Raw genomic sequence first — 72,089 nt, 5'->3', positions numbered from 1 at the left:
GTAGATACTGGTGCTACTCGATCAACTGTTAGGTCAGCTGATGTTAAGAATCTTCCTCTCTCGGACGAAACAATCCAAGTAGTTGGAGTATCCAACAGACAGATCAAAACATATCTAACAGGACCAGTAAAAGTTAATATAGGGACATTTTCCGAAATGCACCACTTTGTCGTCTGCGATTCAAGTCCTGTAAATTTGTTAGGCAGAGACCTACTGTGCAAAATGAATTGCACCATATTTTGTATCCCTGATGGTATAGCATTTGAGACCACTGATGAAGACGTACTGTATAAAATGACTATGGCTAATATGGAAACTGAGATTACTGAAGCCTTTGCTGTATTCATCCCTGACGAACTAAAAATAGAATTGAAACAGACATTAAAAGCAGAAGTCTGGGATTTCACAGGAAAAGATGTAGGATTAATGAAAAATGTGGATCCCGTAAAAATAACAGTGAAGGAAGGAGTAAGCTATCCAAATGTTCCTCAATATAAATTGACACCCAAGATAATTGAAGGAGTTACTCTCATAATCGAGAAAATGGTAAAACAAGGTATCCTGAGAGAAATAATGAGTAGTCCGTATAATTCACCAATTATGGGACTGAAAAAGCCTAATGGAAAGTTTAGAATAGTGCAAGATTTGAGAAAGATAAACAAAATTGTTGTGTCATGCTGTCTTATTGTACCGAATCCATCTGGGATTTTGTATCAGATTCCACATGATGCAGAATGGTATACAGTGATTGATCTATGCCATGCTTTCTCTTCCATCCCGTTGCACCATGATAGCCAGCACATTTTTGCGTTACGTTTTGGTGAACGTATTTTGGCTTGGTGCCGAATCCCACAGGGGTATACAAAGAGCCCCTCGATATTTAATCAGTAATTGAAAAAGTCCTTAGAAGACCTAGAAATGCCCGAGGATTCAGTGTTAGTCCAATATATTGACGACCTACTTGTGGCGTCAAAGACTCGAGAAGCTTGTGTAATGGACACCATAGCATTGCTAAATCATTTGGCAGATGGAGGACTTAAAGTATCCCCATCGAAATTGCAATTTTGTCAGAAAGAAGTACAATATTTAGGTCACAGAATTGAAAAAGGACTGAGAAAGATAACTACAGACAGGATCAAGATAATAAAAGGAATGAGAGCTCCAATGACGCAAAAAGAGGTGAGAATGTTTCTTGGGATGGTTGGATATTGTCGTCAGTGGATAAGTAACTTTTCCCTGATTGCAAAACCTTTGGTACGCCTTACGAGGAGTGATGTAAAAGACCCCATTGACTTAAATAGGGAAGAACTAGCAGCTTTTAAAAAGTTGAGAGACAGTTTGTGTGAAGCGCCAGCATTAGGAATGCCTGATTATGAGAAGGAGTTCAAGCTTTATTGCAGTGAGAGGAATGGATGTGCACTCTCGGTACTAATACAGAAACATGGAAAATTGAGAAGACCAATTGCATATTTTTCAGCTATGTTAGACCCTGTAGCTGTAGCGTTGCCAGGTTGTTTGAAAGCAGTAGCTGCTACTTGTAAGAGTCTGGAACAGAGTGAAGGAATTGTGATGGGATATCCTGTGCGAGTGTTCGTACCTCATGATGTGGCAATCCTTTTAACAAGGAGCCGTACTCAGTTCGTGACACAGTCGGCTTACTAAATATGAGAAGGTCATATTAGGTGCAACAAATGTGAGCCTTGTGAGATGTTTGAATGTGAATCCTTCAACGTTACTGCCAGATGCTGAGAATGTAGAAGTCAGAGACGAAGTGGATCATGATTGTTTGAATGTACTCGATTTCTGTACCAAACCACGTCCTGATATTAAAGATGTACCATTGTCAGAAAGTGACTTTGTGATGTTTGTGGACGGGTCATGCTTGAGAACAGACGAAGGAATTCTAAGTGTAGCTTATGCAGTATGTACGATTGCAGCAGTAATGGAAGCATCTTACCTGAAGGGAGTAAAATCAGCACAGGTTGCTGAACTTATAGCCTTAACTAGAGCATGCAAGTTGGGAAAGAATGTGAGAGTGTCTGTGATAACTGATAGTCAGTATGGCTTTGGTGTTGTGCATGATTTCGGTCAGATATGGCTGCAGAGAGGATTTCTAACTTCAAGTGGAACGCCTATAAAGAATGCTGAAGTGGTTGGGAAGTTGCTTGAGGCGAAACAGCTGCCTAAGCAATTGGCTGTTGTGAAGTGAGGTGCCCATGTTCAGACAGGAGATTATTATTAGTTGGTAATAAATATGCCAACGATATGGCTCAATATTGTGCACGTAATCAAAATTCAATCAACAGGGCTAAAGAAAGAGAGATGAATTCTTGCCCCTACTGTTTACTAACATTGTGAGTACTTGGGAGGAAGTGAGGCAATTGCAGGAAGAAGCAGGAGATAAGGAAATGAGACAGTGGGTAAAAGCAGGATTTGCAGTCATGCCTGATAGCATGGTGTCTGCCATGGCACAAATGTATCATGGACAGGGACACATAGGGAGAGACGCGATGATTAGGTCCTTTAAGCAAACTTGGTACAATGCAAAATTCAGACTTGTAGCTGAGAGCCTTTGTCAAAGATGTCTTATATGTCAGCAGTTCAATCCTGGAAGGAAAACAGTGGTAAGTCTAGGAACGATAGGTCGAGAAGGAGGGCCTTTCACCAGAATGCAGATTGATTTCATTGAAATGCCTCCCTGTAACAGGTTGAGGTATGTTCTAGTGATGGTCTGTTTATTTTCTAGATGGGTAGAAGCATATCCCACAAGAAGGAGTGATGGAATCACAGTAGTAAAACTGCTTTTGAGGGAATTCATTCCTAGATTCGGGTTCCCAGTCACAATTGAATCAGATAGAGGTAAGCATTTCCATGATGAGATCATGAAATTGATTTGTGAAGCATTGAATGTACAACAGAAACTACATTGTGCCTATCGCCCAGAGGCTTCTGGTGTGGTGGAACAAATGAATGGCACTATTAAAAACAGTTTGGGAAAAATGTGTCTAGCCACAGGTTTGAAATGGCCTGATGTCTTGCCTCTGGTACTCATGACTATTAGATTTATTCCAGATAGGAACACAGGTTTGAGCCCTCATGAAATTAACATGGGAAGAGCAATGCGTCATGTATTCATACCGGTCAACAAGCTGTTGCCTATAACTGATGACTTGGTGTTGGATTACTGTAAGGGGCTGACGCAGTTCATTCTGTGTTTCATCAGGTTGGATCGGATGCCACCACCCTTGAAAAGAAGCAAGCTCATGATCTGAGCCCAGGAGACTGGGTGAGAATTAAAGTACACAGAAGAAGGAACTGTCTGGTCCCACGTTGGGGAAAACCATGACAAGTGATTTTGACTACAACAACAGCTGTGAAGTGTGCTGGGATCAAGAACTGGATTCATGCAAGTCACACACTGAGAATCCCAAATCCAGTGGATAACAAAGAAGGGGAATATTTTGAGGAGTCAGAGACTAGTTCTGAATCGGATGCTGAAGAAACAAGAACAAGAGAAAATCCTGTAAGGGGGGAGTCGGAACCAAGTTTGATCGTTGCCCCAGAAAATATTGCCTGAGAAGAAAATTGCAGATTTTGGATACCAGCTCAGACTCAGAGACTGAACAAGCACAGGTACATTGGAGAAAAGAGAAAAGCAGTGAAGAAACAATCAAAGAAATTGTTGATAAGGAAGTTCCTGATGGAAAGCTGAGAGAAATTCCACCTGAAATAACAAAAGTAGATGAACAGGTGCAAGATACAGAAAGAGAGGGAAATATTCTTGCGGAAGACCCCCGAGGAGTTGTAGGGAATTCGAACATCCAGTTAGAGGAAGGGACAATTAGTCAGCAGGAAGATTGTGTGCAAGAACCACGAGGAGGGACAGAAGTAGGGAAAATAAAAGAAGTGGTGGAAATAACAGCTGAAAGCAATAAGCAAGTTGAATCAGAGGAAAGTGATGAAGAAGTACCAGAAGGTCGAGTCTTGAGAAAAAGAGCATGGAGAGCTGAAAAGAATGATAAGTGAAGTGTGGCTCAATGGTTAGAGTGGCAAACCCTGATGCAGAGGTCTGGCCCGGGACCAGGGTTCAATTCCCGCCTCGGCGGCTCTTGGATTCAATTTCCCCGGACCTGATAATTCTCGCCTCGGTGCCTATTCTAATCATGGGTCCACACTGTGGAATTCTGGGCAATAGCTTGCTTAATCTCCACAACGGCCCCCACAGCGCTAGGATGCCTGGCTTCACCTTGGGCGTGCCCAGGAGTGGACATCTCACAGGAAAACCAGGAAGGGTTCCACAGCGGTATGAATACAGCGCTACGAGACCCCTGGGTAGAAGTGCGCTATATAAGTACAAATACATTTACATAAAGGAAATAAATCGAAAAGACCAGCTAGAGATGGAATCTGGCCAAACAAGATAAAGAGATTAAGATATCGACGGACACGAGTAAATTTACGCAGAGCAGGTGAATGAAGTATGAAGTCAAGAAAAATCAAAAAATGAGAAAATAACTACAGCAGAGGAAAACAAAAGAACGAGAAAGCCTAACCAGAAGTATAAGTCGCCAGAATGGTCGTAGGTGGCCCTGCCGGAAATAAAAGAAGAGGCGGACAGCCAAGAACATCCAGAGGTGACTGTACCTGTGGTTGAGGAAGACGAAGAATCGGAAATCCTGAGAGTTATCTTGTCCAATATTGGAGAAGAGACGGATGTTCAGGAAGTTCTGTATCAAGATTACGAGAGAAAAGTGAAAGACGATCAAATGCCAAACTGAATAAGACAAAAATGCTGCTAATGGAAAGAAAATAGAATACTGGAAAAGACATAACCGATAGAATCAAGTAGGTGCTTAGAGCCTTGGGTTAGACAAAACTAATTGTGAAGTAGAAGAGGCTAAGTCAAAAGAAACTGATCATTTTTACGAAAATGGCAAACACAGAAAGTAGAAAAGCTAAATGTGTATTTCTAAATTGATGGTTTAAAATGTGTTGTTGTTGTACAGGATTATTAATGCTTTTATGGAGTGTATTAGCTTTGATGATATCATTTAAAGTTACGCTAGAAACAGTAGAAGGAAATAGTGAGAATAAAACCAATATAGAAAAGATTCAGAGAGAATATCCGACTAAAATAGATAGGAATTATCTACATAAAGATAGGTCCATAAATGATTTCACTAACAATGTGTTTTCGAAACTACTGTATGAATATGTAAAGACAATGGATGTGAGAGACTGCTACATTTGCATGCAGCTACCTGCATCTGTATCGGAGGGAGTGACCTACCATCACCTTCCAGTAACCTATGGAATAACATGTAGTTTGATAGCTAGTTTGTTTTATAAAATAGGGAAATTAGAATATTATTTTTCAGATGTAGATAACATATTTTCACAAGTACCTGCAGTTAACAAATTGAATAAAGTAAAGCCTGCAAAGGTGTTAGGTGAATTTTTAGAAATAATTTGACTTGCAGTTTAAAGAACGAGGAAAAGATGTTCTTGGATATGATTGAAGAAAGGAGATTGAAAATTCAAAAGAAAGCATCTGAGGAAAAAGAGGAAAAGACAGTCTGGGATGTTGAAATGGAAAAACACTTGAAGGGAGAAGCTAGTCCAACTATGGCTTTAGATTGGCCTCAGAAAGGAAAGTTGTGCATTAGAAGGAATCAAACTGCATATGATAATTACTTTGTAGGTAACAGTGAGTGCCATGATACATACCAAATCATGGGTGGATGGGGATTTAAAGGAGGAAATGATCCAGCTTTTCCTGGGTTATATTTTATCTGCGGGAATAAGGCATATTATCGGTTGCCAGACCATTGGTACGGCCCATGATATGTAGGTCTGGTTTTCCCAAAGATATTCCACATGGGAAGAGGAGAAGATGGTGTACATAAGTTAGGTAGTCTACTAACACGTAGAAAAAGAGAATCTTGGTCAGAAATTGTAGGAGACATTTTTGGAGCATTGATACCAGCAGTGGGAATATCTCTGAATGCACACAAAATCAGAAAGCTATCAACAGTAGTGGATCGTTTGTCAACAAGCACCGCTGGAGGATTCTTATTGGTAAATACTGAAATGGTTGCCATGTGTGCCATGGTAATGCAAAATCGACTTGCCCTTGATATAATATTGGCAAAAGAGGGTGGAGTCTGTGGAATGCTGAAAGTTCAACATTGTTGTACTTACATTCCGGACGAAAGTAAAGATCTAAAGATCTACATTAGAAATATAACTGAATTACATGAGGAAATTACACCACTGGAGGCTGAAAGTGTTTGGGAAAAGATTGGAAAGAAACTTTCTTCTATTAAACTTAGGTGGTACATTTATAGGTAGAATCCTATTTCCATTAACGTGTGATTTTTATAGTATTAATCTTAAAACTTGGATGTTTATGTCATAAAAGAAAGAAAATACAGAAAAAGTTAAAAAGAGAAAATTTGAAAAGAAGACAGAATAAGAGACAAGAGAGGGAATTTGAAGAAATAGAATTAGAAGAAATGAAAGACAATATGTATAAAACAGCAAGAAGAGAAGAAATTAGGGAAACAGAATTGTGAATTAATCTAAAAAAATTCATTTTGCTTTCTTGACAAATTGATACAAAATGTTAATGGTGTGGTGATAAAATCACCAAAGGGGGGATTGATGGAGCGGGTAGTACAACATTTTGTATACCTCCCCCATTCTGCATGAAAATTATTAATTAAATAATCCATTAATTATAATATTATTAAATGAGTTTGCATGTTTATTATCAACATTATTAATATTCGAATTACACGTCGGATTTGCATTTTGCGCGTCTAAATAACCTTTATGACTAAAATCCGTACGCATACTAACAAGTAGTATATGTAGTAATTAGAATACTGCATGATATATGTTGCTTTTGTAATGTCTTGTGATATTGCCCGAGAAGAGGACCAAAGCGGTGAATATGATTGCTTTAAATGTTGCTATTCGCTAGATAAATACAAGCACATAGAGGGATTAGTAAGGGGTTAACATTATATTTATTATTTCTATGTATTAATTACTCTTTTGTGTTTGCTTCGCTTAAGTTGGCATTTGGGCCTAAATCAAAGATGGCCGCTGACGCTACACGACGAAGTGGCCACTGTCCCACGAGGCGCGTAGTGAACTGCGCTTGCGCAAAGAATTCTCCTAAACCTCGTCATGACTTGTGTTCGCCATGTACCAGAACAAGGCCACAGTGGGAAAACAGCCAAGACTGAGAACAATCGACTTCACAATAAAAAACCGGAACAGACTGACTTCTAAATGAACTCATGACCTCACCCCTCGAACTGTATTAAGATCCCAATCGGCCAATCACGACAGTGCTAAAATATAAAATGTATCATCTTTGCTTCAATTTTATTATAAAAATGCATGGTAGAATAGAGAGGGCTGCTCATCAACGATCGATGCCACTCAGGAGGTGCGCTGCGTTTCCTGAATCTTGAAGGACCAGATACTGCCCGATTACCTGATGACTGCGAACTTTCCTAAATCCACAGGCAATGATAGATGCTTGCACGTCTTTGGCCCTTTGCCGATCATTGGGACTGTAGCGTGCTGAGCATAGAACTTTGAGCTTTGGCTTGCTTTCGGACAATTTACGACAAAATTATGCAGAGCCAATGAATTAGAGGACTCCAAATAGCCAGATTAGGTAAATATAACGTTTTGCGATTTACTAGAAATTTGATAAACTCTCTAAAACTTTGACGAGACAAATGCAATTTCAAAATATTATGAAAAATGTAGATAAACAAATTATTGATTAACGAGAAATTATGAGTTGTGAGTTACATTTAAGAGATAGATTCTGAAGTCTTGAAATGTGTTTTAGCTGGTTCTAAATCACCATCAACCAATCCAACTAATTTGTTCCTATCGACCGAAGTGGGAGGAGTGCCTTGATGTTTTAGGATTGAGAATCTGTAGCAGAAAGGGCGTTAATGTATATTTGTAAATTACTTTTCCTTCCCTATAGGTTATAAGGTGTTCCCCTCATATGTCTGGCACTTGAACCACTCATCCCTCCTGTGTGTGCAGACCGATGTGGAAGTGACGTGTGAGTGTTGGTGTTATGGGCCCCATCAATGACTGCATGTGTGAATGAGTTTAGTTTGGTTTTGGGTCTGTGACGCAGGAAGGATACCGGTACGGGTTGTTTCCCGTTGCTAGGGTTTTTGCGCTGCATCACAATCTATTGGCAATCAGTTTGTCCAATATCTTAGCGCCTATGTTGATAAGTGATAGCTGGTGATAGGAGTCACACCTGTTTGCTGGTTTATCCGGCTTTAAAATTGTCATTATCACGGCTTTGCGCAGTGTTGGAGGGAGGTGGCTGCATTCTAGGGATTCCTGATACACAGCCAGCAAATAGGGCGCTAGTTCTGCAGCGTGCGCTTTATAGAATGACACTGGTAGTCCGTCTAGCCCAGGCTCCTTGTCCCCGGGCAGGCTGTTGATAACTTGGGTAATATCTTCTGCTGTGAATGGCATGGTTTCTAAGGTTGACCTGATAGATTTTAATACCCCCGATTGTTTCGCTATGCAGGTATTTGCGGTGATAGTCGCTCAGCCAGACCAACTCGATGGAGTTCAGGTAAGCTCGCAGCTCAGGGTTTGGGCTATCTTGGGTTGCCGTATAAAGGGATGTATAGAACTGATTTAATCTATCTAGTGTGGCAGACTGCCCGCGAATCGGGCAGGAGTCCTCATCTAGTAGCTCAGTGATGTAGGAGGAGGTGCGTTGTTGTTTCAGTATATCAGCTAAAGCTCTGCCAGGACGATCTCCCTCCCCATATCTGTGAGCTCTAGCGTGTTTGTCTAGGAACTTCGTTTCACAGGTTGCTTCCTTGTCGTTTTTGGAGATTTTAGCACGGATAGTAACTAAGTGAGCCGGCAGGCCAGTGCGATAATATAGTGACTCCGCTTGTTGTATCTCTGTCTATATTTTTTCTAAGCTTGACCTGATAGATTTTACTACCCCGGATTGTTTGGCTATGCAGGTGCCACGTATGACTGACTTAAAGGCTTCCCACAGTACGGAGGGGGAGTCTACTGACTCTTCATTTATAGCAAAGTATTGTAGGAGCTCTTCGCGTACCTCTTTTCTGAATGCTTTGTCGCGTAATGAGTGCGAAGGCAAACGCCAGCTGAAAGCGCGCGGTGCCGTCTGTGGTATGGACGAGGTAAGTGACACCGGGGCATGGTCATACAGGGTGCGTAGCATGTGTTTGATGCTAATGGTCCAGGATGCGATGTCCCATGAAAGTAACCAGTAGTAGGGCCTGGACCATGCTTTGTGACAAGAGGAGATGCACATACCCTCCCTGGTATCTGAGTGCCAGGAGCGCCATATGTCTATAATCCTGTACTCCTGACCTATGGAGTTGAGCACATGGGAGGCTCTAGGGTGTAGCTGTCGGGAGTACCCTGCCCGGTCAAGAGAATCCTGCATAACTTCATTAAAATCACTACCCCTGGCTAACGTGTTTGCGCCTAGTAGCCTAATCTTAGACCAAATGGTTTCAAACAAAGCTGGATCGTCTACATTGGGACCGTATATAGCAGCTAGAGTCATTGGAGTCGTATGCAGTGTGCCATGTAGGACATAGCGGCCTTCAGTGTCAAGGACCGAGTTGGTGGTGGTCCAGCCCACAGTACGTCGGATCACGATTGCTGTTCCCCGGGCATAATTGGAGTATACTGCCGAGTGAACCTCCCCCAGTATCTATTGTGAAGCTTAGAGTCGGACGCGCTCTGAAGGTGTGTCTCTTGAAAGAAACATATGTCAATTTGATGCCTGATCAGATATGCATGAAGTAGTCTCGCCGTTCTGTGATTGTTTAAGTCACAAATGTTCCAGGTTAAAAACATAACAGCTGTCATTTTTTATGATCAGGGGGATAACATGTAAGCCCCAGACCTGCTGTTGACCGTGTGTTGATTGGCAAGCTAGTGACACCTTTGAGCAAGCTGGTCAATCGTGTAGGACAGTGCAAGCAATTGCTCTGCATGCATGTTGAAGTGAATGAGCTTAACGTTGTGGTAGTGACCTTTAAAACGTAAGACAACGAAAGTGGTACCCTTCCCACCCCTCCACCCACATCAACCCCCCAATTAGGTTGAGAATTTTGTGCCCCTCCCTCCCGAACAAACCCGAAAAGGAAACAAACATTGTGAATCATGGGAGATCTCCCTGTGGGAGCATGGGTTACCGGCGAACTGCCCTGCGTAAAAAGCAGGGTGGCCTGGTTGGTTAATTGTCACAGGAAACATACTTTGATAGGAGCCATAAGTGTAGGACTACTTGGGTTTGAATTTCAATTGCGTGATAGACCAGTAATAGTGGGAGGGCTCAGTTCGGGTGCAGAGACTCAAGCCAACTTAGATGTGAGCTTTGTTAATCATTGTCACTGAGTCTGTCCGCTGCTGTAGCTTGTTGGGATGCTTGGGGAAACTGCCTTCTGGAGCAAATGTGTTGGGCGAACTTAAGAGCTGACTTGGCATCGGTGAAAAAGTGTGCTTGGCCATCGTGCGAGATTTTCAGTTTTGCTGGATAGAGCGTTGCATATGGAATTTCAGCACGTTGTAACAGGCGATTTGTATGGAGGAATTCTTTACCCGTGGCTTGGACCAGAGGAGTGAAGTCCAGGAATATGGGTATTTTGTTGCCTTGGTGATCAATAGGGCCGTGCTCTCTGGCTGCATTTAGTATTGAGTCTCTGTTGCGGTAGTTTAATAACCTTGCTATTATGGGTCTAGGTGTGTCGCTGACGGGTGGTTTATGTCCAAGAGATCTGTGTGCACGTTCCAACACAAACACTGTAGAGAGTACAGACGGAAAAAGATTGTGCAGCAAAGCTTCTTCATAGGGTTCCATTTTGGGTATGGCGGTGGTTTCTAGTATTCCGGCTATGCGAAGGTTATTGCGCCGGGAGTGCGCCTCCAAATCCTTTTTCTTTGCCTTAATCAATGTGAGGAATCGCTCCATGTTGAGGAGGTGTTCTTTGGAGTCCACTTGGTATTCATGTGCCTCCGACGTGCGGTTCTCCAAGGGGTCCAGCCCGGCCTCATGCGACTCAACTTGGCTCTTTACCTTGTCTAATCTGTAGGGAAGTGCATCTAATTTGGTGTCCATGGACCTTAGGTTTGAGCGGACCTCCAGCATAATGGTGAGCAGAGCGTCTTCTTGTTTGTTGCTGCCTTGAATCGGTTCGGTCTCTGGTTCCGAACTGGTGTCTCCAGTTCTGGTGTGGCGCTTGTTTTCAAGTGGCAGTTTAGACTGCTTAGGCTCGTTTTTCCCAATGTTGGAGGTAGACCGGGTTATCTGGGCACCTGGCTGAGTGGTCCACTAACTACGCAGTGCTGTCGTTGCCCCAGGTGTCTGTCCGGCAGCAAAATCCACGTGGCTAACTGCAGGCTTATCTCATTGGTTGGCTCGCCTATATTGCACAGGTGCCAGGGGGAGCAAGAGTCAGCAACCGAGGTCCAGCCTGGTGGGGCTGCCCGTGACTGCTACACCCCGCACGGTCCCGACAAGCCCTCAGCGCTCATTCTCACCCCTCTGAATTGTGCCCCCAGGCCACCGGAGTCTCGACCAAGCACGCTGCCAGCTGGAGTCTCCCAACAACAGGGGAAGGCCGTACTGCAAACCCCAGTGTAGAGGAGGCCCCATCCGCCCATACAGCAATCAGCAAACCCCTGAGGCTCAAGGCCTACTCACGTGGCCAGAGGTTGTCTGCACTCAGCTGGCTTCACGAGTTCGCTGGTCCGTGCAGGCCCAGTTCGGGGCTTGCATGCCATTCCTCCGGTCTCAGCTATAGCCGCGGGCCGCTCCAGACACATCTGCCTGCACGTCGTTCGCTCTGCTGCTCCCCGGGAATGGTATGGCCGGATAAATGGCTGTGGTTATGTAGGCTAGGGCAGACGTCACCTGTATTCCACTCGGTCTCTCTCTTGCGGCTCGCAGCGCGATACGCCAAGGCAAAGCATCGGCCACACCCTCCACCACCACAGGCTAGCCAGGTAATTTGCCACGCGGATATTGCAGCACTGTTCTGATGGTTGCTAACAATTGAGGCTAGCCGAGAAGTGATGGCGGTATTGTTCAGCCCAGGGGGCTCGGCGAGCGCTAGGGTGTAGAGCGCCGCCCCGGCTCCACAGCGGCAACTCGGCCACGCTTCTTTCCACGCTGTTGTCTCTTCGGACGTAACTGCCGCTCTGAGCCGCAGGCTGACACAGGAAAGGGATGACCGTGTCCCACACAGTTTGCGGAATCCAGCTCGATGTCAGGATTCTTGATCTCCCCGTGGTGATAAGGATATTGAAGGATACTGAGCCCGGCCGGCAGAGCCCCTTCTGCAAGCGGCCATCTTGCTGCACGACCAAGACACACCCCTGTAAGTGGAATGCTTACCTGTTTAACAGCAATATTGTTTTCCCTATAGGATAACATTGTAATGTGTTGAAAAGTTTCTGATGTCAATTTTTCTAAGTGAAAAGTATTTTTAATTAAAAATGTACTTACCTTATTATGAAAACCTTGGTCGTAAAATAAAATACAAAGTATAGTTTTCAAAAATTGGTCTGGATCTCCTTATTGAGTCATATGTTCATTATTGATCACTGTTGTGCAATTAATGTCTTACACTCCTCTGTGTTAGGCCTAAGGCTGCTCAACCATACTACCAATAATAGAGCACATTGGGTTTTGTATAGAGCCCTGTACACTTTTGGGGAACTCCTGGACTCTGTGCACGCTATTACCTCCTAGTTGCAGTATCATATACAGACCCAGCTTCCTACAGGCAGGATGAGATACTGAGACTGCATCAGATGTAGAAGAAAATGAAACAGAACCTGGAAGCTATTTTTCAGTTGGCGGAGTTGAGGAAATATGAATTTTGTGATCAGTTATGTCCCCTATCGTAGACCCCAACGGCTCCATGTGCATGCTATAAGTACATGTATGTTCCCTCCAGTTCCAGTTTTGAAGACGCAAATACATGTGCGTCCACCGTCAACATGTCCTCTTTCAGATCCGCCATGAATGGGTCAGATATTCCATTCCTAAGTATGAAAGGCCACCGACTTTATGTGGTTCACTTTCCACATTTTACAGATTCAGGCGAGTAGGCCCAGAATTCTGTCATCAAGCCTTTTCCTGCCTTCTGCCTCTGAAAGCTCCAGTCTGAGCCTGCATCTGTATCCATGAACTTTGTCCTATTCCCTGCACGGCTAACGGTGCCTGATCCAGCCTGTTGCCTGCCAAAAACTGTATTTCACCTTCAAGATTATCTGCTCCGCTCCTCATCCGATACATTCCTGTCTAGTAGTTTAGGTAAACATTCCTCCAGCTACCATGCAAAGGGCCAGGCCTCGCTGTCCTCATGCAAGTAATTCATAGCCCCCGTTACCATGGAATATTCCTACCCCCTCGCATCTCATGTAGACACTTAGACGCTTGTACACGCACTAACAGTCAGTATAGAATAGATTCTATCCTAGAGACCTTTCCTTTTGGATAACACAGTTCTTTAAACATAGGATATTAGATATGATTTGGGATTAGGTTGACATGACCCCCCAGACTTCTGTCTCCACATGTAGAGCTAAATGTCAAGTCCCCTTCACCCTCTAGTTGCACGTCAATCACACGTCATGCGGCTGCGCGCGCATCTCTGCCAAATATTTCTGCTGACATTACAGGATTCTCTTATGGATCCACCCACTTGTGACATCATGTATAATGACGTTTACTAAGTTACGCCTATATGTCCGCCTCTATTAGTTACGTATGCACATTTTATCTGTATTATCAGCTGTTACGCCTCTTGCATCTGTTTCACTGTAATGCATTTCCTATAAAACTGATTATCTGTCAATGATGTATGCCCTTCCTTCCTGAACTTTCGTGGTGATGGAATAGAAGCCTGCAATTCGAATTGTATTCCTTTGTATAGGAATAAAGCCTTTTAGAACCTCTAATACCACGGATTCTGCCTCTTATATTGACTGAGTTATTCTTACTAGACTTTACCGCATAAAAAATAGTACCGGTAATGAAATATTTACCACATAAATTGGCGCCCGAATAGGGACACTTTCTCATCTCACGCGCCGGAGGTGCATTGCAGGCCCGGTCTCCTGCCACAGCTGAACGGACAAAAACGCGTACCTGCAGGATTTCCTGTATCTCCCTCCGGCCAAGCGGGGGCGACTGAGGCTGCGATCAACACCCAGACGAGGCGGTGAGAAGTGCGAAGTATCCCGACCAGAGCCTAGCTGAGAGAGCAAGATCCAAGGTATACAGAGGCCCACCAGGTTCCGAAGTTCCGAGTCCAATCGAGTCGAGTCCAGTCCGGTCCAGTTTCAGTTCCGTTCCGAGGCCTTCCGTTCCGAGCTACCCGGTGAGTACCATTACCGGGGAGGCATTTAACGTGCACATAGTCTGTGCCGGTCAAGACGGATTTGGGTACACAAATCCGGTCTGCACTGTTTCAGCAGTGTATCTGTACTGTTTAGCAGTATATATAGTATGTCTTGCATATAAATAAGTATTATCTAGTGTCAGTATTATGTCAGTAACTAGTTTTCTATTAGTTATCATCATTCATTAAACTGTTAAGTGTTAAATGTTTTAATACGTTTTATATATATTGTGGTGTGAATGACTGTTCATTATTGTGTTTATTGTATAAAGTGTGTTCTAGTAATAAGGTCTAAAAATGCCGCTCTTTTCGAAATTGAGACAGATCAAAACTAGAAAAGGGGTACTCGAAGAAGCTGTTCCCATCCCACCAAGGGACACTCCAGGGTACTTTATGTATCATAAGCATGGCCTAGATGCCATATTATTTCTTGATTTATGGGTGGACTACACCAAGGATTTGCCAGAAAATCAGAGATGGCCCGTAGCGGGGACCTGGGACGCAGATAGCATCATGAGAGTAGAAGAAGAATTATGGAAAAAGAAAGCCAGGCAGTCACAGAAAGATGCCATTGAATTATGGCGTAAAGAATCATATAGACGTACAGAAAAAGCGCTCAGACAGGAAGAGAAAGGTAGAGAGAATTCAAATAAAACCCGAGAAAATCTATTAATTGAGGAAGGTACCCGAGTAAAATCAGAACAAGTAGATAGACAAAGAAACACTCTTATGAATGGTATGTATCCTCTTTTGGCCGAAGGGTTACCTAAGGCTACCCCGGAAATACCAAAAGACTTAACTCCTCCATTGCTCCCGATAAAAACACATCCCAAAACACATCCCAAAACAGCAAAGGACGTTTTCCTTTCCTCCTATTTAGATGACGTAGCTCCCGAGTATGCTAATGCCATACCACACACACCGCTTGCCGATGGTGTTCAACACCAAGAGCATCCGTCTGTATCCCCGCAACAACAGACCCCTACGCCCATTCCCACAGGTCCGTCCGTTTCTACAGTTTTTCCCGCATCTACAATCTCTATCCTACGTCCAACGAATCCTTTCGTGCCTAGCACCTCAGATGGTGCTACAGGAGGTACGACAGACATGTTTGCCACACCGCCGCGAAATAAACAGACCCTTAGAGATTTAGCACTCCAACGTACACCTCAACTAGCGACATCCGACATGTTTAAAGAACAGCTTGTGGATTGTAGATACGATCCAGTGCCAGGTAGACAGGACAAATTGCTCATATCATCACTACGTATACGACGAGCTACATTGTATTTAATGACGATACCAGGAATGGTTGAACACCTAGACAATATATATCGCTTTGTCCAAACAGGGCGAGGTCCAGAAAGTATTAACGAAGCTATGGAATACCAGAAAGTGGATGTACAAAGACAACTACTATGTTTCTTCATAAATTGCGTGATTAGGAACCAAGACAGGCCTGGGGCAGATCATGATACCATGCAAAAACTTGCCAAATGGGGTCAGAACATATCAGAAGAGAAACATGATAGGCAGGCGTGTATAATCGCCATGTATCGAAAGATCCGCAAGGAAGTAGAACGAATACATAAAGAAAGACGAGAAGCAGACAGAGTTGAATCAGAGGAAGAGGAGGAGCAAGAATCAGAACAATTAGATACGATAGCTTATGTAGGTAGAGGAAGACCCCATAATAATACCAGAGGTTTTAATGACCCGATACGTCCGACACGTCCAGAATATAATCGACATTTTCAAACCCCTATGTTGAATACAAGGTCCCCCGAACACCTATTCCAAGCTGCTGATAAATTACTCCGAGATCGAAGGGGGTACCACATGCTCGATTCCATGGACGAACAAGAATTAGCCAGGTCAGCAGTACAATGGGCTGATAGTCCCAGCGAATACAATGATGATGCACTAGCACACACATTTCTGAATCTTGACCCATACGAACAGCGTTTAGCTAGTATATACATGATTCAACACCTCCTTATATTATATAAAAGCCAACACTCCGATCCAGGACCCTTACCTGACATATTGACAGAACTACTCACGAATAAATGGAGAGGGTCAGGTACTGATTTAATTAATGAAATTCTAGAATTCCGAAACCAGTATATAACTTTCGTATGCCCAGAACACGTTCCAGTTCCCATTATGGGAAGAAAAATGTATCACATAGATAGACAGAATCCGTTACGCGAAGTACACCCAATCAGAGGTGAAGGTAATAACTTTACACGCGTGTTTGTGTACACGCCTATAACTAAAATTGAATTATTAGAAATGAAGAAAGTAGTACCCAGCCATGACAAGGATCCAGCAGGTTTCCACCGTGAGATAAAAGACATGTTACTCATGGGAGAGTATACCTACCCCGACATTATGAAAATATTAAAAGTCCTACTACCCGCCGGTGTTTACGAGAAACTGAAAGAAAAGGAATGGGAGGTGGGAGACCAAAAGATAGATTGGACAGCATTGGAAAACGAAGAAAGGGCCCGAGCTGCAGGAGCAGGGCTTGGGGAAAAGACTACAGCATTACCAGGATTACTAGTACAGGTACTGCCACGTTTATTAACTACGAAGAAGGAAGACTGGGGTGCAATATCAGCCTGTAAACAAAAGCAAGATGAAGACACTAGTGATTTCTATTCCCGATTTGAAAAATGTTTTGGTATAAATAGTGGCATAAAAGCAAGTAGCGAGTCATATCCACATCTGTTTGTGACAAAATTAGTTGAAAATTCCCTACCACAAGTCAAGAACAGAGTATTGAAATTCGAAAGTACCTGGCAAGGTAATACCCCGTCACAGATGTTACAGATGTTACAATATCACCACAATAGAATTAGAGAAGAACAAGAACACGAACAAAGACGTATGAAAGATACAAAAATGAAAATGCTTGTTGCTCAGTCAGTTCCAGCTGATGGTCATCAAAAGGGTGATTCCGCAGGTCCTACGAAAGGGACATGCAACTATTGTAAACAACAAGGTCATTATATACACGATTGTCCAGTCCTGAAACATAATATTGCCACAGGTAGAACCCAGGAGAGACCACGTCCACCTAGACAGGATCAGAATCAACAACAAATCTCTCAGCATGCACAACCTAGGTTAGCTCCGCAACAACTAGCTCCGCAACAGGCAGCTCCACAACAGACCGTAGCACCACCACAAGCGCAGCCTATTGCTGCAACACAAGCAACAACACAACAGATGTATCAGTATGCACAAGCAGATTATCCCGATTATCAGCGATATACATGAAATAGCCTAGAGAGGGAAGTTGGCTTACCCCTTATTGAGGTTCCTGTAGACCAAGAGGGACCTTATGTACATAGTGAACTATTAGGGGAAGACAGAAAGTTTTTACTTGATACAGGGGCAAGCAGAACAACTATAAGACGCAGTGAAGTTCCAGGGGCACCCCTCTCAGGCTCACAGAATATTTCCCTTGGATTCTCAGGAAAACCTATCATTAATGAAGTAACACAACCTCTTCCACTGACGGTTGGTCCATTGACACGTACTACAGATTTATTGCTTACTAAATCATGTCCAGAAAACTTGTTAGGTATAAAAACATTGAAAGCTCTAGGAGCTATAATATGTTGTTCTCCGGAAGGAGTACGATTATTTTTGCGTGACTTTAAAGGTCACTACGTGTCTAGAGACATGGATCACCGGCTGCAGAATTTACCTACACATTTATGGGCACAAGGCCCCACTGATGTTGGTTGCATGAACATTACACCATATCGAGTCACACTGAAAACAGGAGTAGTACTACCACGAATGCGACAATACAAGTTACCACCAGATGCTGTTGTGGCTTTGCTGCAAATCATTGACGAGCTCATTGCACAAGGAATGGTTGTCGAAACCGACTCGAATGTATGTAATTCCCCGATAATTCCGATTCTTAAAAGAACGGATCCAAAAGCACCACCAGTATATCGATTAGTTATTGATCTGCGCGAATTAAATAAATGTATTGTACCACAATACCCTGTGGTCCCAGATATCTCTTCATTACTAACAGCTATTGACTCGGAAGCAACGTTCTTCACTGTAATTGATCTCAAGAATGCTTTCTTTAGCGTCCCGATAGATCCGGAAAGTCAATATCTGTTCGGATTCAGTTTAAATGGACGAAGTTTTAAATTCACACGCGCACCTCAAGGATTTACAGAAAGCCCCAGCATCTATAGCCAAGCACTGAAACGAGAACTTGACAGTATCCACATGCCAGTTAACACTGCCTTGCTTCAATATGTCGATGATCTGCTGATCACCGCCCGAAGCGAACCTGAATGTGAAACAGCGTCACTGACGGTTTCGAAATTTCTGGCCGACAAGGGGCACAAGGTGTCCCCTTCTAAGCTGCAATTCTGTGTCCAGCGAGTTGTTTACCTTGGGCACTCGCTGTCCAAGGAGGGAAGGCAGCTTACACCCGACCGCATCCAGTTAATTGCTAACATGTCACCACCCAAGACACAAAAGGAGGTGCGGGCTTTTATAGGTCTCACTTCATACTGTAGGCAGTGGATCCCTCAATATGCATTTCTAGCAAAACCACTCATCCAGTTGACAACACAGGAGGCAGCCACATCGACTGTCCTCCCTTGGACTCCAGAACATACACACGCCTTTGAAAGCTTAAAGAAAGCTTTATGCCAAGCACCTGTTTTAGCAACACCATGTTACAGTAAACAGTTTACACTCTTTGTTACAGAACGCGAAGGTACTGCCTTGTCAGTACTCACTCAGGAACAAGCAGGATCACACAAACCATGTGCTTATTTCTCTAGTACATTAGATCCAGTAGCTCAGGCTCTTCCTGCGTGCCTGAAATCGGTGGCAGCAACAGCTTTAGCAATCAGACAAAGCGATGCCATAGTGTTAGGACACCAATTGACAGTACAAGTACCACACGCAGTAGAGGTTCTCTTGAACCGCACACAAACACAACACTTGACTATAGCGAGACTCACTGGTTACGAATTGACATTGTTTCAGCCACACATAGAAATCAGACGTTGTAATACGTTAAATCCTGCCACATTGTTACCAGTGGGCGGAACAGATCCATTGGCACATGATTGTGTCGAAGTCATTACTATCACGACGAAACCCAGACAAGACTTGACAGACATCCCTTTGTCAGATCCAGACTTAACATTGTATGTAGATGGGTCATGTATGAGAACAAGTACAGGAGAGTTAGTGGCCGCTTACGCAGTCACAACAGACACTGAAGTCATTGAAACAAATTGTATTAACACTCTGTCAGCTCAAGCAGCAGAGCTCATCGCTCTGACACAAGCCTGTATTCAAGCCAAAAATAAGAAAGTCAACATATACACAGATTCACGTTATGCATTCGGAGTCGTCCATGACTTCGGCGTACTGTGGCGAGAGAGAGGTTATTTAACTTCTCACGGTGCCCACATCCAACACGGACCCCTCATTCAAGCCCTATTAGACGCGATTCATCTACCTACTGCAATATCGATTATGAAATGCAAAGCCCATACAAAAGTTACCGATATCATTTCTCAGGGTAATGACCTAGCTGACAGAACAGCTAAACAGACTGCTCAGAATCAGACTCACACAACTGACATGACAAAGACAATAGTTCCGACACCAACACATTGCATAACAGTTAAGGATCCCGCCCTTGATGTAATTGACATACAGACACATGCTACACCAGAAGAAATAAAGAAATGGACTGAATTAGGAGGGATCCAAACGGATCAAGGATGGATGACGAAGGAAAAATCTATATGGTTTCTTCCCGACTCCATGGTTCAAGTCATCATTAACACAATACATAGTCCAGCGCACCTAGGAGAAAAAGCTATGCTAGACAGCATTCAACACATTTGGTTCAACAAGCACTTGCGAGCAGCAGCTAAACAAAAAGTTCGTACCTGTATGATATGTTGTCAGTTCAATCCAGGTAAAAGCATCCCCGTAGAGCAGGGTGGATTTCAACCTCCCGATCATGCTTTTGAAGCCCTCCAGATGGATTATATCCAGATGGAACGATGTCGAGGATTCAAATATGTTCTCGTAGTTGTTTGTGCTCTTTCCCGTTGGACAGAAGCCTACCCGGTTTCAGATTACACTGCCCCGACTACTGCCAAACAGTTAGTTCGAGAATTCTTCCCACGGTACGGTTTACCACGTGTTGTCTACTCAGATAACGGCCAGCCATTCTCATCCGAACTAATGAAACACGTTTCCCTTTTGTTAGGCTACCAATGGAAATTCCACTGTGTCCGACATCCCGAGGCAGCAGGTCTCGTGGAACGCCATAATCAAACTCTGAAAATTAGATTGTCCAAAATATGTAGAGAAAAAGGTGTCGATTGGATAGTAGCCTTACCAGTTGCGCTCTTTTACATGAGAATGGTAGCACATTCTCGAACAGGGCTATCCCCGTACGAGGTGATCTTCGGTAGACCACCAAATATGTGGGGGACGCCTATACCTCGCAAAATCACTGATGTTGACTGTAAGATGCTGACAGATTACCTGGCTTCCTTGATGTCTGCACTACAATCTTGTCGTTCACAGGTAGCTGCAGCTTTTCCCGATAATACTGAGGTGAAGCCCCATGACGTGGTTCCGGGCGACCTGGTTCTGGTCCGGAATTTCGACCGGAAGACCCAACTGGAGCCTAGGTGGAAGTCGCCGAAGCTTGTTCTACTAACCACAAGGACAGCCGTGAAGATCGAGGGACGTAAAGGGTGGTTGCACTCGAGTCATATCAAGAAATTTTATGGACTACCATCCAGTGTGAATACTCAACCCTGCATTCCCTCACAGACAGACTCAAAGCTCCCCTTGGTTGAGCAGTCAAAAACGGAACTTTACAAACTAAAATTAAGGTCTAGCAAGTCAGACAATTTGATTGTTTAAGTCCTCTCCAAGGTGAATCGGTTGAATTTGTCTCTGACATGTATCCTCTAGATCGGAATAGAGAAAGAAATCAACAGATGCAGCTTAAAAAGCATGCGTATTGTAAATCACTTCGTAGTCACTGCACAGTAACATTATTAATTTTGTTTTTTCTAAGTCTTCTGATCATCATTTCCAGTATACTATTGCATATGTATTACCCTATTTTTAAGCGTGTTTACAATGTAACTGCAGAACATTCTTTTAGCGAATTACCTCCGCATGAGTTGTCCTATAGATTTGCGCTGCGCAACAACACATTCATTAGTATGTTACATCATTCCCATCAGACCAGCAATGCCACAAATTGTTGGATATGTGGCCGACTCCCTCCCTATCAGAACTATAAGGGAGTTTTGCCCCTCTTTCCCTATCCGTTCACACACAATGGCTCCTGTGGAGCATGGTTTAGTTTGATTAATTCCCTAGATTCAAATTCCGCAGTTTATCAAGACAACTGGGTATGGGGAAACCTGAACCTAGTTTTGCTTAAAGTCTGCTACCCTAACAAGGAGGGACTTCCCAAAAGAACAGGAACTGATCTAGAAAATGAAGTATATGGATTAGGTAATTTTACACTTAACCTCATGATCCTGAACGTTGAATCTGAAGCTACACCAATATTGCCCGCCATGTCAGTATTCCCAGTAAAAGGGGAATTATGTGTAAGAAAGAATGGTTCCATACACATGGGCCATAGTAAATGCACCACTGTAATAAAATTCAGTGATCAAGGCAAGTCTACATTTAGAGCTTCCCATCATTCCTACTTCATATGTGGCCAGACCGCATATATACGTCTACCTCTAGATTGGGATGGTACCTGTTACATAGCATTCCTTCTACCACCTGTTTTCCTAGCCCCTCCTGATTATTACAGAAATACCCATTTAGTACACAATAGACAGCAGAGAGATCTCCCAATTGTCTATTACACTGAAACAGCATGGGAGCAATACACAGATTTCAATAAAGGTTTCTTTCCCTATATAGGTACAGTCACTAATAGTAAGCTGATACGTAGATTAACTAGAACCCTTGAAGCAGTAGTGAACGAGACTACTTCCGCCTTAGGCAATTTAACAGAAGAGCAGTCTGCTATGCGGATTGTTGTGCTTCAAAATCGTCTTGTCCTTGACGTCATCCTGGCCGATAGGGGCGGAGCTTGTAGGGTCATCGGATCAAGTTGCTGTGTTTTCATACCAGAAAATTCGCCGTCAGTATATAAAGCCATAACTCGCCTTCATAAGATTGTGAGCCAGATACACCAGAGTCCAGGCACCTGGACTTGGTCCGGTTGGTTTTGGAGCGTGTTGTCAGCCTGGGGATGGAGAATCCTATCCTTCCTAGGTATTGGCTTTCTCATACTATTCAGTTGCTGCTTATGTCTACAATGTGGGCCAGCGATTTGTGGTCTGTGTGCCACATCGTGTATCCCACATCCAAGTTTTCGTTCAAGATCCCGGAAGAAGAAAGAAGAACAAATGATGCTATATGAACAGATCGATGGATTGATGAAGATCGATATCTCCTGAGGGTCCGTAGGGGACAAGGAGGGAATGAGGAAATATGAATTTTGTGATCAGTTATGTCCCCTATCGTAGACCCCAACGGCTCCATGTGCATGCTATAAGTACATGTATGTTCCCTCCAGTTCCAGTTTTGAAGACGCAAATACATGTGCGTCCACCGTCAACATGTCCTCTTTCAGATCCGCCATGAATGGGTCAGATATTCCATTCCTAAGTATGAAAGGCCACCGACTTTATGTGGTTCACTTTCCACATTTTACAGATTCAGGCGAGTAGGCCCAGAATTCTGTCATCAAGCCTTTTCCTGCCTTCTGCCTCTGAAAGCTCCAGTCTGAGCCTGCATCTGTATCCATGAACTTTGTCCTATTCCCTGCACGGCTAACGGTGCCTGATCCAGCCTGTTGCCTGCCAAAAACTGTATTTCACCTTCAAGATTATCTGCTCCGCTCCTCATCCGATACATTCCTGTCTAGTAGTTTAGGTAAACATTCCTCCAGCTACCATGCAAAGGGCCAGGCCTCGCTGTCCTCATGCAAGTAATTCATAGCCCCCGTTACCATGGAATATTCCTACCCCCTCGCATCTCATGTAGACACTTAGACGCTTGTACACGCACTAACAGTCAGTATAGAATAGATTCTATCCTAGAGACCTTTCCTTTTGGATAACACAGTTCTTTAAACATAGGATATTAGATATGATTTGGGATTAGGTTGACATGACCCCCCAGACTTCTGTCTCCACATGTAGAGCTAAATGTCAAGTCCCCTTCACCCTCTAGTTGCACGTCAATCACACGTCATGCGGCTGCGCGCGCATCTCTGCCAAATATTTCTGCTGACATTACAGGATTCTCTTATGGATCCACCCACTTGTGACATCATGTATAATGACGTTTACTAAGTTACGCCTATATGTCCGCCTCTATTAGTTACGTATGCACATTTTATCTGTATTATCAGCTGTTACGCCTCTTGCATCTGTTTCACTGTAATGCATTTCCTATAAAACTGATTATCTGTCAATGATGTATGCCCTTCCTTCCTGAACTTTCGTGGTGATGGAATAGAAGCCTGCAATTCGAATTGTATTCCTTTGTATAGGAATAAAGCCTTTTAGAACCTCTAATACCACGGATTCTGCCTCTTATATTGACTGAGTTATTCTTACTAGACTTTACCGCATAAAAAATAGTACCGGTAATGAAATATTTACCACAGAGTTCCAGCCGATGACTCATATTCCAGTGATTCGGAGGAACATGGTCATGGCATTAGCGATATCGCTGCAGAAGCATAATCTTTGTAGGGGAGAGACAGAAGCATGGTAGAGCATCCCAGACAGCCGGCACACTCTGCAGCAAGCCCAGACCGAGTGCTCTCTTGCAGCCCTCCAATTCAGTAAAGCCCCAAATTCCCCAATTTACACTAGGCACTGGACGTAAATTCAGTACACCAATTTTTGCCTACTGAATGCCTCTATCTCTTTTTGAATGTTGACGTCCTTGAGGAAATTTTGCACTAAACAAATCTGCATGCCAAAGAGTTTCTGAGGGTGTATGAAGGTTACTCGCGCCTCATTGTAGGGCACACTGGTGGGCTTCCATTTCACTTGGGGAGTTGACAAAATTTCTAGGCCTCATGCTCAAACTGGGGTAAGTGCACAAATGAACCCTACAGTCCCACTGGTCCACATACACAGTTTTGGTAACACCCAGCTTTGCACCAGTCAAGAACAGAGAGTAGTGTTTGCTAATGCAATGTATGCTATGTTTTCACTGAAAAGTCTGCTGCATTGCCCGGGGAACATTCAGACCATGATGGATTGTTCCAAATTCAGCCTGTCATGGAACATTTGTCTGCCAGGTTTCCAAAGATTTATACTCCTGGAAAGAACATGGCGATTGATGAGTCCTTGTTTCTTTACAAAGTGCAGCTGCTGTTAGGCAGTAAATATAGAGCAAAAGAGCTTATTATGGCATGAAAATGTATATGCTGTGTGAGAGATCTTCTGGTTATGTATACAGCCTGAGAGTGTATATAGGGAAGGACGCCACTCTTAATCCTAAAGCTTTCTCTTCCATCCTAGGAGTAACAGCAAAATGTGTATGGGAGCTTGTCCAACCACTCCTTCATAAAGGTTATAGCCTTTATATAGACAACTTCTATAATGGTGTTGAGCTGCTTAGTGAGATGCAAAAAGCTGGCACTGTGGCACTGTGGCATGCAGTACAGTACTATGTCGCTGCGAAGGAATCCAGAAGGAGCCTGTTTGTAGGAAGTTCCAAATATCCTAGAGTACTGCAATACGTTCCAATTAACTGCTCGCAGCCAAATTCTCTGATAGACAGGATGTGTGTACGTGCTTACTACAATCCATGATGAAAGAACTTCCCCGGTCACAGTTTGGGGTCACTTGGCCAAACTTCACAAGCCCACCTGATACTTGATTACAACACATACATGGGTGGAGTGAAAACGAATGATCAGGTATTTCAGCCACACAACTTGAGTCATGAAAAACAGACATGGTATAAGAAGCTGTTTACCCACCTGATCCAGTTGGAAACATACAATGCACATGTTGTTTACCATCAGACCACCACAGGCAGACCAATGTCTTTCCTTGACTTTCAGTTGACCATCATTGAAAGTAACTGCTGAAGAAACAGTAGCTTCCACTTCATCTGCTGTAGAGGACATGACAAGGCTGCAGGATTGTCATGAAAGCAACAGTGGTTCCTAAGGGAGAAAAAATATGGAATATCGAATATAATTCAATCAGAAGAATATGTTGAAACTTAATATATATATCAACCCAAGAATAAGTAAAAATACAGCAATAAATGTTCAGGGGGTGTAGACAAACGTGATGTGAGATAAGTGAAAACGTGAGCAGAGTGCTCAGACAAAAGTATGATACATGTGATTCAAGAGTATCCTATGTGTATCACAATTCCATTATCAAGGATACAATCCATAAAATCCAACATATTTTAATATAAACTAAACCTGTACATATTGTCAACAAAGTTTCAATCATTTAACATGGTAGCATCATCATCAGAATATGCTTAATGTCAGTCTGAATAATTGTCCAACAGAAGGATGTCTGCCATGAATAATTCCTGCAAATAGAGGGCAACCCCTCTAAAATCTTGTGTGGGGTCTAGGGGTCGTGAAAAATGTAAGGGAGCTTCAAGGCAATGCCAGATATGCATGATGCCAGTGCTTCCCTGCTAGTTATAGGTTAGCAAAAGCAACAGGGGTATGCCCAAATAACCCTTAAATACCTGGGTATGGACACGTAGTTATATACAAAGGACAAAAGGTATCAAGGAATCAATACTGATCAATTTTATGAGTCGAGCACATTTACTTACGCTTTCAAAAATAATTAATATTTAAAGTGAATATATCAAAATCGATTTACAACACACATGGGCAAGGCGCCTATTCAAAGAGAAAGCACATGACATATATCACAATACATATTACATAACATTGACAATCATAAAACATATACAAAAAAACAATAAACCTTAAGATGTTATTCGTACTAGTGTACCCCTTAAAAAATTATGGGTGATCCACTTGGAGGTAGTCCGACGAGAGACACTGCAGGGCTAATAAACTAGTTGGCCTAGCTCTAGTGTAACACAACAAGATTTTGAGAATCACTATCAGTCCTGTGACTCCTCAGTCTAGTACGAATAACATCTTTAGGGTTATTGTTTTTTCGTATATGTTTTATGATTGTCAATGTTATGTAACCCCAAACAACACCAACGCTTCTTTAAAGGTGAGACATTTGTCTGCCGGGTAGAGGTCCCTGAGCATCTCACATCCTCCTTCACTCCACTTGGCCAAGGACAGCTCGGGGCTGAGGTTCGCAAATTGAGATGTCCACACCTTCGGAAGTTTCCTGGACAATGGTATCGTACATAGCACCCTCTTGGTGGCACCCCCATACCTGAGTTACCTGTTAAACGATGAATGGGTGAGACCTTTTGTGCCGCGATCCTCCATCAATGCAGATGGCAGCTGTTCACTGTTCCAGCTGAGAGGCGCTTTTCCCAGTTATCACCTATCGCACACTACCATGCCCCATGTTGCAGCTATGATGCCATATAGTACAGCTAAAGGTCCAGTAGTCCCAGGCCACCTCATGTAGAGTTCAGTTTGAGAATTCGTAGGCCCACCCTGCTGCACTCACCCACCCAGATTCGTGCCAACAGCAGGCTATCAAGTTCCGTGAAGGTGCCCCAGTGAATAAAACATTGTGAATTCTGTGATATATACAACCATCACCTGAGCAGCACCATTCTTACCAGGAAGATTCTCCCTGTTAGACCTGGCATGCTTGGTGTGATTTTCCCGAACTTTTTGCCTTCAGACCTACTATTTTTGCTGACTTTTTTTTCTGGTCTTAGGATACTACAAACTTTACCCACTATTTGTGCCACCCACTTAGGTAGCCCTTTAAACATGCCATTGCAGAGCCTGTGTGTAGTTTTAAACTGCCATGTCACCTGGCAAGTTAAACCTCTTGCAATACCCAAACCTTCCTTTTTAATGAATCAATCAATAAATCAGTCAATCAATCAGGGGCTTGTAAAGCGCGGCTACTCACCCATGAGGGTCTCAAGGCGCTGGGGTGGGGGGTCGCTGGTCCCTCTGGGTGTAGAATCATTCGAAGAGCCAGGTCTTGAGGTCCTTCTTGAGTTAGGTCAGCAATGCGGATTGCCTTAGGAGGAGGGGTGGGGCGTTCCAGGTCTTGGCAGCAAGGTAGGAGAATTGACTTCCACAAGGTCTGGTCTTGTGGATCCTGGGGACGGAAGCTAGGGTGAGTTGGGTGGAAGGGAGTTGTCTGGTGGGTAACTAGAATGCGAGGTGGTGGTTCAGGTCTGCAGGTCCTTCCTCATGGAGAGCTTTGTAGACATGTGTGAGGAGCTTGAAGGTGATTCTCTTGTTGACTGGGAGCCAGAAGAGTTGTCAGAGGTGTTGCGTGATGTGGGTGCAGCGGGGGATGTTGAGGACTAGTCTGGCTGCGACGTTTTGGATGTTTTGTAGTTTCTTGAGCTGTTTTTGGGTGACGCTAATGTAGAGTGCGCTGCCGTAGTCAAGTCTGCTGGGGATGAGTATGTGGGTAACCATCTTTCTGGATTCTGTGGGGATCCATCTGAATGTCTTTTTAAGCAGGCTGAGCGTGTGGAAGCAAGCTGAGGAAACTGTGTTGATTTGGCAGTTCATTATCAGTGATGAGTCCAGTATGATGCCGAGGCTGCGAGCATGGTCTGTCGGGATGGGAGGGTGTTCCAGAGTGGCTGCCCAACAAGAGTCATCGCAGGCTGAAGGGGAGGGTCCCAGGATGAGTACTTCAGTCTTGTCCAACTTGAGCTTGAGGAAGCTATGTTTCACCCAGGTGGCAAGGGCCTTCATTTCGCTGTAGAAGGTGGTCCTGGCAGTTGTGAGTTTGTTAGTGAGGGAGAGTATCAGCTGGATGTCATCAGCGTAGGAGATGATGTTGAGTCCAAGCCTTCTGACGATGGCTGAGAGGGGGGCCATATAGACATTGAAGAGACTGGGACTCAGAGAGTAGCCCTGGGGCACCCCACAGCTGATCTCTGTAGTTTCTGAGAGGATCAGGGTAGTTGGACTCGCTGAGTCTGGCCAGTGAGGAAGGAGTGGATCCAGTCCAGTGCCTTGTCATGGATGCTGGCATTGTGGAGTCTCGTGATTAGGGTGAGGTGGGAGACAGTGGTGAAGGTGGCCAATAGGCCAAGTAGGATGAGGAATGCAGTCACACCCCGGTTCAGGAGGGAGCGAATGCCGTCAGTGGCAGCGATAACTGCGGTCTCCTTGCTGTGTTGCATCAGAAGCCTGATTGGGAGGTGTCCAAGGCGTGGTTCTCTTCTATGAACGCCAAGAGTTGGACGTTGATGGCCTTCTCAATGACCTTGGTTGGGAAGAGGAGGAGGGATATGGGACTGAAGTTCTTAAGGTCCATCGGGTCTGAGTACGGTTTCTTCAACAGGGGGTTGATCTTGGCGTGTTTTTAATCATAGGGGGAGGTGGCGGTTTGGATGGAGCAGTTGATGGTGTGGTAAAGCCGGGGGGGGGGTGATGGCAGTGGCTACTCTGTGGAAGATGTTGTACGGACAAGGAGCGGACGGGGCTCCTGAGTGGATGTTCTTCATGGTCTGGAGTGTATCCTCTGTTGTGAGTGGGGTCAAGTGGAGCACAGTCTGTTGGGGTGCAGCGTTTTGCGTGCAGTGGTGGCGGGGTCTGGGGTATCGAAGCTGTCGTAAATCTGTGTGATCTTGTGTTGGAAGAACGTGCAAAGTTTGTTGCAGAGGTCTTTGTAGGGAGGGACGTCAGTGGTCTCGCTGTTGGGCCTGGCAAACTCCTTAATGATGGCGAAGCGCTTCTTGCTGTTGTGTGTGTTGGCCCTGATTCTTTCTTGGAGGGCCATTTTCTTTATGGTTTTAAAGATTTGGTGTGCATTGACAGCAGATTTGAAGGTAGCGTGGCTTTCCGAGGTTTTGTTGTTCCTCCATCTCTTCTCGAGTCAACTGCAGGTGCGTCTAGACTCATGGCAATGCACTGCTGATGACGTCACATATTATATCACTCATGACATGGTCAGTGACATCACTCATGACATCTCCAATGACATCACTGATGACATCACTGATTACATCATCCAGTGAATTTGTGTTTTTCTGAAAAATAAATATGTTTTATATATGTCTATCTCAAGGTTGATGGGAGAATAAATGGGTATAGAAGTGTCTAAATGGATGTTTTTAAAAAAAAAAAAATTATTGTATGACTGACTGATTAAGTGTATCTTAGTGAATACATGGCTTAGTGAGTAATGTTTAAATATGTAAATATCTGTATCAGTCTTTCACTTTGTGTATAAGTGGCTGCATGGGTTGGTGGGTAGCTACACGAGTGTCTTATTAGGTTATTAGTTTGTTTTTTGAGTATCAGTATGAGTGTCTGAGTGTCTGTATGGTTCAGTGGGGGGTATTACGTAGTGCATAGATGCATGAATGAGTGACTCACTGTTTGTATGTGTTGAAGACAGCATGTGTGCAGGACTGTATGGGTGGACGAGTGTGTGTATGGGTGTGTTAGTGAGTGAATGACTGTCTCAATAGTGTCTCTATGAGTAACTACATATGTTTTCAACTAGTATATGTGACTATTGGTGTATATAAGTGAGTATATGTGAGAGTGAGAGATTGGAAGAGTTCCTGTATGAATAAGTATGTGTTTCTATAAGTTATTGTTTAAAAGACTAAGTATGTGTAAGTTTCTGTAGAAGTAAGTGTGGTGGTGTGTGTATAACTGTACATGCAAGTAAATGGATGTCTGATTCTTTATTAGCATGAGTGACTATGTGTGTGAGTAACTCTATATATGAGTGGCGTTGTGTAACAGGATGTATAGGTGTATGAGTACATATGATGAGTGAGTACATGTATGAGTGACTGTATAGGACTGTTGGTGAACGAGTGGAAGTGTATGTGGATCTTAGAATTACTGAATAGGTTGTTGTAACTGGTATTGGTATGTCCATTGCTTTGAAAATTTTAGTTTCTATTTTTGAATGTGTGTATCAAAGGTTATATTAGGGTGAGAGGAGGTCTGCCACTCTATCACAAGGATGATGTCATCAGTGATGTCATCAGTGATGTCATTTGAGATGTCATCAGTGATGTCATGAGTGATGTCACTGACCATGTCATGAGTGATGTAATATGTGATGTAATCAGCAGTGCACTGCGGGCGCGCGAGTTATAGTTAGCTGAACTAACTGTAACGGGGTAATTTCAATGGTTTTGTACGAGTGAAAAGTCCAGCTAACTATAACGCCCCTGAAACCTATGTTTTTTTCAGTGAATATCTAAGGTTTTTGAAATGCTAATTTCTAACTATGCCTACAGAGATAGGACATGTGAAGAAAGAAGGAAAAACGCACAGAAAGAGAAAAAAAAGAAATGCAGAAAGAAGCAACAAAAGTCCTCAAAGACGAAGAAAAGTGCAGGAAGAACGATAATGTGCAGAAAGAACAAACAGAAGAGCAGAAAGAAGCCTTGTTGCAAAATCATCCTGTACCCTCAACTTTTTCAGACGGATACTGGTGGTAACTGAGTCTGACCAACCAGTCCTAGAGCCAGTGCTATGTTAAAAGACACTTAGAATACAGTGAAAACACCTACATACACTAGGGAACACTATGCGTTGGGGTCCCCCTGTGATTAGCATGACCTCCTCTGTAAGCCCCTAGTATATAATAGGGTAGGGGGATTAAAACTACCTTTTAAAACACGCCACAGGGAGTGTTTGCACACGTCACCTAGGGCCCCGTCTCCTCCCTTCACCACTGTGTAAACACGCCCTGTGGTCATTTTTAGTTGGGAGATTAAGTTCATTTGAATCCTGAGGGTCCCTAGGGTCCAACTAGCCCACTAGGTACCTCCAGTAAGCGCCACAGAGCTGTGTTGCAGAGAGGTGTAAAAAGTGGCACGGCCTGGACCAGCTCTCTGCAACGCAGCGCAGTGGCGCTTACTGGAAGCACCTGGTGGGCTAGTTAGCCCCCAAGGGCCCTCAGGATTGAAGGGGAATTATTTCCCCAACTTAAAACGCGCCATAGGGCGTGTTTGCAAACGTCACCTCAGGCCCCATCCCCTCCCTTCCCCACTGTGTAAACATGCCCTGTGGCCATTTTAAGTTGGGAGATTAAGTCCCCTTGAATCCTGAGGGTCCCTAGGGGCAAAATAGCCCACTAGATACGTCCAGTAAGCGCCATTGCAGAGAGGTATAAAAAGGGGCACGGCCTGCACCATCTCTCTGCAACGCAGCACAGTGGCGCTTACTGGAAGCACCTGGTGGGCTAGTTGGCCCCCAGGATCCCTCAGCATTGAAAGGAAATTATTTCCCCAACTTAAAACGTGCCACAGGGCGTGTTTGCACACGTCACATCAGGTCCCGTCCCCTCCCTTAACCACTGTGTAAACGCGCCCTGTGGCTGTTCTAAGTTGACAGATCAAGTCCCCTTGAATCCTAAGGGTCCCTAGGGTCAAACTAGCCCACTAGGTACCTATAGTAAGCGCCATAGAGCTGCGTTGTAGAGAGGTGTAAAAAGGGGCGTGGGCTCAGAACACCTGTCTGCAACGCAGCTCCCTAGCGCATACTGGAAATACCCATTGGGCTAGTTAGCCCTCAGGGACCCTCAGTATTGAAGGGGAATTAATTCCCCAACTTACATCTCGCCAGGGGGCTCGTTTGCAGAGTGCTACAAGGAGGGGGCGTGGCCTCCGGCGCGATGCCGGTCTTTTATTTATTTAATTTTTTTAAGAAGGGGGCTGTGTGGCCCCCCCTCTTTTTCTAATTTATTGGCCCTGGTGACCCCATCCCCCAGGGCCTGCCCCCTAATTTTTTTTTAAATAATGATTTGGAAGGGGTCCGCGTGGCCCCCCTCCGCCAGGCCTTAATCGGCCCCGGGGACCCCAACCCCCGGAGCATGGCCTTTTTTTTTTTATTCTTTAGGAGGGGGGCTGCTTTACCCCCTCCGCAGGCCACTTATGGCCCCGGGGACCCCATCCCCCGGGGCCAGCCTTTGTTTTTTATTATTTTATTTTTTTATATATTTACAGAAACACCTACGACATGCTGGAAAAACCGTACGTACCTATCACCATAACGATTTGCGTGATCTTCATTAAAAGGCGACTATGCATACAATGAATCCACGTTGAATGTATTTACACCACTAATGAAGCTCTGGCGTGTCTGATGCCCTACCGTGCCTAATCCCAGCGCCCCCACCGGTGGGTACTCTCCAAGTAGACACCCTTGTCATTTATTTATACCAACATGGGTAGCTATTGACGGGCACATTTAATACACACGCACACCAAGCCATTCAAAGGGGATTCGACAAAAATTCGACCAAAACTATGCAAGAAACCCCCCTCACGGTTAATAAAACATACATCCACCGCCGGATGTGTAATACTTTTTATTTTACTCTCTTGAAAGGAGAAGAACCTCACTTGAGAGTCACAGCGCGCTCCTGGCTGAGCCCAATGCTGTGTTACACCCACCAGTGCCCGCCGAGTGCCACACACCTCTGTGTTGTATTCCACCAGCTAGTGCGTATGCTAAGAATCTCTAGCCCATGTGCACTGTAACACCACCCAGTGAATACGTGATGCCACACTTGCCTTCGCACAGGTTATTTTGCCCGATCTAACGTGCCTTCCTCGATGCCTATGTTATAACGCACAGCGCTATGCCATACATATTACAATCTGGGATCCATATCTTTGTCACAGTGCATATGCAACGTTACACTCCCCAGCACATATTTTATATTACAACTTAAGAGACTAGTTAGGTTACACAACACTGCCCTGTGCATATTACACTCCAAGGTACATATCGCATAGCACGCACTAGTGCCTGTACTATCGTGCGCTCTCCAATGAATCTGTCATTGCGCACAATGTATTGCATATTATATTTCATGCAACGGTTCATCTTATATTACACTTTTTGGTGCATAGTTTATACCATACACTATATCTAGTTTTCATTTTCAATCGTGCTCTCAGGACTATATTCTATATAACACTGCGTTCACCTACCCTTTTCACTGGGCATTCCATTTTGCGATGGGGGGGTGGAGGGTCAGGGGGTGTTTCTACCAAGTGAGCCCGGAGTCACAGTCACAAATGTCCTCTTCTACCTGAATAAAAGTGAGATTATGCTGCATACTTGTTCATGTTTTAAGTAGTTCGCACAGACACACATTTTAAAAACAATAAAGTTCCTAATACCCGCCTTCTCTGAACAGTTAACTTGCTGCCCCATCCACCTCCTCCCTATCCTCTGTTGTCTGACTCCATGGACTAGCCTCCTCCCTCCTGCCATGCATGGTCTGATGTGCTGTCTCTGCCCTCCATTTAGCATGATGTACCAGTCCACTCCTCCTGCCATCCATTGCCCAATTCTATGCCACATCATTGACCTCCTGCTTAGCCTCTGTGCTTAGCTTGCTGCCCCTATTCTCCTTCCTCCTGCCCTCCGATGTCTTTGTGCATGCCCCTGCTCCATCCTTTTTGCCCACCATGTTCCATGGACCTGTCACTCCTATCTACTCTGAGTGTTCTGTTGAGCTGCCACTCCCCTCCCACCTGCCTAGCATTGTCAGATGACTGTAACCTGTCCCTGCCACCTCCACCCTGCCTGTCCACATTCCATGCCCCTATCCAATTCCTCCTGTCCTCCATGGTCCATTTTACTGCCACACCCTTCTGCCCTCCCTGGTCTGTTGTGCTGCAACTGCACCTCCTGCCTGCCCCGCATGGTCTGTTGTGAGGCCCCTTCCCCTGAACTCTCTTGTCTGTGCCCAGGTCCTGACCCTCCCTTCTATCCTCCATGGTCCTTTGTGCATGCCCCTGCAACCTCCTTCTTGCCCATCATAGCCATTGTGCTGCCACTAACCCTCCCGCTTGCCATGCATGGTCTTCTGTGCTGCCATGGCCCCTCCTACCTTCCCTGTGTGGTCAGCTAGCTGCCCCTGACCCCCTCCCACCTTCTCTCCATGGTCTGTGTGTATCCCATCATAGTCTCACTGTTGCTCTCCATGGAGTGTCTTGCTTCTAGTGCCCATCCTGCCTGACCTCCATGGTCATCTTGCTGTTCCTGCCCTGCCCCCTTGCTCCCTTGCCCACAACCCTCTGTTTCCATGTGCAGACCCCTATTCCCTCCCTTCTGGCGTCTGTTCCATTGTAATGACCCTGATCCGCCCCTCCTGCCCTTTATGGTCTGTTATGCTGCAGCTTTCTCTCCTGTCTGTCCATCATGGTCAGCTAGCTACCATTGCCTCTTTCCCCTCTGTTCTCTGTTGTCCATGTGCATGGTCCTGTCCCTCCCTATTGCTTTCTATGGATTGTTGTGCTTCACTCCCGTCCCGCATGCCCTGTGTGGTGTATTGTGCTGCTGCAAACCCTGATGCCTACCCTGTATGGTCAGTTTGGTGCACCTCTTCATGTCCCTCCTGTCCTCTTTTATCTGAGTCCATGTCCCTACCCCAACTCCTCCTGCCTTCCATGATCCAACGTACCATACTTGCGAACATTTTGAACTTGGTAAGAGGGAGATTTTGAAAAAAAAATGGGGTCTTGATTTTCCCCTTTGAGTTATATTGAAAAAGAGGAGATTGTAGACAGGAGACAGATCAAATAAAGCCCATTTGAGCTTAAAAACATTGGACGTTTCCTGGCTGAATCGGGTCTGTTGGCATGTATGGTTGTACTACCACTGCTTCTTCTTTCTGCCCACAATGGTCTATTATATTACCACAGCCTCTCTTGCCAGTCCTGTATTGTTCGTTTGTTGCCCCTGCCCCCCTTTCCACTGCCCTCCATAGTCTGTTGTGCTGCCACTGCCCTTCCTGCCTGCCCAGTGTGGCCAAATTGTTGCCTCTGCACCCTCCTACCTGCCTTCAATTTTCAGAGTCCGTGCCCCTGGCCTCTGCCTCTCAACAGTATCCCAATGAACAACTAGATTGCTGACATTCTATATTTATTACAAAAGTGTGGAACGCCTGACGTCATCTTGATGTAATCAAAACTGTAATACCTAGAGCATTTCCTTTAGAAATTACATATCTGAGAGGGTCTTATTTGTATCAAAATTATGGTTAGTGCTCTAAAAAACTAAAATGAAGACATATTTTCTGAGTTTTCAAATAGCGACAAAGCACTTTTAAATTATTTGTTATCCTTATGTGTTTTTTATCCAGTTGACCACTTGATTAAATGTTGCACTTAGGGGAGAGGATGCGGTATTACTTCCAGACCTGCAGACTTTGCAACTGGGGAACCAGGTTGGAGTTTCTGCTTCAGCTCGACATTCTGTGATTCTGGTCAAATCACTTAATCTCCCCATGTCTACAGCCAAAATGAATTTGTTCTTGTGTGATGTAACCAATGCTCATGTAAAGCACTCCAATACCGGACAAGTCTGCACTATATAAAACTGCAAAAACACAAAAAATAAAAAATGTTTTGCACACTTCTGTCATTGGGCTACATCTGGGTGATATTTGTGCTGCATTTGGGCTCTTTTGTCTCTGGTGGCCATCTCGGGAGATTTATTTGTTATGAAGATTCCTAATTTCCTCATTTACTGCAGTCTCCTCAGTAGGAAATGCTTTAAGTTTTTTACTTTGATTCCACCAATATGTCACACGTTTGCCATAAATTCTGAATGTTAGCACTCTAGTTGCTCATTAGATCACTGTAGTAAAGCTACTGCTCACCACGGAAGTCTGCTGCTGGTATTAAAAGTGCATGTTTCAGTCTGCATGTCAGAATTTTTTTATGAAATAGAAGAGGATTTGAGAAGTCACTCAAAATGTGCCCTAATTTTTCTTTCTGCAGCACTAATCATAATTTCTATGGCAAAATGAACCCCCTCATTTTGTTCCTTTGCAAATTAAATGTTTTAAGTGTTCCCACTTTATTCAATCAAGATGGCTTCAGGTGTGCCATACTTTTGTCATAAGTAAGACTGTTAGCGCTCTAGTTGTTCTTTAGAACACTCTGGGACATTCTGTCATTGGGCTATACTTGGGCTACATCTGGGTGATATTTGTGTTACATTTGTGCTCTTTTGTCTCTTGTGGCCATCTTGGGAGACTTATTTGTTATGAAGTTTCCTAATTTCCTCATTTACTACAGTCTCCTCAGTAGGAAATACTTTCAGTTTTTTACTTTTATTCCATCAAGAAGGCATTCATATGTGTCACACATTTGCCATAAATTCAGAATGTTAGCACTCTAGTTGCTCATTAGATCACTGTAGTAAAGCTACTGCTCACCAGGGAAGTCTGCTGCTGGTATTGTAAGTGCATGTTTCAGTCTGCATGTTAGAATTTTTTTATGAAATAGAAGAGGATTTGAGAAGTCAAAATGTGCCCTAATTTTTCTTTCTGCAGCACTAATCATACTTTCTATGGCAAAATGAACCCCCTCATTTTTTTCCTTTTTAAATTAAATGTTTTAAGAGTTACCACTTTATTCCAATCAAGATGGCTTCGGGTGTGCAGTACGTTTGTCATAAGTAGGACTGTTAGCGCTCTAGTTGTTCTTTAGAACACTCTGGGAAGCTGCAGTAGAACACAAAGGAATCAACTGACAGTCTCTGCCTTTGTTGGATGTACATGTTTTACTGAGAATGTCAGACTTCATTCTCACATGACTGAGAATGATAATGTGAATTTACAGAAAATATGCTCTCAGTTTAGCTTATAGATCACCTTCCAAACCTCTGTGGGAAAAGCATGAGAAAATAGTTTTCTCTCAAACATGATTCATGATATCCCAGCAGAAGGCTTTTTCACATGGTAAAATTACCTTAGAACACACCACAATTCCTAAAATGAGTATGGTACCATCAACAAATGATTTATAATGTAACTAAAGTCTTAAATCTTCTATTAACTGCAATGCTTTTTAATAAGGTGATATCATGTATATTGGTCCCAAGATGGCTGCCAACACTTCTTGGATGAAGTGCTGACAGCCAATCAGATCTCACAATGAGATGTGTGGTTAGGCTCCGCCCAGCTATATATGTGATTTTACTTTTGATTTCCTCAGGAGCTACTGAACGGATTTACACAATTTAACCAAAAGGCACGAGTGTGAACCAAGGGCTACCTCTTTGCCAAATTTGGTGTAATTCCGTTCAGCAGTTCGGGTTGTGGCTGCGATTAAAGGTTCCTATGGAAAATTGAATGGGGAAAACACGTTTTGGGACCCCCTTTTTTTCTCAGCCCCCACTTGACGAATCACCCCGAGACTTTCAGGATAGGAGCGGACCGGAGCACCCCACCAGTTTTGAAAATTTTGCGAACATTTGTCAACCGGCGCCAAAGTTATTCCAAATAGAATGTTGCGGATTTCCTATGGGTAATAGGTCCTAACTATAACTGCCTACTGGTGACCGCCAGTAGGATATATATATATATATATATATATATATATATATATATATATATATATATATATATATGTTCGGTTTGCAGCCCAAGTTACGACGCTGGCGCTCAAATTCTGGGGGCGGTGCGTTTCTTTTCCGGCAGAGCCACGCCGGTATCAATGCAAAAGATCTCGCTTTTCAGCGAAGTTAAGACGCACTCACTCGTTTTCAGGGTAATTCAGGCGGATTTATTAAACAATTGCCATGCCCTACGCGTTTCGGTCAACCAACTCTGACCTTGTTCACGGGTTTAATAAAGTGAGAGAAAAGTTCTTCTTTTATTTCTATCTGTACACAGTTACTTCCTGTTTCGTATTTTAGTGCATTGTGGTTAATGTGGTCTAAACATTTTATATCGTGACATTAGTGAATTAGTGTGCTTTTCTCTTTTACATTTTAAGAGCAATATTTATTTATATTGTTCTGCCGGCAATTTATGCATTTTCTCCGTATGCTTATTGATTCATTAATTACACTGATTCCCTGCTCTCTAGTGAGCTGTTTCCATTTCTTCTTGATTCCGGTGTCATTCATTATTTTTATTCTTATTTTCATTTCATTCGATGTTTCATTTAAGGAACTGGGATAGATTTCAAAGATGCACGTAAAGTTCTTCGTCCTGATTAAGCCCCCACGGATATAAAGTTCTGAAGGTGAGTATATGTCTTGATTCTTTTTGGCGCAAAGTCCTTTCGCGGTTTCCTCCCCTTTCTGAATGTGGTACTTGTTCTATGGCCCAAAATTTGAGACATTCCCATTGGCTGTCATGTTCTTTCTCCATATGTTTGGCTATTGCGTTTGAACGATCTTTGTGTATGGTGGCTCGAATGTGCTCAAGTATCCTTTTCTTCACCTCGAAGATGGTGCTTCCGATGTAACGTAGTTTGCATGGACATTCCACCATATAGATGACATAATTGCTTTTGCAAGTAAGGTGTTGCTTGATCTTCCATTTGGTATCCTTTTGGCTCTCCAGTTCTTTCATGTGTTTTGCAATTTTGCACGCCTTGCAATGTTTGCAAGGCCAGAAGCCTTCTCTTTGTAGCCATGTTGTTGTTTGAGTTTCTTTGAAATGGCTATGCGTGATTTTATCAGCAATGTTCCTTGCTCTCCGATATGTTACATTAGGATGATCTCCCATGATTTTTGACAATGATGGATCAAGTTGTAAGATGTTCCAGTGTTTTTTTATAATCTTGATTAGATGTTTATTTTCCACACTGTGTGTCGTAATGAGTCTGATTGTCTGCTGTTTTGACGGTTCTTCAAATTTGGTCTTTTTTAAAATATCCATTCGTTGTTGATTTGTTACTCTCTGTAGGCTTTTTTCAATTACTTTGGTTGGATATTTTCGTTTTTTGAATCTTTCAATTGCTTGTTGGCTATGTTTCTTGAATTCATTATCCGCGGAGCAATTCCTCCTAAGCCTGAGGAATTCTCCATATGGAATACTCCATTCAAAGTGTCTTGATGGAAACTTTCTCCATGTAGTATCGCATTAGTAGATTTTTTTTGCGATGTAATGTTGTGTGGAGCATATTGTCTTCCACATAGATGTTAGTGTCTAGGAAAGTTACTTGTTTCGCACTAATTTCAAAAGTGAATTGTAATTTTGAAATATTATTATTTAGTCGTGCAAAATATCTGTTGAATTCAAGTTCTGTTCCATCCCAGACAATTAGGAGATCGTCTATAAAACGAAGCCAAAGAATGGTTTTTTACAAAAACTCATCATTCTCTGAAGTCCAGGCCACCTGTTGTTCAAACCAGCCCATGGTTAAGTTTGCGTAATTGGGGGAAAACGAAAAGCCCGGCACATCCCTTTATTTGCTTAAAAATTTGTTTGTTGAATGTAAAGATATTATTGTTCAGGCATAAGTTGATCATTTCCATTAGCATTATATTATGCTGATAATATTCAATATTTCTTTTGCCTAGGAAATATTTGCAGGCCTGTAGTCCGATTGTATGTTCAATGTTTGAGTATAATGAGACTACATCCATTGTTATAAATTTGAAAGTGGATTGCAAAGTTACTCCTTCCAGTTTTTGCAAGAGATCCGTGGTGTCTCGTAGGTAGGAACTGAGATCCCTCACGAGTGGTGTCAAGAAGTGATCAATATAGTTAGAAATGGGTTCTAGTATGGATCCGTTAGCGGAGACAATAGGTCTTCCCGGAGGATTTACTTTGCTTTTATGTATTTTTGGTAGACAATAGAAGGTTGCCATTGTTGGATGTTCACACGTTAAATATTTTAATTCTTCTGCATTGATTAAACCTTTCTCTGACCATTTGTTTAGATGTTCTTTCAATTTGTTTTCAATTTCTTTAGTAGGGTCTTTTGTTAATTGATGATAACATTCTTTGTCCATTAATTGTCGATATGCTTCAATTTTATAGTCCATTTTGTCTAGGATTATGATGTTACCGCCTTTGTCCGCGGGTTTTATTTCGATATTTGTATCTTGCTGAAGATTATTTAATGCTTCCCTCTCTTTTGTTGTTAAATTATATTTGGCATGACTGGGTTTCAGTTTGTATAAATCCTCTATTACAGCTTCGTGGAATAGATCCACGTTATTGCCTGATGGTAACGTAGGATAGAATCTTGATTTTGATTTGAGGCCGCTTTCGCCTGCTCCTATGGGCGGTTGTGATTCTTTTAATTCTAGTAAGACTGCTGTCTCTTGTGATAATGTTTCGGCTCCCATTGTTAATAAAGTTGTTAAGCCTTGAATATCTTCAACCTGAAGAATATTACATGAAGGTGTTTGCTTCACCGGATACTCTGTTTCCATTTTATCCGTATGTATTTTGGCCAACTTTATTTTCCTTGTATATATATATATATATTCACTGAAAAAAACAAAAGTTTCAGGGGCGTTATAGTTAGGAATTGGCATTTAAAAAACCTTAGAAATTCACTGAAAAAAACATAGGTTTCAGGGGCGTTATAGTTAGCTGGACATTTCCATCGTACAAAACCCTAGAAATTCCCCTGTTATAGTTAGTTCAGCTAACTATAACTCGCGCCCCCGCAATGCACTGCTGATGACGTCACACATTACATCACTCATGACATGGTCAGTGACATCACTGATGACATCACTGATGACATCTCAAATGACATCACTGATGACGTCATCCAGTGACTGTGTGTTTCTGTAAAGTTTAAATATGTTTTATATATTTATAGTGAAAGACCTGTGGAAGAATGAGTGGATGTACAAGTGTGTGAATGGATGATTTTCTAGGTGCGTAACTGACTCAATAAGTGAGTCATTAAATGTATATTACTGCAGACTAGTGACTAAACTGTGTGAATGTCTGTATGTGTCTGTGTGTAGGTGTGTAAGTGGCTGCATGGTTTTGTGAATAGCTATATGAGTGTCTATATGGGTTATTGATTGGTTGTCTGAGTATCTGTATGGGTGCCTGAGTGTTTGTGTGGGTAGGGTGTGTGTGACTCTATGCATAGATGTGTGAGTGGGTGATTCTATGGGTGCATGGTTTTAAGAGTGCATCTGTGATGGACTTTATGGTTGGGTGAGTGTATGGATGGGTGTGTTAGGGATTGAATGTATATCTCAGTGGTACATGTGTGACTAACTACATATGTGAAAGGCTGTATATATGTGTGTAAGAGTATATAAGTGGGTATATGTGAGAGTGTGTGATTGTGAGAGTGGCTGTATGGATGAGTGTGTGCTTGTATCAATGATTGTATAAGAGCGTAAGAATGTGGAACTATTTTTATGATTAAGTGAACTTGAGTGTGTATAACTGTATAGGTGAGTAAATTTGACTGTGTTTAATTACTTGCACGACTGACTAGGTGTGTCAGTACCTCAATGGATGATTGGCGGTGTGTGAGTGTCTATATAGGTGTATAAATGCATATGATAGTCTTGTACGGAGTGACTAAGTATGAGTGACTGTACAGGTGAGTGAGTGGAGGTGTATGTAGACCTAAGGGTTAATGAGTGGGTATGTAGTTATTGGTATTGGAGTATCTATGGTTTTCAAAATGGCTGTCTGAAATTTTGAGTCGGTGTAGCAATGGTTATATTAGGGTGTGAGAAGATGCACTAATTTATCACATGGATGATGTCATCAGTGATGTCATTTGAGATGTCATCAGTGATGTCATCAGTGATGTCACTGACCATGTCATGAGTGATGTAATATGTGACGTCATCAGCAGTGCATTGCGGGGGCGCGAGTTATAGTTAGCTGAACTAACTATAACAGGGGAATTTCTAGGGTTTTGTACGATGGAAATGTCCAGCTAACTATAACGCCCCTGAAACCTATGTTTTTTTCAGTGAATTTCTAAGGTTTTTTAAATGCCAATTCCTAACTATAACGCCCCTGAAACTTTTGCTTTTTTCAGTGAATATATATATATATATATATATATATATATATATATATATATACACTGAAAAAACCATAGGTTTCACACAAGTTATAGTTAGCGGACATTTTACTGATAAAAAACCATTGAAATTCCCCCATTATAGTTAGTGCAGGCAACTATAACTCACGCGACCGCAATCCTCTGCTGATGCTAATACTGTATTTAGACACTTATTTACCCATGTCTTCTTCCATAGATTTTTAGCTATACATATATTACAAATATTTTTTTTTCATAAAGACACATATGTCATCAGCAGAGGATTGCGGTCGCGTGAGTTATAGTTGCCTGCACTAACTATAACGGGGGAATTTCAATGGTTTTTTATCAGTAAAATGTCCGCTAACTATAAACTGTGTGAAACCTATGGTTTTTTCAGTGAATTTGCAAGGTTTTTTTAAATGCTAATTCCTAACTATAACGTGTGTGAAACCTATGGTTTTTTCAGTGAATTTGTACGGTTTTTTAAATGCTAAGTTACTTTACGCCGTTCGTGGCGTGCGCGCCCACTTTACGCAGTTCGTTCCGTGCGCGCACGGTGCGCTTCGCGCACCGTGCGCGCACAGTGAGCACGCGGTGCGCTTCGCGCACCGCGCACCCACTTTACGCAGTTAGTGCCGTGCACGCACGGTGGGCACGCGGTGCGCTACGCGCACCGCGTGCCCACGTTACGCTAAATGGGCCATGTACGCACGATGCGCTTCGCGCACCGTCCGCACACGGAGGCCGTATTAGGCACATCGTTGTTAATGGTTATCTACAGATTGTCTTTAATATATATATGCCATGCACAAAAGGTGCCCTTCGGGCGCCGTTTGCACACGGGGTGAGGAAAACGTGGATATTGGTTTTTTTTTTTTTTTTTTTTTACCGTACGCGTACGGTAAGCATAATCGGTGAATTTTCGAAAATAAAAAATATATATTTATCCTACTGGAGGACCCTTCATCCGAACAATCTAGCACGGCAAGAGTGCCGATGGATGAGAAACACTCCTGCTCCTGAGCCTTCCACCTCATCGCAGCCGAGCACTTCAAGAGTGCATCCATCAGCCCAAAACTTGGACATCCGTCCTCAATTTCAATATTTAAAAGTGCTCTGCACTAAGTGCAATGCGACTTTGTGCTATGGTGAGCAGTCGATCGATCTGATCTGCCGCAGGCAAGAAAGTTACATTTGCTATTTTTTGGGGGGTTTTTTGTTCCCTGAAGTTCATTGTTTGGTTCCTCCTGTTTTGTTTTTTTCCAGAAAAACCCAAAAAATCACAAAATTGTTAGAAAAACCCCCCCAAAAAATATCAAAGAAAAAAAAAAGTTCTTTCCTGGTTTAAAAAAAGAGCTAAATTTCTTTGTTATTGTGTGAAAGTTTAGATGAATGTATGTGTAGTACGTAATTGAGTGAATGAATGCATTAGTAGCATATGGTGAATGTATAAGTGCAGAACTATGAGGAAGTGCTGCAGCATCACACAGTAACCTCTTTAACTACAGCGTGCTGTAGTACTTCCGAAGCACAGGGATGCAACATATGTACATAAATATGTTGCAAATCTATGCTTCTCTCTGCACGGCTGCTTAAACTGCAGCCATGTGGTGACACAGGCACCCTTGCACCATAGTGCACGGATATCTGCGTCATGTGCTGTTTGTTTTTCTGCAGAAAGACACACCTTCCTGCACAAAACAATGAGAAAATGCATTTTTCTCCTTCAATGTATGCTGAACATTTTAGCATCCATTGAAGATATAAAAATGTGGAGAAATTAAAACAATTCTCCTTGTTGTGCTTTCCTACACAAATTTTAGAATGGTGCAGCATTCACATACATATCGAGATTTATGATTTCTGATAAATCTAGAGATATATCTTGTTCTATGAGTATTCAGTGCAATCATGCACAACAACACTTATAGAACACCCTTTCAATGCAAAGTGGTGTGTATGATGAGGTTGTATTTACATGGAGTAGAAAAAGTACACAGAGTGCCTTTTCCTCTCTTTGTAAATATAAAAGAGTGTCTTGCGCAATAACTATGTTACAAAAAGTGACATATTTCCGGTTTTAAAATTCCTTGCGAATGATAGAAGGTAACCACAGAGTTTTGTCTGCAAAGATTTTCAAAGAAGAATGATTGAAATGATTGCGGTCCTTCAATAGCTACAATGGGAAATATTATGAACCCCTCAAATCTCTTTTTTTGCAGGTCACATGGTATCTGATTATGGTCAGATTTCAAAACTACATAGGTATAAACAGTGTTTTTAGAAACGTGTTTCAACTTTGTAGCTTCTTGCAGACCTCCTCATTCTGCATATTGAGACTTAGTTAAACTTACCTTCACAGTAATAGGAATAAAAAATGGTATACATTTTTTCAGATTTTCATTGCAATCTAAATTCATATAAATTGCTTATTTTAAAATTTGGATCTGTGAAAGAAAAGGAAAAAAAAATTATAACATGTAATAATACATTTTTTACAACACAGCATAGTTTCCACAAAGTAATTTGTTTGCCTTTTTTGCTGTTCTCAGAATATATTGAATTTCACTAAAAATAGTGATTTCAATCGTACTCATCACTTAACAGCGGGCAAAAAAAAAACAAACAGAAAGATTGTTAAAAAAAAACAACATGCTATTCTCAACAAAATACCACAAGATACAAATTACAGATATATAAAATGCTTACAGCTAACAAAATTTTATAAGTTTAACTTACAAAAACTGTAAATGTTGTCGCTTTAAAATATTCACCGAATCTAAGGATGAATTTTTGGAGGACGCACCACACCCACAACGTTTTCCTTCAGTGGTGTGGAAATGTTTTACTTTTCCCGAGGGGCAAACAAAGATCAATGCCACCTTGGTCACATGCAAGATTTGCAAAAGAGTTCTGTTGCAAGGGGATCCTAACAAGAAATACTCGCACGGCACGGCAAGTATGATGAAACACCGAAGGACCCTTCATCCAAACAATATAAAAACTGACTAAGAAACTATAGCCCTGAACCACAAGTGTGACGATCGTTAAAACACTACATGCATAGTGCATACTACTTTGAAGCAGTTCATACCCTAAAGCCTACCTCACTAAAAGACTACATGCTAACTGACTGGTGATTACAGTACTATAAGGAGAGACACTGGTTGAGTAACAGGGTGTTTGATAGCAGTGTATGAATACTGACTGGGGAATTGAAGGTGTAAAAGACAACTGTGTAGGTGGCTAGAGGCCTGCATGCATACCGAATGCTTATCTCACAGTGGTTCCCAAATACACACTAACTCACAGATAGATAGATAGATAGAAATCTTTATTCGGTTTTTCAGACAGAAAGAACCATAAAAGCACAATGACAGATAAAAAATAATGCACAAAAGAAAAACTTTATGTACAGAAATAAAATACCCAAGTGTTAAAATATGTATTAAAAACAACAGACACAATTAAGCATATATCATAATAGCAGTGAAAATCAAGACAGTTAACTCGCCCTGCTGTTTCTGAGTTTAAAGGCAGTTTTTAGAAAACCAGTCAAAAATATTGTACTTTCGGAGTTTAACATTTGTAAATAACAAAGGGCTGGTCTAACCTGGGTAAAATTCTGTTTTTTTAAAAGGGGCTTTAGATAGAACCTCCGGGGTAAATCGTAAAAGGGACAAATAAATAAAAAGTGCACCAAATCCTGCGGAGAATCATTGTCGCAGCCGCAGTTTGGTAACACTTGACCATGATGACAACCCCTTGGAACAGTTAAAAGGAGATGAAAATAGTCCAGCCGGAACCTAATTAACAGGTATCGCTCAAAGCCCGACAAGGGCCATGATAAATAAGGCTCCATTAAAAGTGTAGTTTTCAACATGGCATGTTTTCGAACACTCGGTTTGTTTAATTCCACCTCTTCACGATTCATTTGTCGTGATAAGAAAAAGGTTTTCCTCACAAACTCTACATCAGCAAGTTTAATCGACTCAGGATTAAAAAAAAGTTCTGAGCGCCCCATAACAGAAAAGCAGTCTTTCAGATATTTTAGCCAAGGGATTTTAAGCATATTATCCATAGATGTTGCTTCCCTTAGGAGTAGGTGATTTAAAATCAGATCTTTATTTAGCCAACATTTTAACCAAAAAGTTAGTGGCCATAGTGCTAGAATGTCACTAATAAAAGGTGTACCAGTTTCTTCATGCACTATTTGGTTGGGAGTCCCCTTTGGAACCCCCAACAATTGTTTCAGGAAGATATTTTCTGCCACCACGATATCATTAACTGCCGCATGCCCCCAAAGTTCACTGCCGTAACTCCCTATTGCCACACTCTTTGCCTGGTAAATCTTTAATAGTGCAGCAATAGGTCGATTACCCATTTTCCTGGCAAAATTAAATATTGCAGAGTTAACCCGAGTTATCTCCCCCCTTTTCCTTTGGAGTAGTGGACCCCATTTCAACTGGTCATCGAACAACACTCCCAAATAAGAGAATGTTCTCGTTGTGGGGACCTTCTCCTCATTAACCCTAAATAAATACGGTTTCTTAGGGCGCTGCCCCACCTGCATTATAAAAGATTTAGTGTTGTTAATCGATAGGTCACGAGCGTCCATGAAACTATGAAAAGCGTTTAATAGGGTTTGGAGACCTCTTGCGGTCCTAGCCAAGAGGACGGCGTCGTCCGCATATAATACTACAGGCAAACCCTTGCGGCCGACATAGGGGTAATCGGTACCAGTCTTTAATAAAAACTCCTCCAAATTATTATTATATAAATTAAAGAGAAAGGGGGCCAAAATGCAGCCCTGCCTAACACCCCTATGAACACTAAAATCCCTCGACACCCTTCGATCCTGTGAATACCTCACATTGGCCTTGGTATCCTGATGCAAGTCCCTCAGAAGGTTAACCAAATTAGGCTCCACCCCCATGGCGCCCATGGCCTCCCAGAGCTTCCCCCGGTTGACACAGTCAAACGCGGAGGAAAGGTCCATGAACGCTGAAGACGGCTGAAATGCCAGAAACCGGTCCTAGGAAGCTTGTTTCCGGTCCAGGGAAGGCATGGCTTGGCAGTTCGGGCTGGACTGTTCCCATGAGGCACAGGGTCAGGCTGATTTGCATATGGCCATGTCTGAACTGGGGTGGCAGAGTGGGCTAAAGAACGGTGATGGATCAAACCCAGATCTGTTGACTGGGTGTGAGTGTTTGATTGGTTCTGATGCTCCGTCCATCACCACCCCCTTTTGTACCGCTTTGTTCACCATAAGTTGGCAGGGTATGCTCAGACGTGAGTCCCTTGCTCACTTTGCCACTGGATTCAAGCAAGCCTGGCTGAAGACGGCTGAAATGCCAGAAACCGGTCCTAGGAAGCTTGTTTCCGGTCCAGGGAAGGCATGGCTTGGCAGTTCGGGCTGGACTGTTCCCATGAGGCACAGGGTCAGACTGATTTGCATATGGCCATGTCTGAACTGGGGTGGCAGAGTGGGCTAAAGAACGGTGATGGATCAAACCCAGATCTGTTGACTGGGTGTGAGTGTTTTATTGGTTCTGATGCTCCATCCATCACCACCCCCTTTTGTACCGCCATGTGGATGGTGCCTTGTCGAGCCATGGTATATTTCCCTAGGACCATGTACAGGTTAAGGCATTGCACTATTGTTGAATGGCCAGGCCGAAACCCATATTGGATTCTGGAGATGATCCCGTGCTCATTGGCCCAGGCTGTTAACCTGTTCAGGATCACTCCACCCACTACCTTGACCACAGAGTCGATAAGCGAGATCGGCCTGTAACAGGTAGTTCTATTACGGTCACCTTTCTTAAATACTGGCACTATCGTAGATTTCCCCCAAGACCTGGGGCAGCCATGTTCTGCAGCTGCGTTAAACACAGCAGCAAGAACTGGCGCCCAAAGAGATACTTTGGATTTAAATAAATCCGGGGGCATACCGTCTGGGCCAGGTGCTTTGTTACTTGTTAACCCCATGATACCCTTCGCTACCTCGCTAATTGTAAAAAGTGGTAGAGTTACACTTTAATCACCTCTGTCTACCTCTATCTGAGGAATATTGCTGTTGAAGATGAAACTAAAGTGGGATACCCACTCATTTTCAGTGATATTGGTGCCAACTGAATTGTCCCCTACCATATCAAACACGGGTTTGTTGATAATACCCCAGAATCTTTCGCTGTTACAAAGGGTATTGGGGTCTAACAGATCTTGCCAAATGTTGTCCTTTATTTCTGTCTTGCGCTTTGCCAAGGCCTTTTTATAAGACAGGCGTAACGACCTGATCAATGTGGGATCCCTAGGGCTAATCTTCAAAGCCGCCTTTAGCTCTCGACCAACTTTTGAACAGGAATGGTCAAACCATTTGGGGTCCCTGCAAGGAGGGCCCGACGTTGGTACAGTTAACATTTCACGTACTTTTAAAACAATCCCGTCAAATGCTAAGAGAATATCTGGGGGACGGGATACAGAAGACAGACATAATGATAACTCGGTGGCACAGGTTTTATGGATCTTATCATATGGTTGATCCGAATTCACCTTAGACCATTAACTCACAGTGTGATTCTAGACAAGCACCACTATCCCTAGGAGTTTACCAAAACTCATTCACTACAGTGGAAGTGGTAAGGGAACTGCACACAATCTACATATTTCAGGACTGCACTTTTGTGTCAAAGCCTAACTCATTTAATCAAAGCATAAGCAAAAACTGGCTTCTAATGCTACTAAAACTTGACAACATGACAGGTTTTAAAACAGTCATCTGTCAGCAAATACACAATGTTACCAAATGCTTCTCTCACAGTAGTTCCCAAATGCACACATACTCACTGTGTGATTCTAGACAAACAACACTATCCCTTGCACTATACCAAAACACATTTCTTCATCTAGAAGGAGTACTACATTTTAGTATAGAAACATAACTCATTTCTCAAATTCATAAACAATGACTGGTTTCTAATTCTACCAAAATGTAAAAACAGCACAGTTATCTGTCTGCAAACACATGAAAAACACAAATGCTTATCACAAAATGGTTTCTACATGCACACACACTGTCAATAAGATTGTAGAGAAAAAAAGTGCTCCCTACACTTTAGCAGGAGAAATACATTAGTCTGATTAAAATCAAAATCGTCTACATACATCCCCTCACAATTAAATAACTCACCTTTTTGTAGATTAAGAAGTATATCAGTCACACACCAGATTTTCTTTTACAGAATCTCTGCACTGTGCACCTCTCAGCAAAAACAAAGAATGGAATAGTTTCCCTTTCATTTTCCACACATATACATGTAAACATCAAATTACAATCCTTCACACATAAATTCAAAAGCAAACACACATTTCTATTGGTTAACCATTTCAACTCTTTCCAAATGAAATACATTTCAACCCTTCCCCCAATCTGCCTTTTGCCTGTTACCGTAGAAACAGGTCATGGAACACTGCACTGAGCACACAGGTCACAAGTTCAGCACACAATGTTGATAAACAAGACAGCAAGTGTGCTTGACTTTTCAACATATCAGCTTATCATATATAATGTTCCTTACAAACTGTTTTTGTTAACCAATAAGAATCATGCCTTTAACAAACAGAAATATACACCCTACCTTTCAGGGTAGAAAGTTGTAATACAACCAATGATTTCTTGTCTTTTTTCAATTTTTTTTCCCTTGGATCCGCGCACCCAACGCAAGAGAATCCGTGCACCCAACGCGATAGGATGCGCGCACCCTGCGTGCATTTCGCCGTTTTTTTTTAAAAAAAGGGGGCCCCAGGGGGTCCTTCTGGGACCCCCTAAGCACCTCTAGAGGGTCAGAGTATTTCCACCCTGCCCCCTTTATATGTTTTACACACTTATTCCCCTGCTTCTTCAGCCTCGCTTCTACCGAGGCAGAAAATGGCCACCAACAGTTCCTGGTTTCGAATGTAGACAGACACTTGATAGCCAATTAGCATTCAGCGTGCGATCGGGAGGGTGCGCGCTCGGTTCGGGGAGGGTGCGCTTACGGTGCGGGTAGGGTCCGTGGATCCTCCCCGGCCATAGATATATATGTACTTTTAACTCTAATTTTATCAGGAACTACTGAACGGATTCACACCATTTATGCAAAAGGCATGAGTCTGAACCGAAGACTACCTCTTTGCCAAATTTGGTGTCATTCCGTTCAGCGGTTCGGGCTGTAGCTGCGACAACACCTCCTATGGGAAATTGCATGGGGAAAACGTGTTTTGGGACCCCCCCTTTATTCCCGGCCCCCGCTTGACGAATCACCACGAAACTTTCAGGGTAGGAGCGGAGCAGGGCTGGCCAAAAGTTTGAAAAATTTTGCGAGGATTCATCAACCGGTGCCAGACTTATTGGGAATAGAATGTTGCGGATTTCCTATGGAAAATAGGTCCTAACTATAACTATCTACTGGCGACTGCCAGTAGATTATATATATATATATATATATATATCAATGCTCAGGCTTGGGTCCAAAAGGCTTGAGGTGCACTCGAACATCAACTCGGGGCTCCAAGCACGGAGCAGCCCATCAGAGGGCGCGCTTATTTTGCATAAAGAGAGACAGCTGCTGGTACGTGCTTATTCCCTCACCACGAGCCCTGGAAGAAGAAAAGATATTTTCGAAACGCGTCGGCGAGAGTGGTGTTTGACTGTGAAAGGGAGCTGGTTGGCGCCATCTGCACCGATAAAGGGGGCTAGTGCTTGGAGCCCCGAGTTGATGTTCGAGTGCACCTCAAGCCTTTTGGACCCAAGCCTGAGCATTGATATTTGGCGGTGGCCATAACCGCCGAGTGTGCACCACCTCAGTAACCCATGGGGGCCACGGGGGCCAGTATACTACAGCCTCTGCATGTGGAGCATCAATGTTGGATTGAGGTGACGCTTGCCAGCTGAGAACTCATTCAGCGTTCTTTTTTACCCACAGATAATACACGCACGGATTGAAATGAATCTGGCACTGCAACCTCCAGGATGCTTAGCGCGGACTCATTCAGAGCAGCCCATCAGAGGGCGCGCTTATTTTGCATAAAGAGAGACAGCTGCTGGTACGTGCTTATTCCCTCACCACGAGCCCTGGAAGAAGAAAAGATATTTTCGAAACGCGTCGGCGAGAGTGGTGTTTGACTGTGAAAGGGAGCTGGTTGGCGCCATCTGCACCGATAAAGGGGGCTAGTGCTTGGAGCCCCGAGTTGATGTTCGAGTGCACCTCAAGCCTTTTGGACCCAAGCCTGAGCATTGATATTTGGCGGTGGCCATAACCGCCGAGTGTGCACCACCTCAGTAACCCATGGGGGCCACGGGGGCCAGTATACTACAGCCTCTGCATGTGGAGCATCAATGTTGGATTGAGGTGACGCTTGCCAGCTGAGAACTCATTCAGCGTTCTTTTTTACCCACAGATAATACACGCACGGATTGAAATGAATCTGGCACTGCAACCTCCAGGATGCTTAGCGCGGACTCATTCAGAGCAGCCCATCAGAGGGCGCGCTTATTTTGCATAAAGAGAGACAGCTGCTGGTACGTGCTTATTCCCTCACCACGAGCCCTGGAAGAAGAAAAGATATTTTCGAAACGCGTCGGCGAGAGTGGTGTTTGACTGTGAAAGGGAGCTGGTTGGCGCCATCTGCACCGATAAAGGGGGCTAGTGCTTGGAGCCCCGAGTTGATGTTCGAGTGCACCTCAAGCCTTTTGGACCCAAGCCTGAGCATTGATATTTGGCGGTGGCCATAACCGCCGAGTGTGCACCACCTCAGTAACCCATGGGGGCCACGGGGGCCAGTATACTACAGCCTCTGCATGTGGAGCATCAATGTTGGATTGAGGTGACGCTTGCCAGCTGAGAACTCATTCAGCGTTCTTTTTTACCCACAGATAATACACGCACGGATTGAAATGAATCTGGCACTGCAACCTCCAGGATGCTTAGCGCGGACTCATTCAGAGCAGCCCATCAGAGGGCGCGCTTATTTTGCATAAAGAGAGACAGCTGCTGGTACGTGCTTATTCCCTCACCACGAGCCCTGGAAGAAGAAAAGATATTTTCGAAACGCGTCGGCGAGAGTGGTGTTTGACTGTGAAAGGGAGCTGGTTGGCGCCATCTGCACCGATAAAGGGGGCTAGTGCTTGGAGCCCCGAGTTGATGTTCGAGTGCACCTCAAGCCTTTTGGACCCAAGCCTGAGCATTGATATTTGGCGGTGGCCATAACCGCCGAGTGTGCACCACCTCAGTAACCCATGGGGGCCACGGGGGCCAGTATACTACAGCCTCTGCATGTGGAGCATCAATGTTGGATTGAGGTGACGCTTGCCAGCTGAGAACTCATTCAGCGTTCTTTTTTACCCACAGATAATACACGCACGGATTGAAATGAATCTGGCACTGCAACCTCCAGGATGCTTAGCGCGGACTCATTCAGAGCAGCCCATCAGAGGGCGCGCTTATTTTGCATAAAGAGAGACAGCTGCTGATACGTGCTTATTCCCTCACCACGAGCCCTGGAAGAAGAAAAGATATTTTCGAAACGCGTCGGCGAGAGTGGTGTTTGACTGTGAAAGGGAGCTGGTTGGCGCCATCTGCACCGATAAAGGGGGCTAGTGCTTGGAGCCCCGAGTTGATGTTCGAGTGCACCTCAAGCCTTTTGGACCCAAGCCTGAGCATTGATATATATATATATATATATATATATATATATATATATATATATATATATATATATATATATATATATATATATATATATTCACTGAAAAAACCATAGGTTTCAGGGGCGTTATAGTTAGCTGGACTTTACACTCGTACAAAACCATTGAAATTCCCCAGTTATAGTTAGTTCAGCTAACTATAACTTGCGTGCCCACAATGCACTGCTGATGACGTCACATATTACATCACTCATGACATGGTCAGTGACATCACTCATGACATCAATGATGACATCTCAAATGATACTGGTGGTAACTGAGTCTGACTAACCAGTCCTAGAGCCAGTGCTATGTTAAAAGACACTCAGAATACAGTGAAAACACCTACATACACTAGGGAACACTATGCGTTGGGGTCCCCCTGTAATCAGCATCACCTCCTCTGTAAGCCCCTAGTATATAATAGGGCAGGGGATTAAAACTACCTCTTAAAACGCGCCACAGGGTGTGTTTGCACACGTCACCTCAGGCCCCGTCCCCTGACTTCCCCACTGTGTAAACACGCCCTGTGGCCGTTTTAAGTTGGGAGATTAAGTCCCCTTGAATCCTGAGGGTCCCTAGGGTCCAACTAGACCACTAGGTACCTCCAGTAAGCGGCACAGAGTTGCGTTGCAGAGAGATGTAAAAAGGGGCACGGCCTAGACCACCTCTCTGCAACGCAGAGCAGTGGCGCTTACTGGAAGCATCTGGTGGGCTAGTTGTCCCCCAGGGTCCCTCAGGATTGAAAGGGAATTATTTCCCCAACTTAAAACGCGCCACAGGGCGTGTTTGCACACGTCACCTCAGGCCCCGTCCCCTCCCTTCACCACTGTGTAAACGCACCCTGTGGCCGTTCAAAGTTGAGAGGTTAAGTCCCCTTGAATCCTAAGGGTCCCTAGGGTCAAACTAGCCCACTAGGTACCTCCAGTAAGCGCCACAGAGCTGCGTTGCATAGAGGTGTAAAAAGGGGCGTGGCCTCAGAACACCTGTCTGCAACGCAGCTCCCTGGCGCATACTGGAGATACCTGTTGGGCTAGTTGGCCCTCAGAGACCCTCAGTATTGAAGGGGAATTAATTCCCCAACTTACAACTGGCCAGGGGGCGCGTTTGCAGAGTGCTGCAAGGAGGGGGCGTGGCCTCCGGCGCGATGCCGGTCTTTTATTTATTTTTTAAGAAGGAGGGCTGTGTGGCCCTCATTCTTTTTCTAATTTATTGGCCCTGGTGACCCCATCCCCCAGGGCCTGCACCCTAATTTTTTTTGTTGAAAAAAATTAATTTCGCCCTCCCAAGGCCTTAATCGGCCCCGGGGACCCCAACCCCCGGGTCATGGCCTTTTTAAAAAAAATTATTTAGGAGGGGGCTGCGTTGCCCCCCTCCTCAGGCCAGTTATGGCCTCGGGGACCCCATCCCCCGGGGCCGGCCTTTGTTTTTTATTATTTTTAAAAAATATATATTTATAGAAAAACCTAGGACATGCTGGACAAACCGTATGTACCTATCCCCATGACGATTTGCGTGATATTCATTAAAAGGCGACTATGCATAGAACGAATCCACATGGAATGTATTTACACCACTAATGAAGCTCTGGCGTGTCTGATGCCCTACCGTGCCTAATCCCGGCGCCCCCACCGGTGGGTACTCTCCAAGTAGACACCCTTGTCATTTATTTATACCAACATGGGTAGCTATTGACGGGCACATTTAATACACACGCACACCAAGCCATTCAAAGGGGATTCGACAAAAATTCGACCAAACTATGCAAGAAACCCCCCTCACGGTTAATAAAACACACATCCACTGCCGGATGTGTAATACTTTTTATTTTACTCTCTGGAAAGGAGACAAACCTCACTTGAGAGTCACACCGTGCTCTTGGCTGAGCCCAATGCTGTGTTACACCCACCAGTGCCCGCCGAGTGCCTCACACCTCTGTGTTGTATTCCACTAGCTAGTGCGTATGCTATGACACTCTCTAGCCCATGTGCACTGTAACACCACCCCATGAATATGTCATGCCACACTTGCCTTCGCACGGGTTATATTGCCCCATCTAACGTGCCTTCCTCAATGCCTATGTTATAACGCACAGCGCTATGCCATACATATTACAATCTGGGATCCATATCTTTGTCACAGTGCATATGCAACGTTACGCTCTCCAGCACATATTTTATATTACAACTTTAGAGACTAGTTAGGTTACACAACACTGCCCTGTGCATATTACACTCCAAGGCGCATATCGCATAGCACGCGCTAGTGCCTGTGCTATCTCGCACTCTCCAATGAATCTGTCATTGCGCACAATGTATTGCATATTATATTTCGCGCCCCGGTTCATCTTATTTCACACTTTTTGGTGCATAGTTTATACCATATACTATATCTAGTTTTAATTTTCAATCGTGCTCTCAGGACTATGTTCTATATAACACTGCGTCCACCTACCCTTTTCACGGGCATTACATTTTGCGATGGGGGTGCAGGGTCAGGGGGTGTTTCTGCCAAGTGAGCCCGGAGTCAGTCACAAACGTCCTCTTCTTCCTGAATAAAAGTGAGATTATGCTGCATACTTGTTCATAGTTTAAGTAGTTCGCACAGACACACATTTTAAAAACAATAAAGTTCCCAATACCCACCTTCTCTGAACAGTTAGCTTGCTGCCCCATCCACCTCCTCCCTATCTTCTATTGTCTGAATCCATGGACTAGCCTCCTCCCTCCTGCCATGCATGATCTGATGTGCTGCCACTGCCCTCCATTTAGCATGATGTATCAGTCCACTCCTCCTGCCCTCCGTTGCCCAATTCTATGGCCCATCATTGACCTCCTGCTTAGCCTCTGTGCTTAGCTTGCTGCCCCTATTCTCCTTCCCACTGCCCTCCGATGTCTTTGTGCATGCCCCTGCTCCATCCTTTTTGCCCACCATTTTCCATGGACCTGCCACTCCTATCTACTCTGAGTGTTCTGTTGAGCTGCCACTCCCCTCCCACCTGCCTAGCATTGTCGGATGACTGTAACCTGTCCCTGCCACCTCCACCCTGCCTGTCCACATGCCATGCCCCTATCCCCTTCCTCCTGTCCTCCATGGTCCATTTTACTGCCACACCCTTCTGCCCTCCCTGGTCTGTTGTGCTGCAACTCCTCCTCCTGCCTGCCCCGCGCGGTCTGTTGTGAGGCCCCTTCCCCTGAACTCTGTGCCCAGGTCCTGACCCTCCCTTCTATCCTCCATGGTCCTTTGTGCATGCCCCTGCACCCTCCTTCTTGCCCATCATAGCCATTGTGCTGCCACTAACCCTCCCACTTGCCATGCATGGTCTTCTGTGCTGCCATGGCCCCTCCCACCTTCCCTGTATGGTCAGCTAGCTGCCCCTGACCCCCTCCCACCTTCCCTCCATGGTCTGTGTGTATGCCATCATAGTCTCATTTTTGCTCTCCATGGTGTGTCTTGTTTCTAGTGCCCATCCTGCCTGATCTCCATGGTCATCTTGCTGCTCCTGCCCTGCCCCCTTGCCCCCAGCCCACCGTTTCCATGTTCAGACCCCTATTCCCTCCCTCCTGGCTTGTCTGTTCCATTGTAATGCCCCTGATCCGTCACTCCTGCCCTTTATGGTCTGTTATGCTGCCGCTTTCTCTCCTGTCTGTCCATTATGGTCAGCTAGCTACCATTGCCTCTTTCCCCTCTGTTCTCTGTTGTCCTGTCCCCTCCCTATTGCTTTCTATGGATTGTTGTGCTGCACTCCCGTCACGCATGCGCTGTGTGGTGTATTGTGCTGCTGCAAACCCTGATGCCTGCCCTGTAGGGTCAGTTTGGTGCCCCTCTCCATGTCCCTCCTGTTCTCTGTTGTCCGAGTCCATGTCCCTACCCCAATTCCTCCTGCCTACCATGATCCAATGTACCATACTTGCGAACATTTTGAACGTGGTAAGAGGGAGATTTTGAAAACAAACTGGGGTATTGATTTTCCCCTTTGAGTTACATTGAAAAAGAGGAGATTGTAGATAGGAGACAGATCAAATAAAGCCCATTTGAGCTTAAAAACATTGGACGTTTCCTGGCTGAAACGGGTCTGTTGGCATGTATGGTTGTACCCACCACTGCCTCTTCCTTCTGCCCACAATGGTCTATTATATTGCCACAGCCTCTCTTGCCAGTCCTGTATTGTTGGTTTGTTGCCCCTGCCCCCCTTACCACTGCCCTCCATAGTCTGTTGTGCTGCCACTGCCCTTCCTGCCTGCCCAGTGTGGTCAAATTGTTGCATCTGCACTCTCCTACCTGCCTTCAATTTTCAGAGTCCGTGCCCCTGGCCTCTGCTTCTCAACAGTATCCCAATGAACAACTAGATTGCTAACATTCTATATTTATTACAAAAGTGTGGAACGCCTGACGTCATCTTGATGTAATCAAAACTGTAATACCTAGAGTATTTCCGTTAGAAATTACATATATGAGAGGGTCTTATTTGCATCAAAATTATGGTTAGTGCTCTAAAAAACTAAAATGAGGACATATTTTCTGAGTTTTCAAATAGCGACAAAGAACTTTTAAATGATTTGTAATCTTTATGTTTTTTTATCCAGTTGACCACTTGATTAAATGTTGCACCTAGGGGAGAGGATGTGGTGTTACTTCCAGATCTGCAGACTTTGCAACTGGGGAACCAGGTTGGAGTTTCTGCTTCAGTTCAACATTCTGTGACTCTGGTCAAATCACTTAATTTCCCCATGTTTATAACCAAAAGTAATTTGATCTTGTGTGATGTAACCAATACTCATGTAAAGCACTCCAATACCTGACAAGTCTGCACTATATAAAACTGCAAATACACATAAAATAAGTGTTTTGGACACTTCTGTCATTGGGCTACATGTGGGCTACATCTGGGTGATATTTGGGCTACATTTGGGCTCTTTTGTCTCTGGTGGCCATCTTGGGAGATTTATTTGTTATGAAGTTTCCTAATTTCCTCATTTACTGCAGTCTCCTCAGTGGGAATACTTTCAGTTTATTATTTTGGTTCCATCAAGAAGGCATTCAGATGTGTCACATATTTGCCATACATTCTGAATGTTAGCACTCTAGTTGCTCATAAGATCACTGTAGTAAAACTACTGCTCACCAGGGAAGTCTGCTGCTGGTATTCAAAGTGCATGTTTCAGTCTGCATGTCAGAATTTTTTTATGAAATAGAAGAGGATTTGAGAAGTCAAAATGTGCCCTAATTTTTCTTTCTGCAGAACTAATCATAATTTCTATGGCAAAATGAACCCCCTCATTTTGTTCCATTGTAAATTAAATGTTTTAAGTGTTACCACTTTATTCCAATCAAGATGGCTTCAGGTGTGCCATACTTTTGTCATAAGTAAGACTGTTAGCGCTCTAGTTGTTCGTTAGAACACTCTGGGACATTCTGTCATTGGGCTATACTTGGGCTACATCTGGGTGATATTTGGGCTACATTTGGGCTCTTTTGTCTCTGGTGGACATTTTGGGAGACTTATTTGTTATGATGTTTCCTAATTTCCTCATTTACTACAGTCTCCTCAGTAGGAAATACTTTCAGTTTTTTACTTTGATTCCATCAAGAAGGCATTCAGATGTGTCACACATTTGCCATAAATTCGGAATGTTAGCACTCTATTTGCTTATTAGATCACTGTAGTAAAGCGGCTGCTCACCAGGGAAGTCTGCTGCTGGTATTGAAAGTGTATGTTTCAGTCTGCATGTCAGAATTTTTTAATGAAATAGAAGAGGATTTGAGAAGTCACTCAAAATGTGCCCTAATTTTTCTTTCTGCAGCACTAATCATACTTTCTATGGCAAAATGAACCCCCTCACTTTGTTCCCTTTTAAATTAAATGTTTTAAGAGTTACCACTTTATTCCAACCAAGATGGCTTCAGGTGTGCCATACGTTTGTCATAAGTAGGACTGTTAGCGCTCTAGTTGTTCTTTAGAACACTCTGGGAAGCTGCAGTAGAACACAAAGGAATCAACTGACAGTCTCTGCCCTTGTTGGATGTACATGTTTTACTGAGAATGTCAAACTTCATTCTCACATGACTGAGAAAGATAATGTGAATTTACAGAAAATATGCTCTCAGTTTAGCTTATAGATCACCTTCCAAACCTCTGTGGGAAAAGCATGAGAAAATAGTTTTCTCTCAAACATGATTCATGATACCACAGCAGAAGGCTTTTTCACATGGTAAAATCACCTTAGAACACACCACAATTCCTAAAATGAGTATGGTACCATCAACAAATGATTTATAATGTAACTAAAGTCTTAAAACCTTGTATTAACTGCTATGCTTTTTAATGAGGTGCTATCATGTATATTGGTCCCAAGATGGCTGCCAACACTTCTTGGATGAAGTGCTGACAGCCAATCAGATCTCACGATGAGATGTGTGGTTAGGCTCCGCCCAGATATATATGTGATTTTACTTTTGATTTTCTCAGGAACTACTCAACGGATTTACACCATTTAAGCAAAAGGCACGAGTCTGAACTTAGGACTACCTCTTTGCCAAATTTGGTATAATTCCGTTCAGCACTTCGGGCTGTAGCTGCGTCAACAGGTCCTATGGGAAAATGCATGGGGAAAACGCGTTTTGGGACCCCCCTTTTTTCTCAGCCCCCGCTTGACGAATCACCGTGAAATTTTCAGGATAGGAGTGGACCGGAGATGGCCAAAAGTTTGGAAAATTTCGCGAAGATTCATCAATCGATGCCAACGTTATTCCAAATAGAATGTTGCAGATTTCCTATGGAAAATAGGTCCTAACTATAACTACCTACCGGCGACTGCCAGTAGGCAATATATACATATATATATATATATTGCCTACTGGCAGTTGCCAGTAGGTAGTTATAGTTAGGACACATTTTCCATAGGAAATCCGCAACATTCTATTTGGAATAACGTTGGCGCCGATTGCCGAATCTTCGCAAAATTTTCCAAACTTTTGGCCAGCTCCGGTCCGCTCGTATTCTGAAAATTTCACGGTGATTCGTCAAGCGGGGGTCGAGAAAAAAGGGGGGTCCCAAAATGCGTTTTCCCCATGCATTTTTCCATAGGACCTGTTGACGCAGCTACAGCCCGAACTGCTGAACGGAATTACACCAAATTTGGCAAACAGGTAGTCCTCAGTTCAGACTCGTGCCTTTTGCTTAAATGGTGTAAATCCGTTCAGTAGTTCCTGAGAAAATTAGAGTTAAAAAGATAGATATATCTGGGCGGAGCCTAACCACACATCTCATCGTGAGATCTGATTGGCTGTCAGTACTTCATCCAAGAAGTGTTGGCAGCCATCTTGGGACCAATATACATGATAGCACCTCATTAAAAAGCATTGCAGTTAATAGAAGGTTTTAAGACTTTAGTTACATTATAAATCATTTGCTGATGGTACCATACTCATTTTAGGAATTGTGGTGTGTTCTAAGGTGATTTTACCATGTGAAAAAGCCTTCTGCTGTGATATCATGAATCATGTTTGAGAGAAAACTATTTTCTCATGCTTTTCCCACAGAGGTTTGGAAGGTGATCTAGAAGCTAAACTGAGAGCATATTTTCTGTAAATTCACATTATCTTTCTCAGTCATGTGAGAATTAAGTCTGACATTCTCCGTAAAACATGTACATCCAACAAGGGCAGAGACTGTCAGTTGATTCCTTTGTGTTCTACTGCAGCTTCCCAGAGTGTTCTAAAGAACAACTAGAGCGCTAACAGTCCTACTTATGACAAACGTATTGCACACCTGAATCCATCTTGATTTGTATAAAGTGGTAACTCTTAAAACATTTAATTTAAAAAGGAACAAAATGAGGGGGTTCATTTTGCCATACAAAGTATGATTAGTGCTGCAGAAAGAAAAATTAGGGCACATTTTGAGTGACTTCTCAAATCCTCTTCTATTTCATAAAAAGATTCTGACATGCAGACTGAAACATGCACTTTCAATACCAGCAGCAGACTTCCCTGGTGAGCAGTAGCTTTACTACAGTGATCTAATAAGCAACTAGAGTGCTAACATTCAGAATTTATGGCAAATGTGTGACACATCTGAATGCCTTCTTGATGGAACCAAAGTGAAAAACTGAAAGTATTTCCTACTGAGGAGACTGCAGTAAATGAGGAAATTAGTGTTATGCCGGCCGGTCCTCAGGAGCGGGTTGAAGAATGAGGGGTCCACCTCTTGATCTAACCAAGCCTGAATGCTGTTACAGCGCAGGTCAGCGGAAGGATCAAGTGAGGGAAGGAAAGGAAGGGAACACCGGGGAGGGAGATCTGAAATGAGAAAAGAACAGAGCACACACCAGTAAGAATCACCTTAACATATACAACCCTTAAGACTGTGTACCGCATGTGGTATTGCCCTTGGCCCTTGTACCTGTAAAGGAAAATAACATCCATTCATAACATGACGTAGGTAACGTAAGGTTGAAGGCAGGTTGAGAGGTGGGCTGGCAATGCTTGAGGCGGGATGTTGGGCCTCCTATCGACTCCACCGCACTTCACAGGGGTAGAGTGCAGCCCTCTACCACTCGTAATAACCCCTGTTAAGATACAGCCCTCTACCACTCGTAATAACCCCTGTTAAGATAGAGTCAACGGAACAAACAGACAATACACAACAGTACTGCACCCATCACTGTAATCCTCTGCACGCAGTCACCACACTCTCCCTTCGTGTTCACTTCACACTGTAATCTTTATGGAGATGAGCAATACAAATATCGATGATAGGGCCTCGCACTTGCGAGCTTCCTCGGAGCTCTAGGAGTGCCAATGAACCCTGCAAGCCCAGTCGTGAGGCCACCACCCCGCCGGCCGACAATGCAGGCCGAACAAGATCCGGGGAGAGGCTCTCTCTCTCACTCCGCCTGCCGAAAATGCAGGCCGGACAAATCCTCTGGATATCGAGCGTAGTCCTTCGTAGGAGCAGCCGCTCGACTAACGAAGGTTCAAACGAATATTTGGTGCAAGCACCCTTACCGTACAGCAAAGGCCACGGACTGTGGAACGCGGATCAGACGGGACGTGATCAAGCCACAGGAATTTCCGACAACTGGAGGCAGGAGACTTCCTGTTTTAAGCATCAAGCGCGTCTTCTCGCGAGACGCGCTATGCCCTCTGGGGGCTGTAGTTCCGGACGTCTCGGAACGCGGAAGTCTGTGGATCGCTGCTAGCGCTTGCCTCGGGGGAATCCTGACAGTACATCCCTCCAACCCATGGGGCGCCCTACGGGCCAGGCTTGGACGGATGTGCGCAATGGAAGGCAGACAGCAACCGTGGAGCATGTATGCCCCGGGCCGGTTCCCACGAATTCTCCTCCGGCCCGTAACCCTTCCAGGCCACCAGGTACCACACCTTCCCTCGGCGCACCTTCAAGTCCAACACCTGCCGAACTTCGTACTCCAGTTCGCTGTCCACCAAAACCGGCTGAGGTGGCCTCCGAAGGACTGTTGTAGCGGGCTTTAGGAGGGACACGTGGAATACCGGATGTATGCGCATGTGGGCAGGCAGCTGTAGTTTGACAGTCACTGGATTGATCCGTTTCAGGATCCGATATGGGCCGATAAACCGAGGGTTAAACACGCTGCGCTGTTGGAAGTGGATGTTCCTGGTGGACAACCACACTCGGTCCCCTGTACGATATAAGGGCCCCTGCCGACGATGTTTGTCAGATGCTGCCTTGTAACGGTCTTTCACGGCTCGGAGATGCCCCTGCACTTGAGTCAAGGTGTCTTTTATGTGCGCCACCCGCGCCGACACGTCTGGTAAGGCATGCTGCCACCCTGGAGATGCAAAGGGGAGAAAACGTGGATGGTGCCCATAGGTGCAATAGAAGGGGGAGGTCCCTGTGGAGCTATGTGTGGCATTATTGTAGGCTATCTCCGCCAACCACAGCTGGTCCACCCACCTGTGGGAACAGCCGTCCACGTAACAGCGGAGATACTGCTTGAGAGATTGGTTCAGACGCTCCATCTGCCCGTCAGTCTGCGGATGGAAGCTAGTGGACAGGGCAGTGTTGATATGCAAAGCGGAGCACCACGTCTTCCAAAATCTCGCAGTAAATTGCGACCCCCTATCCGACACAATCACACTCGGCAGGCCGTGCAGTCGCACCACGTTTTCCAGCAGTAATTCCGCCAACAGGCCCGCCGGGGGCACCTGTTTACAGGCTATGAAGTGCCCCATCTTGGTCAAAAAGTCAATCACCACCAAGATGGCAGTGTACCCCTTGTCTGCGGGCAGACCGACAATGAAGTCCACAGAAATGCAGTCCCAGGGTTTGTTAGGCGTGGGCAGCGGTCGCAGCAGCCCCTGTGGGCACCGATGGTCGGATTTCATGGCGGCGCATACTGCACAGGAGGAGACCCACGCAAGCACATCCCCTCCCAGCGAGGGCCACCAGAACTGTCGCAAGATGTGATCTCTGGTCTTGGCCACCCCCAAGTGCCCCGCACTGGGGGACGAGTGACACCACTGGAACACCTGTCTTCTCAACCGTTCCGTGGGAAGCAACAGACGGTTGTTATGGATGGGGAACCCCCCCTGGAGACGCCATTCCGGATGGAAACGAAGCCAGGTCCTCCATTTGGCCGTCGCCACCCCCCGTTGAACTCCAAGAAGAAAGGTGTCCGGCTGTATGACTCCAATCACCTGCCCACGGGCTATAATGCTCCCTTCAGAGACACCCATAGACCTCACAGGTGAAGATTGTCACGTAAGGGCGTCCGCCTTACGGTTCTCCGCTCCGGGCCGATAGGTGATGACAAAATGGAAGCCCGCAAAGAACAACGTCCAGCGCAGCTGTCGGGGCGTCAGGTGTCTAGCGGCGGCCATAAACTGCAAGTTCCGGTGGTCGGTATAGACCGTTACCACATGCCGAGCTCCCATCAGGAAATGCCTCCACTCGGCAAAAGCCACCTTGATGGCCAGGAGCTCCTTTTCGGCTATAGGATAGTTCCTCTCCGCCCCATTCAACTTCTTGGACATGTAGGCCACCGGGTGCAGTTGCCCGGTGGTGGCATGTCGCTGAGACAAGATAGCGCCCACCGCCTCGTCCGAGGCGGCGGCCTCCACCACATATGGTTTGTCCGGGTCCGGGTGAGCCAGGACGGGTGCCGTCACGAAGGCGGCCTTCAATGCCTCGAATGCCCCATGAGCGGCCTCGTCCCACACGAACCCTTGCGATTTCCGCAACAACCGAGTGAGGGGGGCCACCAACCCGGAGAATTGATGGATAAATCTCCAGTAAAAGTTGGCGAACCCGATGAAGCATTGAATGTCTCGCACGGTACGGGGAGTTGGCCATTCTCTCACCGCTGTGACCTTGCGCTCCGCCATCTCCTGGCCAGCGGGACTCAGAATAACCCCTAGGAACTCCACTGTCTGGACATGGAAATCGCATTTCGACAGCTTGCAGAAGAGGTTATGTTCCTGCAAAATGCCGAGCACGGTCTTTACGTGGTGTACGTGGGAGACCTCGTCGCTGGAGTACACCAGGATGTCATCGATGTACACCACCACGTAGAGGTCCAGAATGTGCCGCATGACGTCATTAAGAAAATATTGGAATGCCGCTGGGGCGTTGCACAGCCCAAACGGCATTACCAAATATTCAAACAGCCCGTAGCGGGTCTTAAAGGCGGTCTTCCACTCGTCACCGTGTCTCATGCGAACCAAGTGATATGCCCCCTTAAGATCGAGTTTCGTAAAGATAGTGGCCTTTTTTACTTGTTCGAGCAACACGCTGATGAGTGGCAGCGGATACCTGTTCTTGACTGTGATCGCATTTAACGCCCTGTAGTCCACACATGCCCGCAACTCTCCGTTGGCCTTTGGGATGAAGAAGAGCGGGGAGGCGGCAGGGGATTTGGACGGGCGTATGAATCCCAAACCCAGGAGCTTGTCCAGGTATTCCCGCAGATGTTTTGTTTCGGGCTCCGCGAGTGCATATATGCGCCCCGTAGGAACCACCCCCCCAGGAATCAGGTCTATTTGGCAATCGTACAGCCTATGTGGGGGCAAAGCCTCGGCCTGGACTTCGCTGAAAACTCCTCGATATGCCTCATACGCTTCGGGTAACAGCACATTCTTTTCTGCGGCGGTGGCAATCACGGTCCTCTGGGCTAACGCCAAGGCGGGTTCCACCGGAGTGTCAAGGCAATACTTCGCACAATACTCCGAGGTCATATGCACTGTTTTATCCACCCAATCAATCTTGGGGTTGTGTCGCTGCAACCAGGGCAGCCCAAAGATGATCTCGTACTGGGGTGCATTGATGATGCTAAAGATCACCTGTTCCTTATGAGCGTTCCCGTAGAACACCTCCAGACTTTCCGTGTTATATCCCACGGGCCCTGTAATTAATCGCCTGCCATCTACAGCGTATACTACCTCAGGCTTGTCCTTCGGCACCAAGCGAATACCAGTCCTTTGTGCTGCACCCATATCCATAAACATGCCTGTTGCACCAGAGTCCACCATGGCCGACATGCGGGTTCTCCCGGGAGCCACTCCCAAACCCACCTGTATACACAAATGCCCCCCTGCTGTTAGCTCTTCTCCGGTCACTGAAGGGATCACCACAGGACTCCGAGAAAACCCTTCGCCTTTCTCCGAGCCTGCTAGTTTTCCGGCAGCGCTTCAGCGCTGGCGGAGGCCAAGCGCGGGTTGCGGAACCGGCTTGTTTTTGGCTTTACTGGGCACTCCCTTACGAAGTGCCCCCGTTTGCCGCAATGGAGACAAAGCCCCTGCTTACGGCGAGTCTCCTTTTCCGTAAAGGTCAGTGCCGTTCTGACAGCCCCAAGATCCATAGATTCACCGGAAGGCGAGGGACCGATAGGTGTGTTCCGGGGTTTCTCCGGCGGGTGTGAGTACCTATCCTTCCGTCCCCCTTTCCTTTCGCTCAGCCGATGGTCCAGCCGAAGCACTAAATTTATCAGGTCCTCACAGGAGGCAGGTTGGGGATCTATCTGGGCCACTACATCTTTGAGGTCGTCCCGCAAACCCTGATGAAACAGGGCCGCCTGTTTCTTGGTTTCTGCCACCAGCCTGCGAAAGGAATTCAAGTAAACCACCAGTTCCTTATCACCTTGGCGGAGCTCGAGTAATTCTCGGCCCGCGGTATAGGAGTCGGCTCTCCTATCAAACACTCTGAGGAACTCACCCATGAAGGCATCCCAATCATGTAAGAGAGGGTCGTCACAACCCACTAGTGGCACGGCCCATTGCGCCGCATCCCCCACCAAATAAGAGATCAAGAACGCCACCTTAGCTTGATTCGTGGGGAAGGATTTGGGTTTACAGGCGAAGTGCAATTGTATTTGTGTGAGGAATACCTGGACGGTGTCCGGACCCCCCTGATACCTTTCAGGGGAGGTGAGCGGGATAGAGACCGGCATTTCTACCACTACCGGCGTGGACGGCCCAGCCATCGGGCCGATGGAAAAAGGGTTTCTCGGGACGCTATCCATCCGTGCTCGTAAGTCAGCGGTCTCCTGCCGTGAGGCAGCTAGCTCTCCCTGCATGGTAGCCAACACCGCTAATACTTCTTCAAGAGTGGCCATCCTAACGCCCCAAACCGCCCGGGAGGACCGCAATTCGTGGGTCGGAAATTCTGTTATGCCGGCCGGTCCTCAGGAGCGGGTTGAAGAATGAGGGGTCCACCTCTTGATCTAACCAAGCCTGAATGCTGTTACAGCGCAGGTCAGCGGAAGGATCAAGTGAGGGAAGGAAAGGAAGGGAACACCGGGGAGGGAGATCTGAAATGAGAAAAGAACAGAGCACACACCAGTAAGAATCACCTTAACATATACAACCCTTAAGACTGTGTACCACATGTGGTATTGCCCTTGGCCCTTGTACCTGTAAAGGAAAATAACATCCATTCATAACATGACGTAGGTAACGTAAGGTTGAAGGCAGGTTGAGAGGTGGGCTGGCAATGCTTGAGGCGGGATGTTGGGCCTCCTATCGACTCCACCGCACTTCACAGGGGTAGAGTGCAGCCCTCCACCACTCGTAATAACCCCTGTTAAGATAGAGTCAACGGAACAAACAGTTAGACAATACACCACAGTACTGCACCCATCACTGTAATCCTTTGCACGCAGTCACCACACTCTCCCTTCGTGTTCACTTCACACTGTAATCTTTATGGAGATGAGCAATACAAATATCGATGATAGGGCCTCGCACTTGCGAGCTTCCTCGGAGCTCTAGGAGTGCCAATGAACCCTGCAAGCCCAGTCGTGAGGCCACCACCCCGCCGGCCGACAATGCAGGCCGAACAAGATCCGGGGAGAGGCTCTCTCTCTCACTCCGCCTGCCGAAAATGCAGGCCGGACAAATCCTCTGGATATCGAGCGTAGTCCTTCGTAGGAGCAGCCGCTCGACTAACGAAGGTTCAAACGAATATTTGGTGCAAGCACCCTTACCGTACAGCAAAGGCCACGGACTGTGGAACGCGGATCGGACGGGACGTGATCAAGCCACAGGAATTTCCGACAACTGGAGGCAGGAGACTTCCTCTTTTAAGCATCAAGCGCGTCTTCTCGCGAGACGCGCTATGCCCTCTGGGGGCTGTAGTTCCGGACGTCTCGGAACGCGGAAGTCTGTGGATCGCTGCTAGCGCTTGCCTCGGGGGAATCCTGACAATTAGGAAACTTCTTAACAAATAAATCTCCCAAGATGGCCACCACAGACAAAAGAGCCCAAATGTAGCCCAAGTATCATCCAGATGTAGCCCGAGTATAGCCCAATGACAGAATGTCCCAGAGTGTTCTAACAAACAACTAGAGTGCTAACAGTCTTACTTATGACAAACGTATGGCACACCTGAAGCCATCTTGATTGGAATAAAGTGGTAACACTTAAAACATTTAATTTACAAAGCAACAAAATGAGGGGGTTAATTTTGCCCTAGAAATTATGATTAGTGCTGAAGAAAGAAAAATTAGGGCACATTTTGACATCTCAAATCCTCTTCTATTTCATAAAATAATTCTGATATGCAGACTGAAACATGCACTTTGCATACCAGCAGCAGACTTCCCTGGTGAGCAGTAGCTTTACCACAGTGATCTAATGAGCAACTAGAGTGCAAACATTCAGAATTTATGGCAAATGTGTGACACATCTGAATGCCTTCTTGATGGAACCAAAAAAAAACCTGAAAGTATTTCCTACTGAGGAGACTGCAGTAAATTAGGAAATTAGGAAACTTCATAACAAATAAATCTCCCAAGATGGCCACCAGAGACAAAAGAGCCCAAATGTAGCCCAAATATCACCCAGATGTAGCCCAAGTATAGCCCAATAACAGAATGTCACAGAGTGCTCTTAAGAACAACTAGAGCGCTTACTGTCTTACTTATGACAAAAGTATGGCACACCTGAAGCCATCTTGATTGGAATAAACTGGTAACACTTAAAACATTTAATTTAAAAAGGAACACAATGAGGGTGTTCATTTTGCCATAGAAATTATGATTAGTGCTGAAGAAAGAAAAATTAGGGCACATTTTGACTTCTCAAATCCTCTTCTATTTCATAAAATAATTCTGATATGCCGACTGAAACATGCACTTTTAATACCAGCAGCAGACTTACGTGGTGAGCAGTAGCTTTACTGCAGTGATCTAATGAGCAACTAGAGTGCTTACATTCAGAATTCATGGCAAATGTGTGACATATCTGAATACCTTCTTGATGGAATCAAAGTAAAAAACTGAAAGCATTTCCTACTGAGGAGACTACAGTAAATGAGGAAATTAGGAAACTTCATAACAAATAAATCTCCCAAGATGGCCACCAGAGACAAAAGAGCCAAAATGCAGCACAAATATCACCCAGATGTAGCCCATATGTAGCCCAATGACAGAAGTGTGCAAAACACTTATTTTATGTGTATTTGCAGTTTTATATAGTGCAGACTTGTCAGGTATTGGAGTGCTTTACATGAGTATTGGTTGCATCACACAAGATCAAATTACTTTTGGTTATAAACATGGGGAGATTAAGTGATTTGACCAGAATCACAGAATGTTGAGCTGAAACAGAAACTCCAACCTGGTTCCCCAGTTGCAAAGTCTGCAGCTCTGGAAGTAACACCACATCCTCTCCCCTAGGTGCAACATTTAATCAAGTGGTCAACTGGATAAAAAACATAAAGATTACAAATAATTTTAAAGTTCTTTGTCGCTATTTGAAAACTCAGAAAATATGTCCTCATTTTAGTTTTTTAGAGCACTAACCATAATTTTGATGCAAATAAGACCCTCTCATATATGTAATTTCTAAAGGAAATGCTCTAGGTATTACAGTTTTGATTACATCAAGATGACGTCAGGCGTTCCACACTTTTGTAATAAATATAGAATGTTAGCAATCTAGTTGTTCATTGGGATACTGTTGAGAGGCAGAGGCCAGGGGCACGGACTCCGAAAATTGAAGGCAGGTAGGAGAGTGCAGAGGCAACAATTTGACCACACTGAGCAGGCAGGAAGGGCAGTGGCAGAACAACAGACTATGGAGGGCAGTGGAAAGGGGGGCAGGGGCAACAAACCAACAATACAGGACTGGCAAGAGAGGCTGTGGCAATATAATAGACCATTGTGGGCAGAAGGAAGAGGCAGTGGTAGTACAACCATACATGCCAACAGACCCGTATCAGCCAGGAAACGTCCAATGTTTTTAAGCTCAAATGGGCTTTATTTGATCTGTCTCCTGTCTACAATCTCCTCTTTTTCAATGTAACTCAAAGGGGAAAATCAATACCCCAGTTTTTTTTCAAAATCTCCCTCTTACCAAGGTCAAAATGTTCGCAAGTATGGTACATTGGATCATAGTAGGCAGGAGGAATTGGGGTAGGGACATGGACTCATAACAGAGGACAGGAGGGACAGGGTTTGCAGCAGCACAATACACCACACAGGGCATGCGGGACGGGAGTGCAGCACAACAATCCATAGAAAGCAATAGGGAGGGGACAGGACCATGCACATGGACAACAGAGAACAGAGGGGAAAGAGGCAATGGTAGCTAGCTGACCATAATGGACAGACAGGAGAGAAAGCTGCAGCATAACAGACCATAACGGGCAGGAGGGACGGATCAGGGGAATTACAATGGAACAGACAAGCCAGGAGGGAGGGAATAGGGGTCTGCACATGGAAACAGAGGGCTGGGGGCAAGGGGGCAGGGCAGGAGCAGCAAGATGACCATGGAGGTCAGGCAGGATGGGCACTAGAAACAAGAAACACCATGGAGAGCAACACTGAGACTATGATGGCATACACACAGACCATGGAGGGAAGGTGGGAGGGGCCATGGCAGCACAGAAGACCATGCATGGCAAGCGGGAGGGTTAGTGGCAGCACAATGGCTATGATGGGCAAGATGGAGGGTGCAGGGGCATGCACAAAGGACCATGGAGGATAGAAGGGAGGGTCAGGACCTGGGCACAGACAAGAGAGTTCAGGGGAAGGGGCCTCACAACAGACCACACGGGGCAGGCAGGAGGAGCAGTTGCAGCACAACAGACCAGGGAGGGCAGAAGGGTGTGGCAGTAAAATGGACCATGGAGGACAGGAGGAAGGGGATAGGCGCATGGCATGTGGACAGGCAGGGTGGAGGTGGCAGGGACAGGTTACAGTCATCTGACAATGCTAGGCAGGTGGGAGGGGAGTGGCAGCTCAACAGAACACTCAGAGTAGATAGGAGTGGCAGGTCCATGGAAAATGGTGGGCAAAAAGGATGGAGCAGGGGCATGCACAAAGACATCGGAGGGCAGGGGGAAGGAGACTAGGGGCAGCAAGCTAAGCACAGAGGCTAAGCAGGAGGTCAATGATGGGCCATAGAATTGGGCAACGGAGGGCAGGAGGAGTGAACTGGTACATCATGCTAAATGGAGGGCAGTGGCAGCACATCAGACCATGCATGGCAGGAGGGAGGAGGCTAGTCCATGGATTCAGACAACAGAGGATAGGGAGGAGGTTGATGGGGCAGCAAGCCAACTGTTCAGAGAAGGTGGGTATTAGGAACTTTATTGCTTTTAAAATGTGTGTCTGTGCGAACTACTTAAAATATGAACAAGTATGCAGCATAATCTCAGTTTTATTCAGGAAGAAGAGGACGTTTGTGACTGTGACTCTGGGCTCACTTGGCAGAATCACCCCCTGACCCTCCACCCCCATCGCAAAATGTAATGCCTGTGAAAAGGGTAGGTGGACGCAGTGTTATATAGAACATAGTCCTGAGAGCACGACTGAAAATGTACACTAGATATAGTATATGGTATAAACTATGCACCAAAAAGTGTGATATAAGATGAACCGGGGCGTGAAATATAATATACAAAACATTGTGCGCAATGACAGATTCATTGTAGAGCGCGAGATAGCACAGGCACTAGCGCGTGCTATGCGATATGCGCCTTGGAGTGTAATATGCACAGGGCAGTGTTGTGTAACCTAACTAGTCTCTAAAGTTGTAATATAAAATATGTGCTGGGGAGTGTAACGTTGCATATGCACTGTGACAAAGATATGTATCTCAGATTGTAATATGTATGGCATAGTGCTGTGCGTTATAACATAGGCATCGAGGAAGGCACGTTAGATGGGGCAATATAAACCGTGCGAAGGCAAGTGTGGCATGACATATTCACGGGGTGGTGTTACAGTGCACATGGGCTAGCATAGCATAACATAGCATACGCACTAGCTAGTGGAATACAACACAGAGGTGTGTGGCACTCGGCGGGCACTGGTGGGTGTAACACAGCATTGGGCTCAGCCAGGAGCACGCTGTGACTCTCAAGTGAGGTTTGTCTCCTTTCCAGAGAGTAAAATAAAAAGTATTACACATCCGGCGAT

This window comes from Triturus cristatus, chromosome 12 (assembly GCF_964204655.1).
Source record: "Triturus cristatus chromosome 12, aTriCri1.1, whole genome shotgun sequence".
NCBI classification, from domain to species: domain Eukaryota; kingdom Metazoa; phylum Chordata; class Amphibia; order Caudata; family Salamandridae; genus Triturus; species Triturus cristatus.
This window is presented reverse-complemented; position numbering follows the sequence as displayed.